The following is a 71,667-nucleotide window of genomic DNA, read 5'->3' as shown; positions in this document are numbered from 1 at the left end:
AAGTTCTGGGTAGCTCTGAGGTGAAGAAGTTGAGATTGGAAGTAGTTCACCCTGCAGTGGATTGTGGGTGGCATCCGCACTACAGCATAGGTTAGTATCTACGGTGGTCTATAACCAAGCAAAGGCTCTGCCCTGCCCTGTGCTACTGGGTGAAGTTTTCCTCAGGGCATAGAGGAAGGACTGGCTGCATGGTATCTCCCGGGCGTATCTGAGTTGTAACCCAGGATGAGGGAATCTCAGAGACGCAGGCTTTCTCTCATGTTTGTCTTCTCTCACACACCTGGCCTCACCATCCACATCCAGGCAGCAATGACAGTCACACAGTGTGTCTGCGCTTACCTGAGAGACGCTCAGTTCCCTAGACCCTGTGATCCCAGACAGGTCAGCCTGTGTGGAGAAGACTTCCCTGATGCCCAGCTGTGGAAGAATGTCCTGCAGGCCGTAGTCAGTGGAGATGGAGAACTTGGGCAGGGAGAGCTCCTCTAGCGTTCTGCAAAGCGAAGGAGAAATGCAAGAGTCACTGAAGTGTGTGTTCCGCTCAGACTACTTTGTACCTTGGACAGCTCTCCACACATGGCCCCCTTTCCGAAGAGAAGCCCTCTTTCCATCTGTGTGTTCATCACAGATGTTGTTTTCCTATTGCATTAATTCTCCATCCTGCTGGAGAGTCAACGAGGCTTTGTATCAACTTTTCTTTACCAGAAATGCTTCTCTCCCAGATCACAAAATGCAGTCCTTGCCCCGGCGTGTGGTCCTCAGACTTCATTTGATTACCCTCCAATTTAAGATTGCACACCTCATCTGACTCGAACTTTCCTTATCCTTGGATCCTCCGCTACTTAATCTCACTGCGTCTCACCTTTTAACAAGTCAAACAGTGATCAGTTCCTTTCCATCTCCCCACTCTCTCTTCTTCAATTACAAGATGAGTCCACAGGGTAAGAAATCTCATGTTTTAGTCTCTGACATACTCTCTGGACTTAAATCGGAACACAGCACATAGTAGGTCTACAAGTCATCCTTGCACACTGGTGAATGAATGAGTGATGAGGGGATATGATGGCTGCACAGGGCAGAGCTGATTCTCAGAGCTGATCTCCTCTCACCCTCACTCCCTCTGCCCTCCCATGCAGGATTCCGTGTAATTACAGCCTGGGAGACACAGGAATCCTCAGCTCCTGCTCTAGCTGATGTCATCTTATGAACAACAAAAATGACAAAAAACGCAGTCCCCACACTACAGAGCCAGGAGAGGAAAAATCACCTCAGCTCCACTCTCCCTGCTGACTCTGCACTCATTACACTGAGGGCTCACTAGACTCTGAGTTACATGGACACTGGGCATCAGGACAACAACAGAACGGGGAGCCAGACCAACTCTGGTTCCAGTGGACACACACCTGGGCCTCCAAGAGTCCTGCCACTTCCTCAGCGTCTCTGGCTGCAGGCTGGCTTCCACCTGCTGCATCTTGCCTTGGTCAGGGAGGATGAACAGGGCGCTGGCATGGCCTGTGTACTTCAGCTCCACCACAGTGCAGGACAGCTCCTTATCCCGGAAGTAGGGTGTGGTCAGAAACTTAAATTTCATCATGGGCACCTTCACAGTCTTCTCATTGCCCAAGTAGAAGTCAGACGCAAATGTTAAATTAGGGTCAAAGGGTGTCTCCCATTGGCCTAAATGTGGAGCAGGACATCAATTGTAACATCAGCAGAGAGATTCCCTCCTCCACCCCATTTCTGCCCAGTTCCCCGGTCTTGACAGTCTTCCTCAATCCATCTGTCACGACACTTAGTTCCCTTCTGTTTACATAATCTAGATTAGAAAAAACATTGGCAGATGCAGAACTGTGAGTGAGACGTGATCCGCAGGCTTAGAAAGAACTAAAACCAAAGCTTCCCTACTTGAGGGAGCTGAGAAACAGTCAGGCATCTGAGGCTGGGGTGTGTACCACAGACTTAGAGGAAGGTGCTGAGACTGGGGTCTGGAAGTGCTTGGAAACCCATCTTCCTCAGGGGGAACTTTGTCTAGAAGGAAGACCCTTGTAGACAGGTTTTAGGGGAAACAGGACAAGGGAGACTGTGTTCTCCTACACCATGGTCTCAGGGTGGTGCTCGTCAGTGTGAAACACCTTAGTGGGAGTCAATGTCCAGGTCCTTGGGTGGGTTTAGATGCAAGCCTGTGACATCTGCAATTTCCCACAGCTGGATTATCAGTTGCCCATGGTTAATTGATGACGACATGGCTAATGAGGCCTCTACTCTTCCATGATCTATGTTCTCCTCTAGGAATCAAAATTATCCTGCTCAGACTTGTCCCACCTCCCAAGTGCATGTGACCATCTGCAATACATCCTTGGGGACTTGGTACCTGGACAGTTTCTTTGGGTCAGGATCCAGCAGATAAACACACATCTCCAGTCACAGGCAAGCTGCCATTGTACTTGGGTCGTTGGCCAGCAGAGTGAGCCACACCCCACAGTATCACCCTTCAGACCATCCCTCTGCTTCCTCTCTGCAGAGCTCAACAGCTCTGTACATTCATTCCATCCGGTCCTCTGTCCTACCTTCCACTGTCCTCGGCCAACTGGTTTTCTGTCTATGGTCTCCGATCCCACCATGGTGATAATGGACTGAACCTCTGAACTGTAGTGAGTTTCCCCAGTGAAATGCTTTCATTTATAAGAGTTGCCATGGTCATGGGGTCTCCTTACAGCAGGACAACACTGACCAAGGCTCTGAACTACATTCGAACCATGACTTCGGCATACTCAGTTAGGACTGCACATGTGACCCGTGCATTCTGATAGTCAGTAAGTTTTGGTCACAGTCAAATTCAGCTCTCTTAGACTGGGAGCTCAGGGGTTCTGTGGAGTCCGAACAAGGAACCACATGTATATATAAAAAAAAGATCCCAAAGAAGAAGTAAGGCCTTTTAATAATAATAAGTTAGGCACCCCTGTCTCCAGGGCCATGAGTCCCTCCTTTCCAGGTGTCAGTGTATGGACACAAGGTGCCCAGGTAATACCCTTTCCAACAACCCATGAATCAGTGCCCATCCTACCTTTAAAGTAGATGTAATTCACCAGCACCATTACTGTATTCGCATTCAGGCCTGAGATCAGTTCCTCGATCTTCCCCTGGGTCTGATTCCTCACATAATCATTGATGAGCTTTTTGGCCTCATGAGGCTGCTGGAAGTCGACACTTGAGACCTCAGCCTGGTACAGCGCCCTTGCCTTCTCCTTGAACTCTGCCAGGATCTGCATTTGCTTTTCAACAAACATGGTGCTGCCTGTGCTGATCTGCAGCTCCTCATTTGGCTGACTGAGCATGAGTAGGAGCTGCCCAAATCCCCGGTGGATGTCTGCCTCAGGGGTCTCTGTGAGATTGAACTTGAGACCTTCTAGAATCTCTTGCAGAGTGTTGTTGTTTGCTCCCAGGGACAGGACGGCCAAGGCAGTTGAGATGCTGAGCGGGGAGAAGACAATATTTTTATCTGGATTCTTCAAAGTCAGCTCCTTGTAAAGGCTGAAGGCGAAGTCAGTGTTGGTGGAGGTCAGTGCTAGATAGTCCTCTTGTGTCCCAGTTCTTTGGTTTTTCTGGATTGCACTGCTCCTTCCCAAGGTGCCATCTGGCTGGCAGACAACAGCAGCGGAGTTTCCAGCCATCACTCTGGTCTCCTGGTTGAAAAAAAAAGATACTTTTATCTGGGATTTCCACGTGATCCCCTGACCACCTCCAAGTCTTCTCACCTGGCCTGCACTGTGTCCCTTTGCTGCGTTTGTGACTGTGCATGAGAGGTGCCCTGCCCCTCAGATGGCAGTGCCGCATTCTCTGCTCCTTTTCCCTACAGCAAGAGGTGCTGTTGCTGTTGCTGTAACCAGTTTTCCTAATGGAGAACCAAGGCCCAGAGAGTTTAAGGAATTGGCCAGGGTAACAGGGTAAGCAAGAGAAGAGCTGGGGATGGGCTCAAGGCTTGTGTAATGTGAATGTCACCTCTTCTCTTCTGGCTTGGCTTAAGGGCTCATTAGAAAGCAGGGGACCTCTTCCTCTTCACTTGTGCCCCCTACCTCATCACTAATTTCTAGTAAGGACTCAGGGAACAAAACTTAGTCTAGCTTAATAGCAGGAAACTGACTACAACCTCAAACAGACATGTCTTAGAAATCTCACAACCCTGGATTGAATTTTAGTGCAAGTATTTGGGAGTGTTTGGGGTTAATTTACCACAGCACTGGAGACATCTTGTGCAGCATCAGAGCCTGGTCCCCTGAGAACAAGTGTCAGAAAGATGGAGAGAGGGAGGGTCTTACAGTCCTGCCAGAATCCACAGTGTGCTTTGTATCTCAATAAAAAGGTCTCCTGATTGGAAGAAAAATGAATGATTCCCGAGTCTATGCTACCTGGACCAGATTTTATTTTGGCTATCAAGATGAATGTTTGGTGTCAAGAAATGGGTGAGGCTCCCTGGCAGGCTGGTCATTGACCCCTGTTCATTATTAGTAAAAAAGCAGCTTATTATGGGCATTGTGGGTATTTGTAGGGGATGTCCAGATGGCCATCTCCTACATATATCCCTTGACTGGGGACACTGGCATCATAAAGACTATATTTGAAGGTTTATGTTCGTGGTAAACATTCCACCCACCTTTAGCCTCTGTCTACTCTGTAGATAACTTCAGAGGAAACAGTAGATGCTAGAGGAATGGAAAGGTGAGAAAGAAGAACTGAGGAGAGAGGGCACAGGGGGGAAAGGATAAAGGAGTGGGAAAGCAGAAGGAAGAGGAGGCAGGAGGAGGGAGGAGATCAGATGAAGGAGCCAATGGGCAGATGTAGGGGAGAGAAAATTGTGACATTACAGGAGGAGAGTAATCAGGGGAAGCATGTGTTGAAGCAGGGCCACATGTCCCCAGGCATGTAACATGCTTGCAGAGGGACAAGGACTTCAGCTGTGCTTACCTTGTTTTTTCTGTCAGATTGATGCAATTATTTCTTTAGAAAACATTCAACAATATTTTATGTCAAAATTAATTCTACAGAAAACTGTCTAGTCTGTTTGTATGGCAGACTGGGCTCAGTGGCTGAGCTATATTAGGAGAGGGTGAGGTCCGTTTTCTTGGCCATGGGATCTTCTGGGGAAGTGAGGTTTCTGACCCCAAGATTTTCTAGTCTGCTGCAAGCACTGCAGTGATTCTACCTCCCCTATAGGGACTCTGTGAATTTCTTGTCTCCCTCTGCTTCTTACACAAGCACCCAGGCTAGTCAAGGTCTCAAAACTTCCTCCCTGTTGAGGGTGGAAAGGAGCAGGCCCCATTCCCTCTCCAGGAACAGAGCCCATGGTTCCTCCTCCATCTTCCATAGACAAGAAGACCCAGGCTGAAGAAAAGATTTTTGTGCACCCCAGAAATGTTCCCTGATCCTAGTCCAGTGCCACAGGATCAACTCCTCTCCCATCCAACCCAAGACTCCAGGGAATCACCAGTACCACACAGACCTGGCAAGTCTTCTATGTCCTCTGAGAGCAAGATTCTTGGAAATCACCTGCAGAGCTGATGTTCACTGCCAGTGTCTGTGATAGCTGAGTCCTGATGTTCCCCGTTGCTGCTGCCTGGTGTTTGTTCTGTCCACTGCACACGGATGTCTACTTATCCCCACCAGGAACTCCTCCTTCTCTTTAGGAAATGCTGACACAATCAAGCTGTGCTCTGTGCTCTGTCTGGTAATGGACTGATGGATGCTTTCTAGTAATGTGCATTTAGAAGCCCTCCCTAGAGAGAACCACTTCCTGATACAGAGCCTGGCAGGCTGATCTGAATTTCAGTACTGGCGAGAGATGGAAGCATTGCAGGACCCAAGGCTAATTACCTTCTCCTGGGCATAGTGCTGCGTCTCTATAACAGCCATGTTTGCATTCTTCCATGTAAGAACTCAACCTTGTGATTATAGAGTCTATTACCTTACAGACATCTAGCTTTAGTTCATAGCTAAGAATGCCATCAGACAGCATCTTGAGCCCATAAAGAAACTTCCCCATCTTGATGCACCTGCGACTCTGCATCTCAACCCCTGCATTAAATACATGCCTTTACTGTGACTTTCTTTGTTTTGTAGAGACTCAAAGTATTCATCAACTATTTTCTTGTGGAACATGGAATTTGGGGTAACGGAAATCTGTGTGTCAGATCACTGTCAGTCAAATGGCTCTATTAAAGTCTCTGTTATTCCCGTTAGGATGGGAGCAGTTGTGTCTGCTTCAATAGTGGGGTTAGAGTCTCATCAGACATGGGTTAGTTCAAAAGTTTCTGTGCCCAAAATGGAGGTGCTGGTCCTAACAACAACTTTTTCTGGCTAATCAAAGGCTTAAAGTCGCTGTGTCCCAGAGAAGCAGATTACCGATGGTGCACTTCTGCTTGCCAGAAGTCAACCTAACCTTCCCACAAATGTCAACTACCTCTTCAAGGGCAACCATCCCTCTGTCAGCCCAGACATTCTGAATCAGCTCAGAGATCACAACCCCGCTATCATATAAAAATCTGTTTTCTTTTCTGCCATTTTGCTTCTTTGCTCTGCCACCCCAGAGAGAGGTGACAGCCTTGACAGTTTAATCCCCAATAAATCTTTGTTCTTGCCACACTGTTTCTGTTGCCAGAAAGAGACTTCTGGGTGCCTTTGAAGGGGCCCTATCCTCCACAACTGATCTAAAGTGTTGATTTTTGACACTCTTGTGTGCCAATCATTTGCTTCTGCTGGCCCTGGCACTCTGTATTCCCCTGTTGTAATGATACTTCATTTGTATTTTAATAACTTAAGCTTGCCTGAAGGATAGAGAGTAAAGCAGCCACATTGGTCAGCTGTATAGACCAGGCAGTGTTGACACACACCTGTAATCCCAACAGCCACACTAGTTTGAAATAGAAGTCAGGCAGTTTTGGTGCATGCCTTCAATCCCAGTCCTAGGGAAGAATATAAGATGTGGGGAGACAGCTCTCACATACAGTCTCAGGCTGAGATTCCTGGATGCTGGATGGCCATTTCAGATTGGGGTAGAGGTAAGAGCCAATGTCTGACCCTTTTGCTTTCTGACCTTCAGCTTGAACCCCAATATTTGCCTCTGGATTTTGATTAATTGTACTATACCCACCGAGTAGTCAATTCTGAGTTTGGAGTCTGCCTCTCCAGCTTTTTCTCTCAGTCAGTGTGTTTGCTGGGTTTACAGCAACATTGCACAATCTATGGTCATCTGAGAGGAGGGCTCCTCAGTTGAGACAATGACTCCACAGTGGAGGCCGAGGACCAGTCTGCAATTTCTTAATTAGTTATGGAAGGGGAGGGCAATGCCCATGGTGGTTGTTGTGATCTTTTGGTTGGTGGTCCCGTGTTCTGTATGAAAGCAGGCTGAGCCAGCCCTGTTAGCCAATAGGAAGCGCCCTTCATGGCCTCAACATCAGCTCCTGACTTCAGAATGCTGCCCTGTTTGGGTTTCTGTCCTAATTTCTTGCAATGATAAAAACTGCTGTGCAAATGTAAGACAGAGAAATTCTCTCCTCCCCAACTTCCATTTCAGCCTTGGCGTTTCTTTCATCGCAGCAGTGGAAGACCGACCTAAGACATCCACTAACTGCCCACTCCTCTGTCCATCCCTACTTCCTGCAGAGACCTTTTAGAATTTCCTCTTTTGTGTGTCTCTCATTGCATGACTGCAGCCTGCTGTCTATCTGTATTTTTCCTGTCGTGGAGCCTGTTGAACAAAAGTCCTGCTGTTGTATCAGGTAGCTTCCCTATGTACTCCTGGGCATCCCATCCTCTGTAAAGGGATGCCTGTCCACTGGCATTCTGAGTATCATTCTAACAAGTCTCTTTCCCTTTGAAGACACCCTCAGATAGAGAATCTGTTGCTCCATCACTGACTGCATCCCTCCCTGTGCCTTTGTTCCTGTGCTATTGGAATCCTCCTGCTGGGATACTTCCAGGCTCTTCTCTAAGTATCTCCCACTCCCTGCTCACTATGAAGTTCACCACTGCTGCCTTTTCAAGGCTGCCTTTCTTACTTCTTTCTCTGTCTCTTTCACTTGATCAATCAAGGGCCTTTTCCATTCCAAACTTGACTCCTCAACTTGCTTCTATCCTTAAGTCTTTTTTTCCACCTACCACTTACAGATCTGATTAATCCCCATCACCTTACTTTTTATTGTAATATGTCCTGAATGTGATTTAAGTCAAACATTCTCAGTGACCAGTAGATGACATGTTTGATACCACATTCTCACTGATCTAGACAAATTTTGCGCATGATCAGGTCTGAGAACTGTGTTGGACTCAGTTCTTTCTTCTCCCTCTGTGCCTCTTGGCAAAGTCCAAACCTCCTCTAAAAATTCATTAGAGCCAGGAGCACTCAGTTTCTCTACTTTCAGCTTTGAAATATAGGTCATAGCATTTCTATGGGTACTCAGGGAGTCTTTACACTTACCTTAGAAACATCACATGCCAGTCCGCCATCCTCTACGTTGTTCTTAGCATTCTTTTCTACCTACTTCCCACAGCACATCCCACAGAACTCCCAACACTCTGTGCTTTTTTCAGATCAAATTCTGAGATCAAAGTCATGAAAGCTTCAAGGATCCAACCCAGACAAGATGATAAAGGAGTGAAGGCCTGTTTCACTTCCCCAGGGAAGAGCAAAGACCAGGGAGGTGCTTGCTGAGTGTGCAGGAAATACTGAATGTATAGTAGAAAAATACCTTTAATCTATATTATATTCATCCATATTTATGTAGACTGCTGACAGTCTATATAAAGGACATAGCAGAAGAATTCTTGCTTCCTTTCCCTTCTTCTCACACCCACTACTAAGTCCATCCCTTAAGTGGCATCAGAGTGTACTTCTTCAAGATTCCAGCACATACTGATGACCAGGTGAGACATCTAGGCCTGTAGACTGAAAAATTACTGGAGTTTTGGACCTTCTATTGGTAGACAAGCATAGTTTGACTAATTAATTGGACAACAGCATTTAAGATATTGCAAAACAAAACCCTTCTTTACATATATAACTTCTTCCTTATATAATTTTGGTTACTCTAGGAACCCTGACATATGAAACTTAATCACCCATTCACTGAATATGTTCAATGATAAATGGATATGTAATATTTCCATGTAATTTAGCTCTGGTAAGGAACATTTCAACTCTTGATAATCATGAGGTTGTCATCAATGAGACAAGTATACACTTCATGCTGCCCTCACTTTTCAGTGAGAACATCAGTTATCACTGTCATCTCTGGACAGAGTGTGTGCAGCACACAGGGAGGGTGACACAGAGGTGCGCTATGAAGAGAAAGGTGCACCTTTCCCTCCTCTCCACTCAAGAGGCTCAGGAGTTTGAATCCTTGTGTCCCAGTCATAAAAGGCTAACTGACACCCCACTCTATATACTGTCTGCTTAGTGGTCCTCAGTAACAACAGAAAACACATGGAGGCAACCAGCTGGATGGCAGCTCAGCATCCTCTCTGAAGGCTCTGGGGTTGGGCTGTGATCTGCAAATCAGGAAGTTCACAGTGGCTGCCCCTTGGAGACCTTCACATCAGGTGGGTCACCCTGAGACACTTTGCTCTGAGTGTAGTTTGGATCACAGGTGTCTGAGATCACTACTGTAAACATGCCCCTCCCCATTCTCGGTATCTGTGTCCTAGACTCAGACTCCCCCCAGTATTAGGTCCCAGCTAACAGGCAAAATTAGATGTACTCAGCACCAGGCTCCTTAGATACCTGGGCTGAAGCCAGAAGGGATGGAGGGATGCAGCTGACCTATGACAGTGCGCATAATGTACATGAGGAAGCCACCTCAGGGGCCAGAATGACTGTTGGACATATTGGAATTGTTGTGACATGACTGATTTCAATACCTGGGCCCCTTCTTATTACTCCATTATTCCAATGATTTGATACTTTTGTTCTCAAATGGGAATGCAAATCTGTGGTGACACCAGGCTGTAATTTTCTCTAACTACATGTCTACCTGCTCAATGTCTGTACTTAGGAGGTTGAGACTCATGTATGTTTCAAATTGAACATCCAACTTTCCCTCTCTGTTCAGGCCTCTAGCACTGTTTAAAGGATCACAGATTCTTCATGGACACCAAGCATCCCAACCCAATGAACCTTGGTCTTTTCTTGTCTTCTATCTAGGCACAAAACCAGCTCATCACTTCTGAATCACCCACTCTCCTCTCCAGATGTGGCATGGTGTTCCTTATAACTCTCCTTAGGGAAAATGGCTACATCTTCCCAGAGCAGTTTTCTGTCCTATAACCATGAACAGTTAAGATGCTCCCAAAACAGGAGCAGTGATTCACCCCTCCAGAGCTCCCTGTAGTTCTGAGCCCTTTCAGGATCCTCTCAGGGCAAGTCTCTTTGCCATCTGTTGGCTGTTTTTTCTTTTGCTAAAGACCCATGATTCTTAGAAATGTCACATTGCTCTATGCCTTGAAAAATCTTTTTTTTTTCCTGATCACCCAATCACCTGCTTATCCTCTTCTGACTTCCTGACAGATGTCACCTGATATATAGACTCATTTGGGTGCTCTCTGTGATGTATCCAGAGCCTTGTTTTATGATCCACCTGCCCAGTACCATGGTGAAGCCTTGGACACCATACCCCAGCTTTTGGGAAAACTTTTTCTATGGCATCAGGACTCTTGGAATAACATCCCCAAATGCACTATGTTTAGCTGTGATGTCATGGGAAGATGACTAAGCTTCTCTGTTTCTCAGTTTTCTCATCCATGAAAAGAAACCACAACAACTGATAATAACATGTAGGTTAGACTGTCATCACCAAAGTCAGAGACTGTAGTGACAATTTCTACTAATCTGTTGTCACTAGAGCCACACCTCTGCCAATTGAAGCTGAGTGAACACAGCCTGGTCACTTATGTGCAGTTATACATTTATTGCATTTTGTGAAAGTCCTGCATTTTGGGTAAGGAAGGGGTGGCATCCATTGTTTGTTGTTGGCCAGTGGGAAACCTAGGAAAAGGCTCCTCTGCCCCCAGTAGGTAGAGTAGATGAAAGGAGCTGAGCTGACCAATTGACTCCATGCAGAAGAAGGTTCTCCACAACAGTGCCAGATGTGGGCAGGCCCCGGAGGCCCTGAAGGGACACTGGGTGGCAGAGCTGGGTGAGGAAAAGTTTGAGGCAGGAACTGGGCACACACTGGCTTCAGATGCTGGAAACACACAGAGGACAGCAGGTTCCCTTCTCAGTTCTGAGCCTGAGGTCCACAGAATGAGTCTATAGCTTGAATCATCCCACGAAGCCCGTGGAAGCTTAAAGCAGATATAACCATAGCACAGGTAGGGGCTGAGCCTTCCTGCCAGGGCCCAGGCTTTGTGTAGAGGCTCATACAAGAGAGGCAGCAGGGAGGAGCCACAGAGTCAGAGTTCAGTCTAAGAAATATGATATTGTGTAGCCAAGATTATGGGGAGTCTGACACTGTCTGTCCACAGGCCCTGTGCATGGTGGAGTCATACAGTTAGTCTCTGCCACTGTCCACTCAGGCACGTACAACCAATCAGAGCATGGAGGCCAAAATGCACATAGAGACCCACATACAGGCTTAATCCCTGGCTCCCAGGAGGAAGCATCACCACTTAGGAAGCTCTAGTTTTCCTTGGGATTTGTGACTTTGGCCAAAAAAAAGTGAACTTTGGGTATTTCTATCAGAGATAATCATCAGGAATGGCCTGTTGAAATTCACTTTCAACATATTCATTATTGGAACCATTTTCATTTTAACCACCACTCCCGTGGCAGCCGCTGCTTCTGTGCCTGTCTCAACCATGTCCAGCACAGCCTTATGGACCACCTGTAGGAGAAAGACATCACTCACTAGAGACCAGGAAGTGCAGGAGAGGAGATTCCTGGAGCAAGCATTGACTGCTGGCCTCAGACACTGGTGAGCGTTTGTTCCTGCCATGAGCTCTACCCCTGTGTTTCCAAGTCTCTGCTCAGGGTGTGAGATGACACACGTCCTGGATCTCTGAGAATCTCTGCAGCCCTGAATCCCAGTAAGCACTGCAGGATGGGTATAGGCACTGCCTGTCCTTACTCCACAGACAGCTTCTCATGAGATTCACCGGGAATATCTAGTGTGCTGTTAGCCAGTGCAGGTTTCAGCATCCCTCCTGCTCCAGAGTCTTTGGGACACACAGCAGTAGTAATCATAGCCTGGCTTCTCTTTCCCAGACTGCCATACCCCAGATCAGAGCCCGGGAATCTGAGTGGGCACTGGAGAGAAAACTAGGCATTGCTAGGATGTGCATCTGGGAATGCAGTGTGAAGACCTAAGTCATCTTCTCACCTTTTCTTAAGGTTTTTTTTTTTTTTAAATACAACTGCCTTCCAGTCCTTGGTATTTCCTTTACTGATATGGTTCTGTGTGCTAATCAGGAAGTTCTGGGCCAGCTGTGCAGTGAAGAAGCTGAGACTGGAAGTGGTTTGTCCTGCAGTGGAATGTGGGTGGCATCTGCTCAACAGCACTGGTTGGTGCAAGTGATGGTCTAAGACCAAGCACAGGCTCCTTCCCAAAAATGATTCTCGGCGAGATTTGTTCAGGGGGCTGAGCAGGGATTGACTACTTGGCATCCAGCATAATATATGTATCTAGGCTGCAATCTGACCTCCCAGGATGAGGGAATCTCAGAAATGTAGACAGTCTCACACATTTGCCTTCTTCCATACACTTGGCATTCATCACTCGCATTCAGGCACCAATGGGAACCACCCAGTGTGTCTTGCCTTACCCGAGAGACTATCAGGTCCTTAGTCCCTGTGATCCCAGACAGGTCAGCCTGTGTAGAGAAGACTTCCCTTATGCCCAGCTGTGGAAGGATGCCCTCCAAGTTGTAGTCAGTAGAGATGGAGAATTTGGGCAGGGAGAGCTCGATCATCCTGAGAATGGAGAGAGAAATGTTCCCCCTCAAACCACACTCTAGCCAGGCCACATGTATGCACTGTCCTCTCAGCAGGAAAAGCTCTCTTTCCATTCGTGCCTACACGACATAATTTTGTTTTTCCTGTTGCATTAATTGTCCAACGATGCTGGAAAGGTAGTGAAGGATGCTTAAAAGAAATCCCACACTAGCTCAGAACTGAGAATAATAGATGGTTAAATATTTAGAGGAAGACTCACAAATCAATATCCTCTGCTGGAGCGGAGAACACCAGCTGAATCCAGCAGCCAAAAAAGAAGCCAAATGCACACTTTACATTGGCATTAATAGTATAAGAGGCCACACCCCAGTGGGCAGATAACTTAAGTGCTACTGGCTCTAGGATTTCCTAAAGCAAGACAGCAAGGCATGGTACCAGCTGTTTTCTTTCCAAAAGTGCTTTCAACCCAGAACCACAAAATGCAGTCCTTCCCTTGTCGTGTGGACCCACAGACCTCATCTAATGATTTACCTATTTCCATCTGCAAACCCCATCTGATCCTAGCTCTCCCCCTCTCTTCCTCAATTGTAAGATGAGCCCACATTGATAAGAAATTTTGTGCTTTAATCTCTGATATATTCTATGGATCTCAATCAGAACACGTCACACAGTAGGTCTTCAAGTCATCATTGCACTACAGGTGAATGAATTAGTAATGAGATGGGATGAGATGGCTGCACAGGGCAGAGCTGATTCTCAGAGCTGACGTCATCTCACCTTCACTCCCTCTGCCTTCTAAAACCCATTCGAATTTGTTTGTAACTACAGCCTGGTAGACACAGAAGAATCCTCAGCTCCTGCTCCTGGTGATGTCATCTTGTGAACAACAAAAACAACAGTAAAATTCCCTCAACTCCCTAGTCTGCAGAGGGAAACTCACCTGCACTCCTCCTGCCCCTGCCTACTCTCCAACCATTATACAGGTATTAGTGAGATTCTGAGGTACAGGGACAATGGGCAGAGACTAGGCTGGGGAGGCATACAAGATCTGGGTCCTGCAGACACACACCTGGAACTCAGAGAGTCCCTCCACTTCCTCAGGGTCTCTGGTTTCAGGTTGGCTTCCACCTGCTGCATCCTGCCTTCATCAGGGAGGATGAACAGGGCGCTGGCATTGCCTATGTACATCAGCTCCACCACGGTGCAGGACAGATCCTCATCTCGGAAGTAGGGTGTGATCAGCTCCTTAATATTCATCATGGGCACCTCCACAGACCTTGTGTTGTTCAAGTGGAACATGGACCCCAAAGTATCTCGAGGTTCAAAGGGCGTCTTCCATTTTCCTAAAGATGAAAGGGGTCATCAGTAACTGAGAGACTCCAACTCTATCCTATTTCTGCCCAGCTTCTAAGTTGTGACAGCCATCAATCCATTTTCAACAATTCAGGGCGGGGGATGCTGGATTGGAAAAAAAAAAAAAACAACACTTGTAGGTGGACAAGCTCCCAAAGGTGAGAAGAGTCTCCAAGCTTGGTTTGGAAAGAGGAAATTCAAAACCAAAACCTTCCTACTTGAGTTCCTGGGCAACTCTTAGGGTTCTGGGCATGGGTAGTGTAGGGGAGACATGAGATGAAAGTGATGCCATTGCTTTTTTGGGAGAGTTGGGGAGCCCCTCTTCCTCAGGAGAAACCATGTCTAAAGGCAATGGCTTTTGGAACAGGTTTTAGAAAAAACAAGACAAAACAGACTGAATTCTCCCACACCATGAACAATCCCTGAATTCACAGATTGTGGGCTAAATGTGAGTAATATGTCTACAGCTCACACAGGGGCTATGGCCACCTCCACAATATCCTGTCCTGACTTACCTTGAATTCTTAGTTTATGTTCCCATTACCAACTCACCCTGAAGGACTTGGTACTGAAACAACCTCTTGGGCTGGGATCTAGTAGCCTTAACAAGCATCCCCAACTCACAGACAAGCAGTCTTGGTTCTAGGGTCCTGGGCTTAGAAAGACAACCCAGCCATCCTTCAGCTCATCACTCTGCTTCCACCAATCCCAGCTCACAGCAGCTTGGCCGCCAACTTGTCCTCATGTCCTCTGTCCTCCTAGTCATTGATTCTGTCCATAGCCACCTTGATTTTCTGCCCATGGTCTCACAGCCAGCCCTGGACTATCTGTAATCTAACCCAGATCCACCCCTATCTGATTACATCAGGATTTCTGTCAGGCACCAGTTCTGTGCTGTCACCTTGGGCCCTGGTCTCTATCAGGCAAGGTGTTGTGGGTGTAGGCTCTGGAGGTCCCCTCACTATCCTTAGCCATTACAACTCCAGCTGTGTCTCCCAACTCCCTTGCACCCATTCTCTTCAGACTCGTTGGCCCCGACATGTGTCTTGGGGATTCTGACCTTCAGGCTGTTAGGCTAGTTAGTTTGCAGAAGCAGAATTCCCGAAGCACCCATGCACTAAACATGTCTTGGCTGACATTGCCCTCTTATTAGTCTCCTGCATCCCTGCTTTCCCAGCCCAGGTCCAGCTCATTCCACAAATGTCTCAAGGGAGAGGTCCTGTGTGGGAAAGGCCTGCAGGGCTCTTCAGGGCTTATGGGCCATGCTACTTTCCTCTCCTAGGTGTGGGCAGGCACACTCCTTAGGTCACGGAGTCCCCAGCACACTGGAACCCTCCCAGGAACAGACTCTCCAGCAGGGATGGACTCCTTCTACAGGAGCATATTAGAGATGCTGGAGTGGGAAGAATGAGGGACCCAGTCTCTTCAGAAGAAATCACAGCTTCTGCACACTCAGGAAGGACTGGACTCGGGATCTATTCATTCTGCTAGTGAGTAAGTTTAAGTCACAGTCAAATTCAACACTCTTAGACTGAAGACCTCAGGTCTTCTGAAGAGCATGTGCCAGGAACCACAACTATATCCAAAAATCCCTAGGGGAGAAGTAGGGGCTGTGGGTAGAGAGATATGAGTCACCCATGTCTCCAGGTTGTGAGTTTCTCCTTTTAAGGGGTCAGTGTATGGATACAAAGTTCCCAGTCAATATCTTTTCACTTCACAAGTCACCCAGTGCCCATCCTCACCTTTAAAGTAGAAGTAGTTCACCAGCACCATTACTGTGTCTTTATCCAGGTCTGAGATCAGTTCTTTAATCTTCTCCTGGGTCTGATTCCTCACATAGTCATTGATGAGCTTTTTGGCCTCATGAGCCTGCTGGAAGTCGACACTTGAGGCCTCAGCCTGCTACAACGCCCTTGCCTTCTCCTTGAACTCTGCCAGGATCTGCTGGTGCTTTTCAACAAACATGGCATTGCCTATGCTGATCTGCAGCTGGTCCCCTGGCTGGCTGAGCATGAGTAGGAGCTGCCCAAAGCCCCGGTGGATGTCTGCCTCAGGGGTCTCTGTGAGATTGAACTCGAGACCTTCTAGAATCTCTTGCAGAGTGTTGTTGCTTGCTCCCAGGGACAGGACGGCCAAGGCAGCTGAGATGCTCAGTGGGGAGAAGACGATGTTTTTACCTGGATCCTTCAAAGCCAGCTCCTTGTAGAGGCTGAAAGCGAAGTCAGTGTTGGTTGAGGCCAGTGCTAGACTCTCCACTTGTGTGCCATTTATTTGGCCTTCCTGCAGTTCAGCATCCTGTTGGCAGCTAAGATCAGGGCAGATCCCTGCCATCAGGAGCCCCAGAGCTACAAGTGGGACCATCATCTTCTCTGTTCTCCAGGCTGAAAAGAAAGAACTTTTGATTTTGTGAGGGTCAGATGCTGATGTGAGCATCTCTGTGTTCTCCCACAGGGCTGCAATTGGCCCTGCTCTGCAGCCCCTGCTGCCTCCTTGAAGGTGCAATGGAGGTGCTCTGGCCCTGCAGATGGCAGCGCCTTGTCATGTGCTCCCTGTTATCAGCACTGGAGGAAGTGCAGCTGCAGCAGGGAATCACCCTACAGAGAACCAAGATCCAGAGTGGGCCATGGACATCCCCAGTCACAGAGCAAGCCAGAAGTGCACCAGGGTGTAGGGTGGGCTGAGCCCTGTCTGATCAGAATGCCTTCTCTCATTCTCTCTCTGCAGAAAGATGCATTAGATGGGAACCCTCGTTTTTTTGCATCTTCCACACTACACTTAGGACCCTTTCAGCAGTAGTTGGCAGAGGACTTAACAGATCCTCTTGGTGAGTCTGGGAACACCTAAGGCCCTTTACTGAATCTGGTACATGAAGCTGAGCCTGCGGAAGAAAAATTGAGATGTAGTTCTGAATAAATCTGGTGTAGTGACACAGCCTTGGCACCCTTGGGAACAGGAGGGAAAAGGACAAATAGGGAAGGTTCTTTTAGTGCTGCCCGGGGAAACAGGGTGGTTTGCACCTCAGGCTTGAAAGGCCTGCTGGTGGGAAGAAAGATGACACCTAGGCCAGATTTGGTTTTTGCTCTTGGGATGGCTGTGTGGTAGCAAGGCACTGTGTGGACCTCTCTGGGCAGCATGGTGAGTGACACAGGTTCCATTATTCACAATTATCTGACTTATTATGGGTATAAAAGGGTTTGTTGTAGGGAATGTCTTGAGGACTATGCTTTCATATGACACTAGAGTGGGGGCAACAGGCATCCTAAAAAATTACAGTTGATGACCTCTGATCATGGTAAACTGGCGGACTTCTCGTCTGGCGAGGAAGAACGACCACCACATCAGGATTCCACTCAGATCACACTTTTACTTGAGTGCCCTTGATTGATGGGGAGCAAGAAACGAGAGGGCGGGAAAACGAGGAACAGGGAGCAGAGGGGCACGGAGGGAAGGGAGAGGCAGCAGGAAGCGAAGGGGGTGGAGGGCGCTTAGGCAGCTGCTTAAATAGGGAATTGGCACACGGGTCGCCCTGTGATTGGCTGCCACCAACAGCTGACACCAGACCGCATCGGGATAGGCTAAAGGATCCTCATCCACCCTGCATGCGGGAAGCAGGGACATGCAGCTCTCAAAGCCATAGCCAAATATGGAGTTGTTTATTTCCAACAAGACAGGATGTCGGCGCCATCTTGTAATGGCGATCCTGTCCGGCTCACTACAATAAACAAAGGCACCCACCTTAAGCCTCTGTCCCTTTGCTCAGGTGTCCAAAAAAAAGTGGACGGTAAATACATGGAAGGGAGAGGAAGAAGGGGAGGGAGGAAACAGAGGAGAAACGGACGAATCAAGGAGTGCGAAAGTGGAAGAAAGGTGGGCAGCAAGATAGTAGGAGGAAAAGCCAGGGAGGGAGGAGGAGCCAAATGGAAGGTGGAGGGGAGAGAAGACTAGACAAGCATAGAAGGAATTGGAGGGGGCAGAGGGAAGAAGGCTGGAGCTAAGCTGCTTGTCCCCAGGGCTGTTACTCTCCTGCAGAGGAGCCAGGGACCTCAGTTAGTTGGCTGCCTTAACTCCATGCTTACTTCCTACAGATGCAAGCATTTCTTTGGAGAAGCACTGAACACTATTTTGTGTCAGAATTGTTTCCAGAGGAAAGGGGCTGCTCCATGTGTGCAGCAGGAGGCCTGGCTCAGTGGCTGAGCCATTGCTTCCTCCCTTCCATAGATGAGGCTGAAGGCCATCTGCTTGGTCATGGGACCTACTAGGTAACTGGGTTCCTGACCTTAAGGCATCTCCTGTCAACTCTAAGCATGGTGGGGAAGTCAACTCCTCCAGGGGGACGTTCCTGTCTCTCCTTAGCTTCTTTAGCCCCAAGCAAGATAGACAAGGTCTCAGTACACCCTATGGAGTGCTGAAAGGAGCAGGCTCCATTCTGTCTACAGGAGCAATATTCATTGTGCCTGCATCTTCCATAAACATGAAGACCCAAACTGGAGAGATTTATGTACCTTCCAGAAACGTCCCCTGATTCCACTTCAGTGACCCAGGAACCACTCATCACCCCTCCTCCAAACCAAGACTCCAGGTCATCACCAGAACCACACAGTCCTAGGAAGGTCCTTCCTCTGTTCCCAAAGGCAAGGAATTCTTGACATTACCTGAGAGCTGATGCCTGTTGGCAGCTCCTGGGACAACTGAGTTCTGATGTTGGTCGTTGCTGCCTTCCTACTGCTTAGCCCTGTCCTCTGCACACTGATGCCTATTTATTCCCACCATGGACTCCTCCCTCTTCTTGGGAAATGCTGGCACATACAGGCTGTGCTGTATGCTCAGACTGGAAATGGGCCGATAGAAGGATTTCAGGTAATGTGCATTCCAGGTTTCTGCTAACAGAGCCACCTGATGGGACATTGCCCAAAGGTATTGTAAACAAGCTTACTGAATATTCAGGGCATTCAGGAGCAATGAGAGTGTGCAGATCCCCACCCCAATTCTTATCTGGGTGGGCTGCAGCTAACATTTGTTCTGTATTTCTAAGTCACTCTGAAAAGAAAAAAAACTCTGTGACTGTGTTCCCTGACTTCTTTAAGGAAACTCACACATTAATAAACACTGGCCTAAATACAGACAAACCTATACTGCATCCGTGTAACCGTCCTGTCTAGTAGCAATGAGCATAATCTAAATAGAAAGTCCCTGTGCCCTCTTTGGCATCAGACATCTGAGGGGAAGCTGCCTTGTCTGGCTTGAAGGGGAATCCCTGAGAGAATTCTGTGTCTGGAGATCCTGGATGACTGATCTGAATTTCAGTACTGGAGAGAGATGGGAACATTGCAGGAACAGAGGCTAATTCCCTTCTCATGGGCTAAGGGTGTTGGGTCCAGGGGGGTCGTGTAAAGATGGGACAGACAATAAAGTCTAAAAACCAGAAGCAAACTTTATTCTAGAAACCAAATTAAAGGAAAAGTTAAAATGAAAAAAAATCTCCATGGGACACAAAAAGCTTATCAGCTAGCAGAGACCACAGCCTGAGATGGAATTTGTAAGGCTGTTGCAAAGACTGCTTTCTGAACCCACCATTTTATAGTAGGGGCACTAAGCAAGAGGTCGAAACAAAGAAATTTTTACAATCTCATGGTAAAACTCAGATACAGATTGACTTATTTTACAATCTCCATTAACAAGGTTATTTAGGTAAACTAATTTGTACTTAATCTGTTGACTTTCTTGGTATTTCCAGGCAGTGTTTACTGAAGCCCTGTGCTCTCTGTTTGAGCTGCCAGTTTCAGATAATAGGGATAATGCATAACCCAGAGGTAATTTATCTATTTCCCGAAAGTTGACTCAGCTCATATTCGTAGGCTACCTCTCAGTTTGCAGAGAGATGCTTTGGACTTGTAAATAGAGCTATGGGTTGTAAATCAGAATAACCCATGTTAATAGTTAATATTTGGCCTACTGAGAAAGCTGCTGACAATCTGTTCTTACTCTCCTAGTAGAATAACTTTATATTTCTTTATTTCTACATTTTTATTTCTGGAATCTACATTCTTATATTCTTTTTCTCTGACTCCTCAAGTGCTGCCTCCCTGGAGAGCCATGTTTGCCTCCTTCTGTGTCAGAATTTAACCTTGTGACAATACAATCTATTAATTATAGACATCCTTCAAACCCTAAGAATGCCAGCACACAGCATCTTCAGCTTGCAGAGAGGCTTCCCCCATCTTGATACACCTGCCTCTCTGAGGTTCTCACTCCTGCATTTTGAACTTGCCTTGATTTGTGACTTGCTTCATTTGGTTAAGCTATAAAGTTCTCGCGAAACTGCTTCCATGTTGGCACAAGAAATTGGTTAACCTAAATCTGTGTTCTCAGAATGCTTTTCACACACAATGGCTCTAGAAGAAAGGACCTCTCATTCTCTTTAGTTTCAGAGCTGTGGTTTTTTGTGTCACAGTGGGGTTAGAAACTCTGCAGGTTGGGATTAGATCCAAAGCTGCTTTCCCAAATATGGAGGTGCTGCTCCTAACAAGATGGCTTTTGTTTGAGTAAAAAGAGGCCTAATGCAGGTGATCCATGTACGAGAAAGGTCACCTGTGGTGCATTTTTGCTTACCAGGAGCCATGCAAACCTTCCCAGAACTGTCAGCTACCTCAGTCAAGGGCACCCAGTTCCCTCAGTCTACACAGACTCAATCAGTTCAAAGTTCCCTCCCCTGCCGTCATATTAATTCTGTTTCCTTTTCTGCCATTTAGCTCCTCCAAGGGTGCCTGTTGAGTCTATAAACTTCTTTCTGAAACTTCCCAAGCCAGGCCACCATCAGCTGCACTGCTTTCAACATTGTTATCTGCCATGTGCCCACAGAACATTCCACCGAGTTCCCAGCACCCAGTGGCTTTTCTAGTCCAAGATCCAAAGTCCTATAATCCTTCCCAAAACATATCAGGCCTGTCACGACAATACCCTGCTACACTGGTTCCATCCTGTATTACTTACGGTTTTCTATGTTTGTGATGAAACAGTAAGTCAAAAAGCAAGTTGAGGACGAAAGGGTTTATTTGGCTTTTGACCTCCAGATGGCTGTTCATCACTTCAGAATGTTAGGAGAAGAGCTCAAAAGGGAAAGAACCTGAAGGCAGGAGCTGAATCAGAGGTCCTGGAGAGGTGCTGCTTATGGGCTTGCTTTCCCTGCCTTGCTCAGTTTGCTTTCTGACAGAACCACCAGCCCAGGGAAGAAACCACCAACAGTGGTGTGGGCCCTCCTTCGTCAAATCTAATTAAGTAATTTCTTAAATCCTGATCGTATGGAATCATATTTTAAATTAAAGTTTCCTTTTTTAATTTAGTTGTCTGTATGCCAAGTTCACATAAGACCAGGATGTAGAGGGTCCAAGAACAAAATAATCATGGTGATAGGGATGAGGGTTATGCTTAGGTTTGATATCATGAACCATCAGTCAGTAAGGCTTTCTTGGCTCCATCTGCCACTGAACGCCAGGTCTGCTAGCAACATAGACCAACACTGAGCCCCAGATAGCTCACTATTTTCTTAGGTAACTAGCCAGTGAGCTGTTGGCAAGTTAACCACATTTTACCACTTTTTTCTTGAATAGGAGAGTAGTTTGTCCTTACTGGATGTGGTGGTTGTCCCCAACAGAATCCTGTGTTTGAATGCTTGTCTCATAGTGGGTGGCACTATGAGGAGGTGTGATCTTATTACAGCTGGTGTGGCATTGTTGGGTGAAGAAGTCTCTGTTCACTTTCTGCTGTCTTCAGATCAAGATGTAGTACTCTCAGCTTCTTTCCAGTACAAAGTCTGCCTGAATGCTGCCCTACTTCCCTCACAAACTGAAAATAGACTCTGAACTGCAAGTCATGTCTAATTAAATGTTCTCCTTTATAAGAGTTGCTGTAGTCACTGTATATATTCACAGCAATAGAATCCCAATCTAAGACACTGGAGTAGGTACTTATTCTGGTTATGGATTTGCTTTTTCTGTGCAGACTGCTTTTGCCAAAAACAATCATTCGTAGACTTACAGAAGGTCTTGATAACTATGATGTTATTCCACTTAGTATTGATTCTGATCAAGGAACTCATTTCAGAGCCAGAGAAGTAAGAATCCACTGACCTGATCATATTCCCCACCGTTTTGAAGCAGCTGGCCTGGTAGAGAAACGTAATGGCCTTTAGAAGACACAGTTACAGAGCCAATTATATGGCAACAGTTCAGAGGACTTGGGCAACATTCCCTAGAAGGTGATAAGTGTTTTAAATCATTGTTCAATATATAGTATGGTGTCTGCCATAGCCAGGAACAACAGGTCCAGAAGCCAATAGTGAAAAGGCAGGGTTCCACTCACTATCACCCCTAGTGATCTATTCTACCCAAGGCAATTTATAGATTCCATGAAATCCCCATCAAGGTCCCATCAAAATTCTTCAGAAATCTTGAGAGGACAATAATCAACTTTATATGGAAAAACAAAAAACCCAGGATAGCCAAAACAATCTTATACAACAAATGAACTTCTGGAGGCATTACCATCCATGACTTCAAACTCTATTACAGAGCTACAGTAATGCAAACCGTGTGATACTGGCATAAAAACAGAGACGTCGACCAATGGAATCATATAGAAGACCCAGATTTTAACCCACAAACCTATGAACACCTCATTTTCGATAAAGGAGCTAAAAGTATACAATGGAAGAAAGAAAGCATCTTCAACAAATGGTGCTGGCACAACTGGATGTCAACCTGTAGAAGACTGAAAATAGACCCATATCTATCACCATGCACAAAACTCAAGTCCAAATGGATCAAAGACCTCAATATCAATTTGAACACACTGAACCTGATAGAAGAGAAAGTGGGAAGTACCCTACACCATATGGGCACAGGCGATTGCTTCCTAGGTATAACCCCAGCAGCACAGACATTAAGGGCAACATTGAATAAATGGGACCTACTGAAACTGAGAAGCTTCTATAAAGAATAGGACACTGTCACTAAGACCCCTAGTGATCTAAATGATGATTTTTGAATTCTATTCTCATGACTTAAATTCTGCTGATTTAGAAGTTATGCATGTTGGGGAAGAATTATTCCTGCCAGGAGGCACAACAAACATTCTACTGAATATTCTGACATATACCTGGCTCTTTGGGGTTCTAATGTCTTTTATCTAAAAGTCTAATAATGGAGGAACGGTGTTAGGTGGAGTGATTGGTCCAGATAACCAAGCAGAATTGGATTGCTTCTCTACAGTGGAGGGAAGGAAGACTGTGTCTTGAGTCATGTGATCCTTTAGGGAATCTCTTTGTGTTACCATGTGGTGAGATTAGAGTCATGGGAAACGACAGCCACCTAATCCAGGTAGGATCAGAAAGGGAATTTAGGCATGGTTCACTTCTCCAGTACAGAACAAAAGCCATGTGAGGTTCTTGCTGATTGTGCAAGAAATATAGAGTGGGCAACAGAGGAACATTTTGAAGGCTGTGTTACCAGTTTCAGAATGAGAATTATGATTGACATGAGTGTTTCTGTTATATTTTGGTTAAATATGTGTTTGTACAGATACTTGTGCTTGCTTTTACCGATTTTTTATCATGCAATGTAATATCAATTCAAAGAATACCAGTGGATATAAAATTCAAGTTAGACGTATTAAAAGAATGACACTCAATGGACATCACTATCTATTATAAAATTAAGAATGCATTTTTAGTCAGATGAACGATAGTTATACATGCTAAGTGTGATTATAACATGATAAAATATACTGTATTTTCAGTTGTACATGGGATGTTAAGCCACATAATATGATGTAGGTGGGTCTTCTGTCTATGTGTTACTTTCATTGGTCAAATAAAGAGACTGCCTTGGCCTTTGATAGGACAACAGCTTAGATAGGTGGAGTAGACAGAACAGAATGCTGGGAGAAAGAAGCAGAGTCAGGCAGATGCCATGATTCTCTGACCTAAGACGGATGCCCCCCTCCCCCAGCAATGCCCCCACCCCACCATGCAGCCACTCAGGATGGATAAATTCCTATAAACTGATTGCACAGCATGTACAAACCATGAGCCATGCATGGAGTTTCCCAGCATTCAACCTATTATACTGCAGTTTCTAGGCACCTCACTTTCCCCTCCACAGACTTTACCTCCATTGCACATTGGGACTTCCCTAATGGGGTACATCTCCAAGGTGACATTTGATCACCAAGATCCAGGGGAATCCTCAGCCCCAAAGGAACAAGAAAAAGTAACTCCTGGGAAATGTCCTAGAACCCCTTAAGAGATAGACTCAGATATTACCCACAAGTTCCAGATACAGGTCAGGTCATTTTGAGATGCATTCAGCACCAGGCTCCTTATATACCTGGCCTGGGTCCAGGAAAGATGGTGGGATGGAACTGGGGCATTCGAATGCACACGAATGTTGGGAGTGTCCCAGTCCAAGGACCTTCCCTGACACGTGCTGGAGAGATTGCTGGGACACTTGTTTGCTTTCCATAGATGGTTTCCTATGTCATCACCTCATGGCCTTCAAGGAATGGTATCTCAGTACTCACAGGGGTAGGAGATCCTTTGAGTGACGACAGGAGTGCAGTTCCTTGGTGATGTCATGTCCACTTGCTCAAGAGTGTCCTCAGGAGGCCTAAGACACAAGCAAGACTCTAAAAGAATGCTCACCTTTCCCTCTCTGTGCAGGCTTCCTCTATTTTCCTGGACTCAGAGGATTCTCTGTAAGTTCCAGGTTCCCCAACCTCCTCTCCTCCTCCATCTAAACAGCAAGCAAGCTCATCTCTTGCACTGAGTCATCAACTCTCTCTCCACTGTTCCCTGAAAATGCCCTCAATGATGATCCCCATCTGCACAATCCAGTCCTCTGCATTGTAACCACAGCGACTAACTCTCCTAAGGCAGGAAAGACTGATTAACCCCTCCAGTGCTCCCTGTGGCTCTGAGTAATTTCAGAATCCACCTAGAGGCAGGCTGTGTGATATCCAGTGGCTGTAATTGCTTCTTCCTCTACCACCCTTCTGCTCTGTTACCCCAAAGACCCTCGGGATTCTCTGAAATGCCTGCACTGCTGTGTGGTCTGCCAAAAGCATTCTTTCTGGTCATCTGACCACCTGCTCATCCCCCTCTGACCTCAGCACAGAGGTCACCTGATCCACAGACTCATTTGTGTTCAATCTGCAGTATCTAGAGCCTTGTTTACGATCCATCTGCCCACCTCCATGATAATGCCTTGGACACAAAACCTTGGCTTTGGGTAAGCGGTTCCACTGGCTTCAGGAAACTTGAAGAATATCCTGCAAGTCATAATGTCTAGGTGTGCTGTCATGGGGAAATGGCTAAGCTTCTCTGTGCCTCAATTTTTTATGCACGAAAGGAATGATAATAGGATGTAGACCAGGTGCTGTACATTTCAAAGAGTGTTTGTGACAATCTCTACTTCCTTTTGTTGTCACAGAGGCCATTCCCCTGCCAAGTGCCATAAGTGAAAGCTGAGTGAATATTCCCTGGCCACCTTCTGTGCAGTTATATGTTTGTTGATCCTTTGTTGCAAGCGCTGCATTTGGGAAAGGAATGTAAGGGTATCCATCTGGCATGTGAGGATGATAGTTGCAGATTTAGAAAATGAGTTCTCTGCCCTACGTAGGGGTGCTATCAGGAAAGGAGCCTGCTGACCAACAGCCTTTCAACAGGAGTGAAGCCTGCAATGATGGGTCAGATAAGGGCACGACCATCTGCTGCAAGGGATGGTGGATTGCAGAGCCTGGGAACTGGATGAGGGAAGCACAGAGCAGGAACTTGTCACCAGGGAATGAGATTCAGTGCAGCAGGTTCCCTCTCAGTCCTGGGCCTGATCCTCATTGACTGGCCTGTAAGCTTGCTTGATCCCAGCAAGACCATGGAAGTAGAAAGCAATGGGACTGAGCCTGCCTGCCAGTACCCACACTTGGGGTACAGGCACATACAGGGCAGTGAGCAGGGTCAGGGCATAAGACAGATTCTATGATTAGAACATGAGCAAGTGCTCCCAGGAGGCCTAAGAGATGGATACTGAAGTGCAGTCAGCACCATGGAGTTAGTCACAGTCACTGTCCAAGACAAGTGTACAAAGGCATTCAGAGAATGGCATTCAGGATGTACACACCCACGTGCCTACTCCCTCCTGGGCATCTGGACAGAAGGCTCTCACCTTGGAAATTTCTAGCATCAATTGTGGTTGGAGATCTTGGCCAGAAAGAGGGTCATCGGAATGTTTGCTTCAGAGACAAACATCAGGAATGGCCTGTCGAAATGCACTGACATGGATATAGATCTTGCACAGAATAGGATCACTTTGACTCCTGTGTGGTGTAGGAGGTCATTCTGTCTATGTGTTGCTTTCATTCGTTAATAAAAAAAACTGCTTTGGACCTGGTGATAGGGCAGAACTTAGGTAGGTGGGAAGAGAAAACTGAATTCTGGGAGGAACAAAGCAAAGACAGAGAGCCATCATAGAGCTGCCAGGTATACAATGGAAGAAAGAAAGCATCTTCAAAAATGGTGCTGGCATCACTGAATGTCACCCTGTGGAAGAATGAAAATTGATCCATATCTTTCATCATGCACAAAACTCAAGTCCAAATGGATTAAAGGCCTCCACATAAATCTGACCACACTGAACCTGATAGAAGAGAAAGTGGGAAGTAGACTGTAACACATGGGCACAGGAGACCACTTCCTACATACAACCCCAGTAGTACAGACAATAAGAGCAACATTGAATAAATGGGATCTCCTTAAACTGAGAAGCTTCTGTAAAGTAAAGGACACTGTCATTAAGACAAAAAGGTACCCTACTGAATGGGAGAAGATCTTCACCAACGCTACATCAAACAAAGGTCTGATCTCCAAAATATATAAAGAACTCAAGAAACTAGACATTAAAACTCTAATTAACCCAATTAAAAAACGGGGTACTGAACTGAATAGAGAATTCTCAACAGAAGAAGTTCAAATGGCCAAAAGACACTTAAGGTCATATTCAGCTTCCTTAACAATCAGGGAAATGCAAATCCAAACAACTTTGAGATACCATCTTATACCTGACAGAATGGCTAAAATCACAAACACGAATGATAGCCTATGCTGGAGAGGATGTGGAGCCAGGGGAACACTCATCCATTGTTGGTGAGAATGCAATCTTCTGCAACCACTTTGGAAATCAGTGTGGCATTTTCTCAGGAAACTGGGAGTCAACCTACCTCAGGACCCAGCAATTCAACTCTTGAGAATATACCCAAGAGATGCCCAATCATAATAAAAAGCATGTGTTCAACTATGTTCTTAATCAGCACTATTTGTAATAGCCAGAACCTGGAAACAGCCTAGGTGCCCCTCAATAGAAGAATGGATAAGAAGGTGTGGCACATATACAGTTTAGGGTTTTACTCATTGGTTTAAAAAAAAATAAAATACCATGACATCTTGAATTTTGCATGCAAATGGAAGGAAATAGAAAACACTTTACTGAGTGAGATAACCCAGACCCAAAATGATGACTATGGTATATACTCACTCATAAGTGGATTCTAGCCATAAATAAAGGACATTGAGCCTATAATTTGTGATCCTAGAGAGGCTATATAAGAAGGTGAACCCAAAGAAAAACATATAGTTATCTTCCTGGATACTGGAAATAGACAAAATTGCCAGGCAAAAGTTGGGATCATGGGGGTGGGGGTTAGGGGTGATGGGGAGAGAGAATGGAGAAGGGGAGGATTGGGGAGAGCTTTGGGGAATGGGATGGTTGAGATGGAAGAAGGGTGGATATGGGAGCAGGGAAGTAGATATCTTCATTAAAAGAGCCATATTAGGGAATAAAAATCACAGCACAGCACAGCACAGAGTAGGTCTTCAAGTGATCATTGTACACTGCTGAATGAATGAGTGATGAGGGATGGGATGGATGCACAGGGCAGAGCTGATTCTCAGAGCTGACCTCATGTAAATCTCACTCCCTCTGCCCTCCACCACCCATTCAAGATTCCATGTAATTACAGCCCGTTAGACACAGAAGAATCCTCAGCTCCTGCTCTAGCTGATCTCATCCTACGAACAAGAAAACTGACAGTAAAATTTGCCTCAACTGCCATGACTGCAGAGGGAAACTCACCTGCTCTCTCCCTGTCCCTGCTTCTATCACCACTTTCATTACACAATCACCACACTCCACCCGTCCCTGACTCTTCAACCGTTACACAGGTATTAGTGGGATTTTGAGGTATAGGGATACTGGGCCCCAGGCTGACAGAAGGATGCAGGCTCAGGACAGCTTTGGGTCATCACTGTTTCAGTGGATGTCCCCATCCTCGTCTTGACCTCTTTGTTCATAATGTCGCTCCTCCCACTCTTCATCTGGACTTTGAAGGCCCAGCTCAATGCTCCACTGTGGGTCTCTACTCCTTTTTCCAACAGTTGTTGCTGGATAAAGATTCTATGGTGACGCGGAAGATATTCATCACTCTGAATACAGGGCAAGGCCAGTTCAGGCACCCTCTCCTCTATTGCTTATGGTCTTAGCTGGAGTCATCCTTTGGATTCCTGGGAATTTCTCTAGTGTCAGATTTCTTGCTAGCCCCATAATGACTCCCTCATTAAAAATATCTCTTTCTTTTCTCTCATCTCTGTTGTTTTCGCCATCTTGACTACTCTGTTCCTTCAAACTCTCCTCCCTTCTCCTCTCTTCTTCCTTTTCTTCTCCCCCACCCCATACTTCTAAATTTGTCAGGTGATCGCACCTATTTTCCCTTTCCAAGGGTGTATGTGTATTTTGTGTGTGTGTGTATGTGTGTGTGTGTGTGTGTGTGTATGTTTTTCTTAGGGTTTATCTTGTTACTTAACTTCTCTGAGGTCATGTAATATAGGATTTTCAGCTGGTGTCTACTTGTGAGTGAGTACAAATCATCTTTCTATTCCTGGGTTTGGGTTACCTCATTCAGGATGTTTTTTCTAGTTTCATCGATTTGCATGCAAATTTCAAGATGTCAACTTTATTTTTACCAGTGAGTAATACTCCATTGTGCAAATGTACCATATTTTCTTTATCGATTTTTCAGTTGAGGAGTATATAGGTTGTGTCCGGGTTCTGGTTATTACAAATAATGCTGCTAGCGACATAGCTTAACCAATGTTCTTGTAGGATGATTGAACATCCTTTGGATATATTACTGTGTACTGAGCTAGGTTGATTCCCAATTTTCTGAGAAACCATTATACTGATTTCCAGAGTGGTTGCATTCCCACCAGCAATGGAGGAGTGTTCACCTTACTCCACATTTTCTTCAGCATAAGCCATCTTTGATGTTTTTGATCTTAGCCATTGTGGCTGAAGAAAGATGGTAATTCAGAGTCATCATTATTTGCATTTTCTTGATGACTAAGGATGCTGAACATTTCCTTAAGTGTCTTTTGACCATTTGTTATTCTTCTGCTGAAAATTTTCTGTTTAGTACTGTACCCCATTTTTAATTAGATTATTTGGAATTTTGATGTCTAATTTCTTGAGTACTTTATATATTTTAGAGATCAGTCCTTTGTTTGATGTAGGGTTTTTGCAGATCTTTTCCTATTCAGTAGGCTGCCTTTTTGTCTTGTTGACTCTGTCCTTTGCTTTACAGAAGCTTCTCAGTTTCGGGAGGTCCCAATTATTTATTTTTGTTCTCAGTTTCTGTGCTACTGGTATTGTATTAAGGAGGTGGTCTGCTATGTTCATGCCTTGAAGACTACTTCCCACTGTCTCTTCTATCAGGTTCAGTGTGGTCTGGTTTATAATGAGGTTTTTAATCCATTTGGACTTGACTTTGGTGCATGGGGATAGATATGTATCTATTTGCATTCATCTATATGTTGACATCCAGTTATGCCAGCACCATTTATTGAAGATGCTTCCTTTATTACAATGCATAATTTTGGCTTCTTTGTCAAAAATCAGGTTTTCATAGGTGTGCATGGATTAATATCTAGGTCTTAGATTCTATCCCATTAGCCAACCTTTCTGTTTTTATGCCAATATCAAGCTGTTTTCATTATTATAGCTCTATAATAGAGCTTGATATGAGGGATAGTGATGCCTCCGGAAGTTCCTTTATTGAACAGGATTGTATTGGCTCTACTCTTTATTTTCTATATGAAGATGAGCACTGTTCTTTCAAGATCTGTGAAAAATTGTGTTTGGATTTTGATGGGGATTGCATTGAATCTAGAGGTTGCTTTTGTTAGGATTGACATTTTTATTATGTCGATCCTACCTATCTAAGAGCATGGGAGATCTCCTCTCACCCTCACTTCCCTCTGCCATCCAACACCCATGCAAGATTCCGTGTAATTACAGCCTGGAGAACACACAGGAAAATCAGTGCTATTGTGACTTCGTATGAGGATGTTTGAGCTATGCTCGTAGAACTCAAAATATAGAGTATTTGGAGTTGGATTCTTACCCTGATCATAAAATGGAGTAAACTGATGGGGTTGATGTGGCTAAAATAAATAAAATTCCTAAGTTGAGGTTGACTGGGGTTGAGGTATTGGCAGTGGAATTTGTAGAATTGGGGCTAGCGAGAGGGATGAAGTGGATGCGATAAGGAATAAGGTTGTGGAGGTGGCTAGGGTTCCTAGAGGATTTTTAATGAATAATTATATTGCATCTGTGAATGGTTGGAAAATTCCTTAAGGGCCTACAATGATTAGTCCTTTCTGTAATTGTACATAGCCTAGGATGTCCTGCTCTACTAAAGTAAGGAACACCATGGCAATTAGTACTGGAATTAGAATGCTAATTAAAGACACTATTAGGTAGAGGATATGAATCTCTGGATCAAGGATTTAAGTCTTATGCAATTTCCTGACACTGCTGCCCTAATTACACCTTAGTCTAGGGTGATGGTTTTACAAACTTACTAAGTTGAGATAACTTCATATATTTGTTTGTGGGTGCTATTGTTCAGGAAGCCGATTTCTCTTGTCCTTTTGTTATGGGAGAAATAGTTAATAGAGAGAAACTGACCACGATTACTCCAGTCTGAACTGGAGTTATTTGAGTCTCCTAGAAGGAATCATCCTTCCCCTACATCCATAACTTCTAGTTCAGCAAATTTAAGTCATGAGAATATAATTCAAAAATCTTCATTTAGATCACTAGGGATGATAGTAAGTGGAACCCTGCCTTTCACCTATTAACTCCTGGATCTGTGGGTCCTGGCTATAGGAGAAACCATACTATATATTGAACAATGATTTAAAATCCTTACGATTCTCTAGAGAATGCTACTCCAGCCCTCTGAATTGTTGCAACATAATTGGCTCTGTAACTGCGTCTTCTAAAGGCCATTCTGTCTCTCTATCAGGCCAACAACATCAGGACAGTGGGGAACATGGCAAGATCAGTGGATTCGTACTTCTATGGTTCTTAAATGAGTTACATAAACAGAAGCAATACTGTGTGGAATAGCATCTTAGATGTTAAGACCTTCTGTAAGTCCCCAGGTGATGGTTTTGGCAGAAGCAGTCCACATAGGAAAGGCAAATCAATTACCAAAATAAGTTACTACTCCAGTGTCTTTGGTTGAGATTCTATTGCTGTGAAGAGACACCATGACCACAGCAACACTTATAAAGGAGAACATTTAATTGGACATGGCTTGCTGTTCAGATTCTATTATGAGGATGGCAGGGAAGAGGGCAGCATTCAGGCAGACTTTGTAGTGGAAAAAAGCTGAGAGTTCTACATCTTGATCTGAAGGCAGCAAGAAGTGAACTGAGATACAATTCCTCCAATAATGCCACAACAACTGTAATAAGGCCACACCTTCTAATAGTGCCACCCCTGTGAGCCAAGTATTCAAACACAGGAGTCTATTGGGGACAACCACCACATCCATTAAGGTCAAATTATTCTCTTATTCATGAAGGAATTGGTCAGATATGGTTAACTTGCCAACAGCTCATTGGCTAGTTACCTAAGAAAATAGTGAGCTATCTGGGCTCAGTGCTGGTCTATGTTGCCTGCACATCTGGCATTCAGTGGCAGATGTGGCTAAGTAAGCCTTGCTGACTGATGGTCCGTGATGTCAAACCTAATACAACCCTCATCCCATCACCATAACTACTTTGTTCTTGGGCCCTGTGCAGCTTGGTTGTATGCCAACTTGGCACACAGACAACTAAATTAAAGAAGAAAACCTTAATTTAAAATTTGATTCCATAAGATCTGGCTTTAAAAAATTGTTTATTAGTTTTTGACAAAGGAGGACCCACCCACTGTTGGTGGTTACTTTCCTCTGATGGTGATTCTATCAGAGAACAAACTGAGCAAGGCAGGGGAAGCAAGCTAGTAAGCAGGACCTCTGATTCTGGAGAACAGAGACGATGGCCATCCTTGTTGCTCTTGTACTTTTGGTTGCTGGGTTCTGCCTTGCTGTTCGCTGCCAACCAGATGGCACATTGGGAAGTAACACCGAACTTCAAGAAGACCAAAACAACAAGAATAAAGTGGACAGTCTAACATTGGCCTCCATCAACACTGACTTCGCCTTCAGCCTCTACAAGGAGCTGGCTTTGAAGGATCCAGATGAAAACATTGTCCTCTCCCCACTCAGCATCTCAGCTGCCTTGGCCGTCCTGTCCCTGGGAGCAAGCAACAACACTCTGCAAGAAATTCTAGAAGGTCTCAAGTTCAATCTCACAGAGATCCCTGAGGCAGACATCCACCAGGGATTTGGGAACCTTCTCCTCATGCTCAGCCAGTCAGGGGACCAGGTGCAGATCAGCAAAGGTAATGCCACGTTTGTTAAAAAGCACCAGCAGATCCTGGCAGAGTTCAAGGAGAAGGCAAGGGTGCTGTACCAGGCTGAGGTCTCAAGTGTCAACTTCTAGAAGCCTCATGAGGACAAAAAGCTCATCAATGACTATGTGAGGAATCAGACCCAGGGAAAGATTAAAGAACTGATCTCAGACCTGGATAAAGACACAGTAATGGTGTTGGTGTGATGGAGGAAGGTCATTGGCTAATAAAGGAACTGCCTTGGCCCATTTTATTGGTTAGAAGTTAGGTGGGAGGAGGAAAGAGAACAGAACACTGGGAGGAAGAAAAAGTGAGCTCATTCTCGACCACTCTGCTCTCGGGAGCAGACGCCTGAGAGAGATGCCATGCCCCGCTCCCGGGATGAAGCTCCGACCCAGTATGGAATAGGCTAGAATTTCCTGGTAAGCGCACCTTGGGGTGCCATACACAGATGATTAGAAATGGGCTAAATTAATATGTGAGAATTAGCCTAGAAGAGAATGGGCCAAGCAGTGTTTAAATGAATACAGTTTGTGTGTTGTTATTTCGGGCATCAGCTAGCCGTCCGGGCGGCTGGGGTGCTGGGAACGAGGCCCCGCCGCCCTTATTACTACACTGGTGAACTACTTCTACTTTAAAGGTGAGGATGGGAACTGTTTTAGGTGTGATTGGAGAAGGTGTTGGCTGTGTACCTTGTGTCCATACACTGAGCACTGGAAAGAAGGGGCTTATGGCCTTAAGAACACAGGTGCCTAACTTCTTATAACTAGTAGCCTTTACTTTCCTTTAGGAGTATTTCAATATAGGTGTGGTTCCCAGCACATACACACCATGATACCTTAGCTTTCAGTCTGAGAGAGCTGAATTTGGCTGTGGCAGAAACTTATTGACTAGCTGAATACATAGACCACATATCCAATCCTATCTGAGTGTGCAGAAGTCAGGGCTTCTCCCTGCAGAGACGGTGTCTTAGTCAGTGTTCTATTGCTATGATAAGACACCATGTCTACAGTAACTCCTATAAAGGAAAACATTTAATTGAGGTGGGTCACTTACAGCTCATGGGCTCACTCATTTATTATAATGGCAGAACACGGGAGTATGCAGACAGACATGGCACTGGAGCAGTGTCTGAGAGTCCTACATCTTGCAGGCAAAGGAAAGTGATCTGGGACACTGGGCAGAACCTTGAGCACTTATGAGACCTCAAAGCCTGCCTCACAGTTCCTCCACAAGCCTACACCTGCTCTAAAAGAGCTGCATGTCCAATAGTGTCACTCCCTATGAGCTTGTGGGGGCCTTTTACATTCAAACTACCACAGAAGGGGTCCCTCACTCAGCCCACTCCAGCATGTCTAATGTGCTCCAACAGAGTCCGTAGGCCAGAGAACCTCCTTTTCTAGAAGGATCCAAGTGCTCTTGGGACTTCCTGACCTAAGGAGCCTGGCCATCCCAGGCTTGAGGATAAAGCATCATGGTTGACATTTATCTAAGTGATCCGTGGGGACTTTCTCTGCTGGGCCTCTCCTCTGAGCCTTTTCTGTCATGCTGGGTATGGAAAAACAAGAATTGAGGAGAAGCCATTAGTGAGAGGGAAGTGTCAGCTAGCCAGTGGTCTGTGTTTAGTGTCTGACTAGTTCGTGCAATTTTAGTTTGTAAAATTAGGAGCCCAGGCATCCTGCGGGGTCACAGTGCTGAAGACACACTCTCACGAATTGAATCTGGGGTTGAGAGTTGGGACACTAGGCTGGAATTATTTTGGGTAAGGGTTTCTTGGGGAGACATCCAGATTCCACACCCACAAAACCCTGTGTGATAGACCAAGGAGTGGGGTAATGGCCCCACAAAATGAGGCCCAATGAAAATACTGATGAGACCTGCTGTGGATTTGGAACCCTGGACTCTGGATAGTCAGGGCAGAGGAGCTGAGGATCTGAGATCATAGACAGAAAACCAATAGGCTGCGGAGAGAGGAAGGTAGAGGATGGGAGTCCAGGCTGATCCCAGAGCTCCTGCAGTCTGAAGGGAGGGAATCAGAGGGATGGCTGTAGGATGAGGCTACAGGGCGTGGCTCTCTGCTGGCCACAGGACTCCTGTTCCAAGGCTGCTTGACTGTGATGTGGGAATGTGTACTTATGCTGCTGGATCCTGAGCCCAAGCAATTGTCACAGTATCAGATCTTCTAGGGTGTAATGCAGATAGCCATATGTACTTGGAATGTGGGCCAATCTGAGTAGGATATTTTTGATTCATGGATGTGCACATAGCCCACATGGGAGAAGAGGACTCCTTGCACATGTCATCACCTACTAAGAATGGAATCATGGTAATCCAACACCGAGAATTTGCAGATCTCACAATCTTCGCTCTAAACCCACTCATGACTCTGGGCACTGACTTCCATTAAGGGGGTTCATGCAGAAGGGCACCATCAACAGATCAGGATGTTGGAGAAGCTTTGATTATGAGACCCCTTTCCACACTAAGCCTGTGGATCACTTCTCATTCCTAGTTCTGCATCTACCAAGCTTTTTACTAATCTAGATTAAACAACCAGAAAGAGAACTCTGTGGCTGAATTTGGACTGATTACTGTCAAGACTTAGGAACAGGGCAAAAATAGGGTGGAGGTGGAGTCTCTCTGCTGATGTTACAATTGATCTGCTCCACATTTAGGGAAATGGAGGATGCCCTTTGACCTGAATATCACATTTGAGACTGACTTCTACTTGGACAACGAGACGACTGTGGAGGTGCCCATGATGAAACTAAGGTTTCTGACCACACCCTACTTCCGGGATGAGGAGCGTCCTGCACTGTGGTGGAGCTGAAGTACACAGGCAATGCCAGCGCCCTGTTCATCCTCCCTGACCAAGGCAGGATGCAGCAGGTGGAAGCCAGCCTGCAGCCAGAGACCCTGAGGAAGTGGAGGGACTCTCTTACGCCCAGGAGCGTTCCACTGGAACCAGAGCTGGCCTGGCTCTGCATCCCGCTATGGCCTGAGGCCCAGTGTCCCTGAACCTCAGAGTCTCACTAGCACCCAGTATGAGGATTAGAGAGTCAGCAGAGACAGGTGGAGAGGAGGCAAATTTTTCTCTGCTGACTTGATAGTTTGGGGCCTGATTTTAATGTCATTCTTTTGTTGCTCACAAGATGACATCAGCTAGAGCAGGCACTGATTATCCTATGTGTTTACCTGGCTGTAATTACACGGAATCCTGCACGGGTGTGGGAGGGCAGAGGGAGTGTGGGTGAGAGGAGATCAGCTCTGAGAATCAGCTCTGCCCTGTGCAGCCATCGCATCCCCTCATCACTCTTTCATTCACCATCACAGAATGATGGAATGATGATGGGAAGACCTCCTGTGTGCTCTGCTCTGATTTATACCCAGATTTATATCAGAGACTAAAGCACTAAGTTTCTTAGTCTTGTATACTCACCTTGTAATTGAGAATGAGAGAGTGGGGATGTGGAAATCATCCAGTCGAGATTCAATTTGTTAGAAGGTGACAAGTCGTGACATTAAGAAGGGGATGTTTAAGGGCAGGGAAATCTAGAGTCAGGTGGGTGTGATTTTTAAATAGGTGGATCATTAAATGCCGTCTGAGTCCACACGACAGGGGAAGGACCGCATTTTGTGGATCTGGGAGCAAAGCATATTCAGTGAGGGAACAGCTGGTACCAAGTCCCATTGCCTCTCCAGCACTCAAGGGTAATTAACACAATAGAAAAACAAAATCATGGGATGTAGACAAGGATGGGATGAGGGCTTCTCTCCAGTGAGAGGGCCGTCTGTGGTGAGCTGCCCCAGTTACAGTGTGGCTTGAGGGGAACACAGAGTTCAGTGACTCTTACATTTCTCTTTCCATTCTCAGGAGAATTCACCAGCTGACCCTTCCCAAGTTCTCCATCTCCACTGACTACAAACTTGAGGACATCCTTCCACAGCTGGGCATCAAGAAAGTCTTCTCTATGCGGGCTGACCTGTCTGAAATCACAGAAGACAAGAACCTGAAAATCTCTCAGGTAAGCCAAGAGACACTGGATTGTTCTCTTTGGTGCCTGAATGTGGATGGAGAGGGCCAGGTGTGTGGGAGATGGCAAATGTCTGAGAAAGCCTAAATTTAAGAGATTCCTTCATCCTCGGAGAGATGATTACAACTTAGATACTCCTGCTGGATACCATGCAGCCAGTCTTTCCTCTATTCCCCCCCCACACACACACAAAAAAAAAACATCACTCAGGAGCCTAGGGCAGGGAAGAACCTTTGCTTGGTCTTTGACCATCACTGGTCCCAGCGCATGCTGTAGTGCAGATGCCTCCGACGATCCACTGTAGTGCAGATCACTGCCAGCCTCAGCTTCTTTACTGCAGAGCTGGCCTGCTACTTCTTGACTAGCACAGAAAATAGCCGCAATGAAGGAAACAGCAAGTGTTGAGTGGCAGTTGTTACAGAAAACTTAAAAATAGGGGAGAAGACGCCTTAAGACCTCACACTACATTCCCAGATGCACAGCCTGGCAATGCCTAGTGTTCTGCCCATTGACTGCTCTTGAGTGCTGGGTGGAAATCTGTAGAGCAGGGCATGGCCATCTGGGAAAGAGAAGCCTCGCCAAATGCATTGCTATTGTATGTCCTAAGGAGACTGGAGCATGAGGGGGACTGAAGCCTGCACTGACTGCCAGTGTCTCGCTGTTCCCTGTGGGTCTCCTGAGAAGCTGCCTGTGGAATAAAAACTGACACTGCCTACTCCCATTCTCCACATAGTACTGGGTTTTGGACAACACAGCTTCTCAGAGACTGAGCATTCCCAGGGTGTGCCTCATCTCACACCTTGCGCAGAGACTTGGAAACCCCAGGGGTAGACCTCATGGCAGGAACAAACAAGCTCACCAGTGTCTGAGGCCAGCAGTCAATGCTTGCTCCAGGAATCTCCTTTCCTGCCCTCCAGGGTCTCCAGTGAGTGATGTCTTTCTCCTACAGGTGGTCCACAAGGCTGTGCTGGACGTGACTGAGACAGGCACAGAAGCAGCGGCTGCCACGGGAATCGGGATTGTGGGAGTGTCTCAAATTATGAATCATTTGAATGTGAATTTCAACAGGCCATTCCTGATGATTATTTCAGACACAAACACCCAGACTTCACTCTTTATGGCCTAAGTCACAAATCCCAAGGAAAACTAGAACTTCCCAAGTGGTGAGGCTTCATTCTGGAAGCGAGGGATTGAGCCTGTATGTGGGTCTCTATGTGCATTTTGTCCTCCATGGTCTGATTGGCTGTGGTGTGCCTGGATTGGACAGTGTCAGTGACTAACTGTATGACTCACACATGCACAGGGTCCTGTGGACAGACAGTGTCAGGTTCCCGTCCTCTCAGCAGCACTAGCTTATGTTCCTGAGACTGAAATCTGTCTTTGTGGCCCTCCCTGCTGCCTCTCCTCTGTGTGCCTCTGCCCAAAGCTTGGGCCCTGGCAGGTAGACTCAGTTCCTATCTAGGCTCTGGTTATGTCTGCCTTCATGTTCGTCAGCCTTCATGGGACTACGCACACTTAGAGGTCAACCATGTTGACCTCAGGCCCTGGACTGAGAACAGAACCTGCTGCCCTGAGTCTATTTCCAGTATCTGGGAACACTTGGTACCAAGTCCAACTTCACATTTATCTTCTTCCAGGCTCTGCCACCCACTGTCCCGTCAGGGGCTCCTGGCCCTGCCCACATCTGTCACTATGTTACAGCACCTAATCCCACAGCTGCATGGAGTCAGTTTGGCAGCTCAGCTCCTTTCCCCCTAGTGTACCTACTTAGGGCAGAGGAGCCGTTTCTAGGTTCCCCACTGACCAACCTCACACTGCAGATGGACACCACCTCCTTCTTTATCCAAAATGCAGCCGTTGGAGCAAATGATCAATAAACATCTATCTGCATGGAAAGTGATCAGGCAGTGTTCACTCAGCTCCTATTGGCAGGGGTGTGGCCTCCGATGACAAGAGGGTGGGAGAGATTGTCACTCACATTGTGTGACTTGTGTGATGAACCTCTGACCTACATAGTAATATCTGTCCCTTTTATGGATGAGGAAACTGAGGCACCAAGAAGTTTAGTCATTTTCCCATAACATCACAGCTCAGCATTATGACAGGTGGGATGTTCTTCCAAGAGCACTGATGCCAGAGGAACAGTCTGCTCCAAGCTGATATACATAGGCCAAGACATCAACGTGGTGGTGGGCAGGTGGAACATTTAACAAGGCAATGGATGCTTCTCAGAGAACACCCAAATGAGTCTAAGGATCATGTGACCTCAGTGTTGAGGTCAGAGAAGGATGAGAAGGTGGTCAGATGACCAGAAAAATGCTTTTGGCAGGAAACACTGCATGGGAGGTATTTCTAAGAATAATTGGGTGTTTAGGAAAGAAAACAAAAATCACCAGATGACCAAGAGCTTGTCCCTCGGAGAATCCTCAAATGATTCAGAATGACAGGGAGCTCTGGAGGGGTGAATCACTGTTCCTGTCCTGGGATCCTCAAACCATTATGGACAAATGTGGGGACCGACACTGAGGGCAGCTGCAGGGATCAGGAGCTCACATCAGGAGAGGAAATTGGGTGATTTCAGCTCAAGGATGAGATGGTTTCGTGCCTAGATAGAGTATAAGAAGAGGCCAAGATTCATTTGAGTTATGGTGCTGAGTGTCCGCTGAGCTTCCATCAGCCCTGAAAGACAGCTGGAGGCCTGTACAGAGAGGGAAATTTGTATGTTCAATTTGAGACATGCCTGAGTCTCGAGGCCCAGGAGACAAACACTGAACAGGAGGACATGTGATTGCAGACAATTACAGCCTGGGTTTCTCACACAAGACTCCCTTCCCCATTGAGCACTGAGACACCACCCATGGGGGCCATCGAGCGAGAAAGTGAAGACCCATGTATTGGAAGCAGCTGTGTCCCAACAATTTCACTATGTCCAATCAAGTCCCTGAGGTCACCACCTCATGTGTTCCATGAGCACTGGCATGCCGCAGCTGCGTCCCTCCATCTGTCATAGTTCAGACCCAGAATCTAAGGCACCTGGTGCTAAAGACATCTCATGCAGCTATGAGCTGGGTCTGAACACTACGTATCATTATTAGGATTCACTATAAAAACGAATGTTACAGGACAAATCTCTACTAAAGGGAATTTATTGGAAAGATTTAAAAGCCCAGGTCCAATTAGTCCAAATAGCTGTCTCCCAATGGAAGAGTCAGGAATCAAGTAGTTGTTTATTCTCAAGCCTAGAAGTCTCACCTGGCCTTCATTGTGTGCTGGAATCTTGAAGAAGTAGCTCAGATGCCAATGAAGGAGTAGACTTGCCAGTGAGAGCGAGAGGAAGCAGGCAAAAAAGCAGGCATGAGATTCAGCAGGGAGGGGCCACAGAGTCAGAGTTCAGTCTCAGAAACATAAGCTAGTGCACCCAAGATTATGGGGAGTCTGACACTGTCTGTCCACAGGCCCTGTGCATGGTGGAGTCATACAGTTAGTCACTGTCACTCTCCACTCAGGCACACACAGCCAATCAGAGAATGGAGGCCAAAATGCATATAGAGACCCATGTTCAGACTCAGTCCCTGGCTCCCAGGAGGAAGCCTCATCACTTGGGAAGTTCTAGTTTTCCTTGGGATTTGTGACTTTGGCCATAAAGAGTGAAATCTGGGTATTTGTTTCAGAGATAATAATCAGGAATGGCCTGTTGAAATTCACTTTCAAAGGATTCATAATTAGAGACTCTGGCCCAATCTGGATTCTGGGGCCTGCAGCTGCTTCTGTGCCTCTCTCTCAACCACGACCAGCACAGCCTTGCGGACCTCCTGTAGGAGAAAGGCATCACTCACTGGACCCCAGGAAGGGCAGCAGAGGAGATTCCTGGAGCAAGAATCAACTGCTGGCCTCAGACACTGGTGAACTATTTGTTCATCCCATGAGCACTACCTCTGTGCTTTCCAAGTCTCTGCCCAGTTTTGAGATGATGCATGTCCCTGAAACCTAGTAATCACTGCAGGATGGGTATAGGCACTGCCAGTTCTTGCTCCACACGCAACTTCTCAGGTGACACACCGGGCAGCTAGTGCAGGTTTCAGCATCCCTCCTGCTCCTGCCTCCTTGGGACACACAGATATAATGCATTGGCAGTCAGTGCAGACTTCAGCCCCCCTCTGCTCCAGTCTCCTTAGGACATACAATAGCAATACACATGGCATGACTTCTCTTTCTCATACTGCCCTGTCCTGCTGGTACAGATCAGAGTAGGCACTGGACAGAAAACTAGACATTGCCAGGCTGTGTATCTGGGAATGTAGTGTGAAGACCTAAGTCATCTTCTCACCTTTTCTTAAGTTTTTTTTTTCATCACAACTGCCAGTATAGGGGTTTTGATGCCACAATAGCCACTCAGCATGGATAAATTCCTATAAACTGAACGCACAGCATGTACAAATCATGAGCCATGCATGGAGTTTCCAGGAGTTTAACCTCAGTAAACTGCAGTTTCCAGGCACCTCACTTTCCCCTCCACAGTCTTTACCTCCATTGTACATTGGGCCTGCCCTGTAGGGGTTCATCTCCAAGGTGACATTTGATCACCAAGAGGCAGGGGAATCCTCAGCCCCAAGGAATAAGGAAAAGTGAACCTTGGGAAATCTAGAACTTTGTAAGAGGTAAACTCAGACATTTTGCACAAGTTCCAGACACAGGTCAGGTCATCTTGAGATGCATTCAGCACCAGGTTCCTTATATACCTGGCCTGAGTCCAGGAAAGATGGTGGGATGGAACTGGGGCATGACAGTGCACACAAGTGTTGGAGGTGTCCCGGGCTAAGGACCTTTCCTGACACATGCTGGAGAGATTGCTGGGACACTTGTTTGCTTTCAATAGACGCGTCCCCTGTACCCTCACCTCATGGCCTCCAGGGAATCTCAGTACTGAAGGGATTAGGGAATCCTTTAGGTGACCACCAGACTGCAGTTCCCTGCTGATGTCATGTCCACCTGCTCAAGAGAATCCTCAGGAGCCTCAAGACACAAACAAGTCTCTAAATGAATGCTCATCTTTCCCTCTCCATGCAGGCTGCAGCTATTTTCCTGGACTCAGAGGATTCTCTGTAAGTTCCAGGTGCCCCAACCTCCTCTCCACCTCCATCTACACAGCAAGCAAGCTCATCTCTTGAACTGAGTCATCAACTCTCTCTCCACTGTTCCCTGAAAATGCCCTCAATGATGATCCCCAGTCTGCACAACTCAGTCCTCTGCATTGTAACCACAGCGACTAACTCTCCTAAGACAGGAAAGACTGATTAACCCCTCCAGTGCTCTCTGTGGTTCTGAGTAATCTCAGAATCCTCCTAGAGGCAGACTCTCCAATATCCTGTTGCTGGAATTGCTTCTTCCTCTCCACCGCCCTTCAGCTCTGTTATCCCAAATACCCTCCTCCTCCTCCTCAGATTCTCAGAAATGCCTGCACTGCTGTGTGCTCTGCCCAAGCATTATTTCTGGTCATCTGATCACCTGCTCATCCTCCTCCAGACCTCAGCACAGAGGTCACCTGAATCACAGGTTCTTTTGGATTCTCTCTGTGAAGTATCCAGAGCCTTGTTTTATGATCCAACTCCCACCACCATGATGAAGCCTCGGGCACAGAACCCCGGCTTGGGGAAGGCTGTTCCTCTGGCTTCAGGAAACTTGCAGAACATCCTGCCAGTCATATTGTCTAACTGTGCGGTCACTGAAAATGAATCAACTTCTCTGGGCCTGAATTTTGTCATCTGTGGGAGTCTGCTGTTTTGTGTTGATTTCATTGGTTAAATAAAGAGACTGCCTTGGCCCTTTAATAGGACATAAAATTAGGTAGGCAGAGTAAACAGAACAGAATGCTCGGAGAAAGAAGCTGAGTCAAGGAGTCGCCATGATTCTCCCACTCCAGGCAGACGCAGGTTAAGATCATTCCTGGTAAGCCAGCTCATGGGCTACACAGATTATTAGAAATGGGTTAGGTCAATATGTAAGAGCTAGCCAATAAGAGGCTGGAACTAATGGGCCAGGCAGTGTTTAAAAGAATACAGTTTCCATGTAATTATTTCGGGGCATAAGCTAGCCATGCGGGCGGCCAGGTGCCAGGGACGCAGCCCGCCGCGCCCATTACAACATAGTGGTGCCCAGACGTGATGGACTAAATCCACTTAAAAACCTAAGAAGGCTTAAAAATAAGGGAGAGAGAGTGTAACACAGATTTTTGCTGTTTGTTGGTGGCGTGCTGTAGAGAGATTTCCTGATTCGGCAACAGCAGCAAAAAAAAAAAAAAACCGCTGTGTCATTTTAAAGCGTGGCTTCTTGGGGCTGTGCTTCAGTGTGAACTCTGGCTTTAAAGCATTTCAGTGGCTTTTATGGGACTGGATGTTTCTGTTCCCGCTTGGGATTGAAAGGAGAGTGCTCTGAGCTCTGAGATGGTGCTGATGGCTCAGCAATCCCCGCCTGCACCTGGGCAGATGGCAGAATCAGGCTTAGGCAGGCAGAAGAGCATGGCGGATTCCTGCCACCATACAGAGACGTGTTTTCAGACTGCGCAGTGCTCTGCGTGTCAGATTTGGCTGTAACTTGGATGAAAAGATTTTCTGTGCTGCACGCTCAGTCTCAGAATTAAAGTGCTGAGTGCCGCTCCTACCTGGCAGCCCCAGAGCTAGCACAAAATGGTAGTTCTCCATTTTGATATTGGAGAGAGGTGGAGCCACCATTCAGAGCAGCCCTCCGCTCTGCAGCTCAGAGACACAACTGATTCAGTCACAAGCAGCTCCACCATGTTGGACTGGGCAGGGCAAGCAGGCAGTACCTGTTTTTGACCTAGGAATTGTCACAGCTTAGATTCTTAAGCGCTTAGTGATTTAAAGGCTCAAAACAAAGTGCTGCTGGATAGTAAAAAAAAAAAAAAAATTACAGATTCACGATAAAACAGATTCAGACACTGTTGGATAAATGTATGTAGGCTTGGGAGAGAGAAGAAAAAGAATATAAAGAATAAAATTAATGTCTTAAAAAAGGGTAAAGTCTTTAAAGAGACAGAGTACAGATAGTTAAGAGATTAAAAGAAATAAAGAAAAATAAGCCACGTAAAAATGGAAAATTCACAGAGAGTCTGGATTATATACAGCGTTTTCTTTAAAATTTTTGACTGTGAAGGAGCTAAGTACAGAGAGACATTTCATTACATGGGTTGCCAAGCTAAACCAGAATGGATATAAGGGTATTACGATTTCAAAATTTGGGTCTAAGGATATGATGCTTTGGAGAGGGTCTTCTTTTGTTTTCACAGAGGACCAGACCCTGTGGATTGATTCTATCCCGATATGGTATGATAGACTACAACCTCCCGAAAAATTGCTGTGAATACCCTCAAAAAATTACTTCACTCAACTGCCAACTGAGATAAGTCTGGCACACAGGTTACACCCTAAATGATCTGATTAACAGCGCCCCCTTTCAGCAGGAAGCAGTTTGGAGAGAAAAAACTGCGCCCATGTTCCCAAAATATTGTTTATAAATGTTCTTTTACATTTAAAGGGGGAAATGATATAGGTATGAATAATTGGCATTGGTATGGATTTTAAGGTCAATTTTGTTATATGTATATGTATTTCTGATCTTGATTAAGGTATTGTGATTGTGTAGTTCACTTTTAAAATGTAATGTATAATTAGGAAATATAGGTTGTTGATGGATAATCATAAATAATAGTCAAGTTTGTAGTCATGTTACTTAGATTTTCTAGATATATAGAGATATATTTCAGATAGGCATTCTTCATATCTCTCAAAGGCTGCAGAATATGGCATTTAAAATATTTTAATAATTTAGGACTTTTCATGAAATGAGATATATCTGCTCCTGGCGGCACCAATCTACTTCGAGAGGAAGATGGGAATCGAAGAGGATCCTTATGGAGTTTGATAGCCATTTGGGCAAGGAACTGTTCTTGCCTGGACTGTTGCATAAAATGGACACAGAGAACCCACAGAGAGAGGACTGCTGAACTTGCCTAAAGGTGAGACGGTCTTTTGGGGTTCATGACTCATGCAAGAGTCTGTGAGACATTCTGCAGGACACAGCAGATAGTGACTGAACTGCCTTTGAAATTTCCTGCTTCATGGAAAAGTCTGCTGGATACTATGGGCCTGAAGTCTGAAGATGGTTGCCCCAACGGTACAGAGGAACTTTGGGTGACTGTCCAGGCAGCGAGATGTCTCTGTCGTTTATTTCTTATTTGCTTATGTAATATTATATCCTTCTGGAGTCTTTGATGAGTTGAAAATGGATAGTTATAGTTTTCCTTAGTTATGATAAAAGATATAAATATTGTAACTTTTTTGTTTAAACAGAAAAAGGGGAAATGATGTGGGAGTCTGCTGTTTTGTGTTGATTTCATTGGTTAAATAAAGAGACTGCCTTGGCCCTTTAATAGGACATAAAATTAGGTAGGCAGAGTAAACAAAACAGAATGCTGGAAGAAAGAAGCTGAGTCAAGGAGTCGCCATGATTCTCCCACTCCAGCCAGACACAGATTAAGATCATTCCTGGTAAGCCAGCTCATGGGCTACACAGATTATTAGAAATGGGTTAGGTCAATATATAAGAGCTAGCTAATAAGAGGCTGGAACTAATGGGCCAGACAGTGTTTAAAAGAATACAGTTTCCATGTAATTATTTCGGGGCATAAGCTAGCCATGTGGGCGGCCAGGTGCCAGGGATGCAGCCCGCAGCTCCCTATCTCAACAGTCATCCATAAAAGGTAATAATAATAGCATTTGTTTCAGGTGTCCTACATGTCAGAGAGTGTGAGTGAAAACCTCTACTTCCTTGTGTTGTCAGTAGAGGCCACACCCTGCCAACAGGAGCTGAGTGAATACTGACCAGCCACCTTCTGTGCAGTTCTACGTTTATTGATCCTTTGTTGCAAGGCCTGCATTTAGGGTAAGGAATGCGGGGGTATCACTCTGGCATGTGAGGATGATAGCTGCAGACTAAGAAAATGGGTATTCTACTGTAAGTAGGGGTTCTACCAGGAAAGGAGGCTTTCTGACCAACAGCCTTTCAACAGGAGTGAAGCCTGCAACGTTGGTCGGATTAGGGCACGGCCAGCATCTGCTGCAGGGGTGCTGGGGTGGAAAGCCTGGGGACTGGAGGAAAGATGCACAAGGCAGGAACTTGTCACCAGGTGGTACCCGATGCTGGATGAGATTCAGTACAGCAGGTTCCCTCTCACTCCTGGACCTGATCCTCATGGATTGGCCTGTGAGCTTGCATGATCCCAACAAGGCCTTGGAAGTTGAAAGCAGATGTGCCTAGAGATTGCACTGGGACCGAGCCTGCCTGCCAGTGCCCATACTTGGGTACAGGCACATACAGGGCAGTGAGCAGGGGGAGGGCATAAGACAGATACCAGGTTCAGAATATGAACAGCTGCTCCCAGGAGGCCTGAGGCAGACACTGAAGTCTAAGACTCCTGTGCATGTCAGAGCCAAGGAGTTAGTCACAGTAACTGTCGAAGCCAGGTGTACAAAGCCAATCAGAGAATGGCATCCAGGATGTACATCCCCACATGCCTTCTCCCTCCTGGACACCTGGCCAGAAGGCTCTCACCTTGGAAACTTCTAACCACACTTGGGGTTGGAGATTTTGGCCAGAAAAAGGATCATCTGAGTATTTGCTTCAGAGACAAACATCAGGAATGGCCTGTTGAAATTCACTTTCAACATATTCATTATTGGAACCATTTTCCTTTTAATCACCACTCCCGTGGCAGCCGATGCTTCTGTTCCTGTCTCAGCCACATCCAGCACAGCCTTGTGGACCACCTGTAGGAGAAAGACATCACTCACTAGAGACCAGGAAGGGCAGCAGAGGAGATTCCTGGAGCAAGAATCGACTGCTGGCCTCAGACACTGGTGAGTTTGTTTGTTCCTGCCATGAGCTCTACTCCTAAGGTTTCTAAGTCTCTGCTCTGGGTGTGAGATGAGGCCTCCCAGGGTCTTCTCAGTCTCTGAGAATCTGTACTGACCTCAAACCCACCACAAACTGGAGGATGGGTATAGGTAACTCCCACCTTACTCCACAGTCACCATCTCAGGAGACCCACAAGGAACAGCCAGGATGTTGGCAGCCCATCCTGGTTTCAGCATCCCTCCTGCTCCAGCCTCCTTGGGGCAAACTGCTGCAATGCACATGGCATGGCTTCTCTTTCCCAGAATGCCATGCCCTGCTGGTACAGATCAGAGCCTGGGGCTCTACAGGGAACAATGGATAGAACACTAAGCATTGCCAGGCTGTGCATCTGGGGAGGTAGTGTGAGGTCCTAAGGCACCTTCTCTCCTATTCTTAAGCTTTTCATCTTAACTGCTACTCATCCTTTCTACTTCCTGCACTGCTATTGTTCTGTGTGCTATTCAGGAAGTTCTGAGCCAGCTCTGAATGAAGAAGTTAAGACTGGAAGTGCTTTGTGGATTGTTGGTGGAACCTGCAGTGGATTGTGGTGTCACCTGCAGTGGATTGTGGTGTCACCTGCAGTGGATTGTGGGTGACACCTGCAGTGGATTATGGGTGGCACCTGCAGAGGATTGTGGGTGGCACCCGCAGTGCAGCACCAGGTGGTTACTATGGTGGTCTTACCTAAACCACAGGCTCTTTTCCATCCCGGGACTCTGAATCAGATTATGTTCATGGGGTAGAGGAGGGACGGGCTGCATGGTATCCAGGGGGAGTCTATAGGTTTTAATCTGCCTCTCCAAGGCATAAGGGAATCTCAGGTTTTTTTATACACACATCATTCCTTCCCCCTACACCTCATCTTCACCATATATATTCTCAATCCCAAGGAGAGCCACCTAGTATTTATTGGTATACCTGAGAGACCCTCAGGTTCTTGGCCCCTGTGATCCCAGACAGGTCAGCCTGTGTGGAGAAGACTTCCCTGATGCCCAACTGTGGAAGGATTTTCTCCAGGCTGTAGTCAGTGGAGATGGAGAACTTGGGCATATAGAGCTCGTCGATCTTCCTAAGAATGACACAGAGAAACATAAGAGTCAGTGATCCCTGGTGCCACCAACCTACCTTGTTGTAAAGGCATCTCTCCATGGACAGTCCTTTACCAGAAGGAAGCCCTCTTTCCATCCATGCAGAGAGTCTTTATTTTGTTTTTCCTGAAGCATTAATTAACAGTTAATGCCTGAGAGTGTTTACAGTGGGCAGTCAGTGTGGCTAGGTACCAGCTGTTCCATTCCCAAGAATGCTTTTCTCCCAGATCCACCAATGCAGCCCTTCCCCTGTCATGTGGACTCAGACTTCGTCTAATGATCTTCTAGTTAAAGCTGCACCCTCCGCCCGAATCCAGCTGTGCTTATCTTTGGAAACTCCCCTTTTGGTCTCACTGCCTCTCACTTTTTAAGTGGTCAAGTCATTTTCAATCACCTACTCTCTGCTCTTCAATTCCAAGATAAACTTGAGAGGATAAGAAATTTTCTTCTTGAGTCTCTGATATCCTCTCAGGGTCTAAAAATCACAGCACAGCACATAGTAGGTCTTCAAGTCATCATTGCATGCTGGTGAATGAATGAGTGATGAGGGGATGCGATGGCTGCACAGGGCAGAGCTAATTCTCTGAGCTGACCTCATGTCACCCTCACTCCCTCTGCCTTCCAACACCCATGCAGGATTCTGTGTAATTAGAGTCCGTTAGACACAGAAGAATCTTTAGGTCCTACTATAGCTGATTCTCTCTTAAAAACAACTAAAATGACAGTAAAATTTGTCTCAACTATCCAGTTTGCAGAAAAAACTCACCTGCTCTCCACCTGCCCCTGCTATTCCATCACAACAGCCCTTACATCTTTCGGCACTCCACCCATCCCTGCAGACCATTCAACCATTACACAGGTATTAGAGAGGTTTTGAGGTATAGGGACACTGGGCACCAGGCCAATTGTAGATTGCAGCCTCAGGCCAGCTGTGGGTCCTGCGGGCACTCACCTGGGCCTCAGAGAGTTCCTCCACTTCCTTAGGGTCTCTGGTTGCAGGCTGGCTTCCACCTGCTGCATCCTGCCCTGGTCAGGGAGGATGAACAGGGCGCTGGCATTGCCTGTGTACTTCAGTTCAACCACAGTGCAGGAGAGCTTCTCATCCCGGAAGTAGGGTGTGATCAGGGCCTTAATATTCATCATGGGCACCTTCACAGATCTGTCCTTATCCAAGTGAAACTCAGATTCGAATGTGTCACGAGGATCAAAGGGAAACTTCCATTTTCCTAAATGTGGAACAGGCCATTAGAATGTAACAGCAGGGGAGACCCCACCTACACCCCATTTCTGCCTAGCTTCTGAGTCATGAGAACAATCATTCCATCTCAACACACAGCGTGTACTGTCCCATGGTGGTTTCGTTATCTATGTTGAAAAACAAGACCTTGGTAGTTGCAGATCTGTGAATGAAAAAGATCCACAGACTTGGTTTGGAAAGGGGAACTCAAAACCAAAGCCTGGCTCCTAGATGTACCTGAGAAACAATCTGGGATCTGAGGCTGTGTGTGTAAGAGAGAAATGAGAGTAAAAGTGGGGAGACCAGAGCCTGGGGAGAGTTGAGGACCCCTCTACCTTAGGAGGACCCTCTCTAGAAGGCAGTGGCTTGTGGGACATGTTTTCAGAGAAGCCGAAAGAGACCGAATCCTCCCACACTGTGATCTGTCCATGGCACCCTTTGGCGTGAACCACCAAGGGAACGGAGAGTCCAGAGCCAAGTGTGGGCTTAGACTGAAGCTCTAGAGACCTGCAGTTTCTCAGGTCCAATTCCCAGGACCCCACAGTCCGTGGCTAAGACACGGATATTGAGTCTTCATCTCATGCGTGGCCATGTTTCCCTCCATGAAATCAGATATCTTGCCCAGACTTGCCCCACATCTCAAACACCTGTGATCATCTGCAACACACCCTAGGGGTCTGGCGCATGGACAGTTTCTTAGGCTCAGAATCCAGCAGTATAAACATACAGCACAACCACCTCATAGCCAAGCAGCCTTGGAGTTTGGGTTCTGGGCCAGCAGAGGGAGCCACACCCATCTTTCAGGCCATTCCTCTGCTTCCCTCTCCTCAGAGCACAGCAGCATTGGGGCCATCCTGTCCTCCTGTCCTCCTTCCTCTTCCATCACGGCCAATGGTTTCTCTGTCTGTAGTCTCAGAACCTGTCCTCCTCTGCCCTGGACTAGTAAATTTACAGGTCCAGCCTCAAATCCACCCCAGATGTAGTCATGCCACGATTTTCATCATCATTGTTCTCTGGGCTGTCACCTCAGTCTCCGCTCTGTACCAGGCAGGATCTGTGGATGTGGACTCTGGATGTCCATCCTAAACCCTTACCCAAGGCAGTCCCAGCTCAGTGTCCCAAAACACTAGCTCCCTAACTGCTGATTCCATGGCTGAGGAGTGAGTTTTGGGCACTGTGACCTCCCAGGCTGCCAGGCTAGTTGTCTTACAAAATCAAACTCCACGAAGCAGCCATACACCACACATAGAACACTGCGTAGCTGAGTTTTCTTTTCACTAATGTCTTTGCCCAGTTCCTGGCTTCCTATGATGAGGTCAAGCTTAAAGCAGAGAGGATCAGGGGAGAGGTCCTGCATGAAGGGCTACTCACCACCTGTGGCAATGCTAATTTCCCTTTAAGATTGTGATAGCCAGCCTCTTTAGGACAAGAACTCTTCAACACATCCGTACCCACATAGAGACAGTGGCTCTCCAGCAGGAAAGGCCACCTTCTAAGAAGTATATTAGAAATGTTGGAGCAGACACATTGAGGGATCTTGTCTTTGCAGGGAGATGATGTGGCTTCTCCCCACTTAGGTAGAACTGGATATCCCAGTTATGCAATCTCCTAGTCAATCAGTTTAAGTCAGAGCCAAAATGAGTCACTGAGAGCTCAGGGCTTCTGTGGAGTAAGTACAAGGAACTGCAACCATTTTCCAGAATACCTCAGAAGGGAAGTAAGGCCAGTTAGTAAAAAAGTTAGGCACCCATGTCTTCTAGGCCATGAGCCCCTCCTTTCCGGTGCTCAGTGTATGGACACAGGGTGCCCAACCAACACCTTCTCCAACCACCCATGAAACAGTGCCCATCCTCACCTTTAAAGTAGATGTAGTTCACCAGCACCATTACTGTGTCTTTATCCAGGTCTGAGATCAGTTCTTTAATCTTCTCCTGGGTCTGATTCCTCACATAGTCATTGATGAGCTTTTTGGCCTCATGAGGCTGCTGGAAGTCAGCACTTGAGGCCTCAGCCTGGTACAGCGCCCTGGCCTTCTCCTTGAACTCTGCCAGGATCTTCAGGCGCTTTTCAACAAACATGGCATTGCCTGTACTGATCTGCACCTGGTCCCCTGGCTGACTGAGCATGAGGAGAAGGTTCCCAAATCCCTGGTGGATGTCTGCCTCAGGGGTCTCTGTGAGATTGAACTTGAGACCTTCTAGAATTTCTTGCAGAGTGTTGTTGCTTGCTCCCAGGGACAGGACTGCCAAGGCAGCTGAGATGCTGAGTGGGGAGAAGACGATGTTTTCATCTGGATCCTTCAAAGCCAGCTCCTTGTAGAGGCTGAAGGCAAAGTCACTGTTGCTGGATGTCATTGATAGATTGACTACTGGTGTTCTGTTGTTTTGGATTTCCTGGCCTGCAGCATCTCTTCTCAAAATGCCATCTGGTCTGGAGAGGACATCAGTTGAGATCCCTGCCATTACTCTAGTATCCTGGTTGAAAAGAGAAGATCCTTTTATTTGGGATTGCCACGTGATTCCCTGACCAACTCCTAGTCCTCCCACCTGGCCTGCACTGTGTCCTTTTGTTGCCTTTATGACTGATCATGGGAGGTGCCCTGACCCCTCAGATGGCAGGGCCACACGCTCTGTTCCTTTTCACTACAGGAAGAAGTGCTGTTGCTGTAACCAGTTTAACTAATGGAGAACCAAGATGCAGAGAGATGAAGGGATTGATCAGGGTCACAGTGTAAGCAAGAGAAGACTTAGGGCTGGGCTCAAGGCTTTTGTAATTTGAATGTCTTCTCTTCTGGCTTGGCTTAAGGGCTCATTAGAAAGCAGGGGACCTCTTCCTCTTCACTTGTGCCCCCTACCTCATCACCACCTCTACTTAGGACTCAAAAAGAAATCTTAGACAGAGTGTACCCCAAACTCTAATGGATATGTATAAGAAATCTCACAGCCCTGGGTTTCACTTAGTGCAAGCATCTGGGAGTGTGGGGGTTAATGGAGGGCAGCACTGGAGTTGTCTGGTGCAGCACCAGAGCATTGGCCCCCTGAGAACTGGCATCAGAAGGATGAGAATGAGGAAGATCTTCAGCTCTGCCAGTATTCCACATGGTGGTTTCTATCTCACCTTGGAAGGCCTCCTGATGGGACGAAACTTGGATGATGTTTGAATGAGTCTCTGCTACCTGGACCAGATTTCATTTTGAATCTCAGGGTGGGGTCTGGTGGCAAGAAATGGGTGGATCTTTCTGGGTAACTTATTGAGTGACCCAGGTTAGAATATTAGTAAAAGTTTATGGCTTTTTATGGTCATTGTGGGTATTTCTAGGGAATGTCCAGAGGACCATCGCCTCCATACATCACTGTAGTGGGGTCACAAACATCATAAAATCTATAGTTGAAGCCAGGCAATGGTGGCACATACCCTTAATCCAAGAACTAGGCTTGCCGAGGCAAGCAGATCTCTGTGAGTTCAAGGCCAGCCTGGGCTATAAGAGCTAGTTCTGGGACAGGATCTAAAACCACAGAGAAACCCTGTCCTGGAAAACAAAAACAAAAAACTGCAGTTGAAGGTTTATGATAATGGTAATCACAGTCACACACCTTTAGCCCCTGTCTAGGTTGCTGAGGACATCAGAGGAGACAGTAGCTGGTAGAGGGTGAGAAGGGAAGGAGAAGAATAGAGGAGAGAGGACACAGGGGGAAAAGAGGAAGGAGTGAGACAGTGGAAAGGAGAGGATGCAGGAGGATAGGAGGGGTAGGAATGGGGTTCATATGAGGGGACAAAGGAAGATGGGGGAAGAGAAGAGTAGAAATATATAGGAAGAGAACGGAGTGATCAGGAGAGGAAGGTGTTGGAGCTGAGGCACTTGTCCCCAGGCCTGTCACTTGACTACGGAGGGGCCAGGGACTTTAACTCCCTTTACCCTGTGTTTACTGTCAGATGAATGCGTCCATATCTCAGGAAAAGCATTCAGTAATGTTTTTATCAAAATTATTTCCACAGCAAAGAGGTTAGTCTGTTTGTAATAGACTTGGCTCAGTGGATGAGCTGTAGTCTTTTCCTTATTAGGAGACGGTGGGGCCCTTTTTCTTGGCCATGGGATCTGCTCAGAAAGTGATATTTCTGATCCCAAGACTTTTACTGTCTGGTACAAGCATGTCAGTGATTCCACCTCTGTTGCAGGAGGTCCTTCTGCTCCTCCAGCCAATAGTCGCTGAGATACCAGCCCATTGGGGCGTGGTCTCTCTCTTTAAAAAAAAAATGGCCACTTCCCTCCTTGTTCTCTTTTGCTTATGGCTCCCTTTCCAGCGACTAGACTTCTTCCTGATTGCACAGAGGGCTGTTGTCTGGTACGGTCATCTGTAAGTTTTTTCCCCTTTAAATAAATACCATCTTATTAATCAAAATTCCAAACTGGTGTGGGATTGTTTGTGATTTACGCCTTCATCACACCTCCCTCATGGGGACTATGTGAATTTTCTGTCTGCCTCTGCTTCCCACAGCAGCACCTAGGGTAGTCAAGGTCTCAAAACTTCCTTCCTGTGGAGGGTGGGAAGGAGCAGACTCTATTCACTCTCCAGAAGCAGAATGGTTCCTCTTCCATCTTCCATAGAGAGGGAGACCCAGACTGAAGAAAAGATTTTTACGCACCCCAGAAATGTTCCCTGATTCTAGTCCAGTGACAAAGGATCAACTCCTTACTCCACCAACCCAAGATCCAGGACATCCCCAGTACCACACAGTCCTGCAAAGGCTCCTCCTCTGTTCTCAGAGAGAAAGAATTATGTATGGGAATTACCTGCAGAGCTGAAGGCAGCTACCCAAGTTTGTGACAGCTTGGTCCTGATGATCTGGTTGCTGTCTGCCTGCTGTGTTGTTCTTCCCACTGCAGAGTGATGTCTATTTATGCCCACCAGAGTCTCCTCCCTCTTCTTAGGAAGTGCTGACCCAGACAAGTTCTGCTCTGTGCTCAGTCTGGAATGGACTGATGGGATGATTTCTGGTATTGCGCATTGAGAACCTCTCCCTAGCAGAAACAATTCCTGACCACAAGTCAAGTGTGTTGCTTTGAATTTTCTATTTCTCTAATTGTTTCATAATCTGTGTGGAACTGGGGAAAAGTCATAGTTAACAAGGCAGGGCGCAAACCCTACTTATCACCAGATAGGGCTGCAGCTAACTTTTATTGCAGACTTCTTAAGTAACTTCAAAAAGAACAGAAATCTATTTCCATGCTCTGTGATTTCTTAATAAAAACTCGTACATCAATAAACAGAGGTCTCAATGCTAACAGGACTCCACCTTCATCTGTGTAACTGTCCTGTCTGGCAGCAATGGGCATAATCTAAATAGAGGCTCACTCTACCCTCTTTGGCATTAGACTTCTGAAGGGAAGCTGCCTTGTCTGGCACTGAAGAGAAACCCCTGAAAGGATTCTGTGTCTGCAGAGCCTGGATGACTGATCTGAATTCCAGTACTGGAGAGAGATGGGAACACTGTAGGACCAGAGACTAATCACCTTCTCAAGGTTAAGTGCTACCTCTCTGCAACAGACAAGTTTGCCTCCCTATGTGTCAGAAGTCAACCCCATGACAATAGACTTCTATTACTAACAGACAAAGAGCTTCAATCCAAAAGCTAAGATGCCAGCAGATAGCAACTTCACTCCATAGAGAAGCTGCCCTGCCTTGATGTACCTGCCTCTCTGAGGTTCCCACCTCTGCATCTCAAAGTTGTCTTTGTGTGGTTAAGCTATAAAGTGTTTGTAAAATTACTTCAATACTGAAGAATGGAATTTGGTAACCAAAATCAGTGTTCTCAGATCATTTTTCACTCTAAATGGCTCCAATAGAAAGTTTCTTTTAGTCCCTTTAGGATGAGAGCTGTGTTTTTTGTAGCAACAGTGGGGTGAAGGACTCAGCAGACAGGGCTTAGGTCCAAAGCTGCTGTCCAAAGAATGAAGGTGCTAGTCCTAACAGGAAGAATTTTGGTTGAGTCAACAGAAACCTCAAGGCAGGGCTTTGTTTATCAGAGAACCTGATCAGCCATGATGCATTTCTGTTTACCAGCAGCCACCCTAACCTTCCCACAAATGTCAGCCACCTCAGCAAAAGCATCCAACCCACCTGCAATCCAATCAGGCTGAATCAACTCAAACTTCTCTAACCGCTGACACATAAAATCTCTTTCCTTTTCTACTCTTCTGCTTCTCTCTGCCCCTGATCCCCAGAGAAACATAGCTTTGGCAGGTTCATTTTCACTAAATTTTTCTTTTTCTCATGGAGTTGTCTGCTTTGATGAATTTATCCTTTCCTCTCTTACGTTTGATGCAGAAGCCAAGGAGAATAAACTGGACCTCATCCAAGGGGACCTATCCACTTCAACTGAACTCAAGTGTTGATTTGAACACCCCCTCAGTGCAGATCACTTCCTTCTGCTGGCTCTTCCCCCAAAATATTCAACACGAAATTTTAGAGTAGGCCTTTCCAGCTGTTTCTCTCCTCCACTGTGCTGGCTGCCTTCATACCAACTTGACACAAACTATAGTCATATTTCTTCCATCCTTAAACCTCTTTCCCTACTCACACTTACAGATCTGGTTAAGTCCCACCACCTTATTTTTATTGCAATATGGCTTGGCAGCACTATAAGATTGACAGATGCTCTCAATGGCCATTAGATGACAAATTTATAATTGACCTTTGAAAATTCTGCCATTTCACAGGCAAGCCCTTTGAGATACCTTATGCTCATGCCTTTGTTCCCCTCCATTCTTGTCCTTCTCTGTGTGCCTGATGCCATACTCAACGTATTATAAAAGTCATGGCTTCTCCCAAGACTAATCAAAGCCTAGACTAGTCCCTGTGTGGATCCAGATAGGATCTTTAAACTTCCCTCTGAAGCATCACAAGCCAGGCCTACATGCTCAGAACTGCTTTCAAGATTCCTGTCTTCTAAGCTCCCACAGAACATCCCACTGAACTCCCAACACTCAGTTGATTTTCTAGCACAAAGTTCCAAAATCATTCCACAATCCTTCCTAAAACATAGTAGGTCTGTCACAGCAATACCCACTACACTGGTGCCATCTTGTCTTACTTCAGTTTTCTGTTGCTAGCATGACACACAATGATCAAATCGCAATTTCGGCAGAAAATAGTTTATTTGTCTTTATTTTCACATTGCTGTCCATCATGGAAGGAAGTTAAGACAGGAACTGAAATAGAAAAAGATCCTGAATCCAGGAGCTAATGCAGAGGCCTGTTAGTGTTGCTGCTTTCTGGCTTACTTCTACCTTCCTCGGTTTGCTTTGTTATAGAAACTCCATCTCAAAGATGGAATCATCCACAATGGTCTGAGCCCTCTCCATCAATAGCTAATTAAAAAAAAGCCTTCCAGCCAGATCTTATGAAAGCATGTTCTCTGTAAAGGGTTCCTTCTTGCAGATAACACTAATTGTTTGTCCAGGTAACATGCCACCTCAGGGGCCATGAACAAAGTGATCACAGTGTCAGAGATGTAGTTACACATGGGTTTGACAACATGGACTGCCAGTCGGCAAGAATAACCTGTAATGTCTGCTACTGAGTGCCAGATCTGCCAGCAGCAGAGACCAACACTGAGCTCCAGGTAGGGTGTTATTCTCTTGGAATCTAGACAACAATCTGGAGACAGATTGGATATATTGTGTCTCTTTCTCTGTGAAAAGGACAAGCCTTTTTCTTATTGGAGTAGATAATTATTCTGGTTATGGATTTGCTTTTCCTGATGCATTGCTTCTGTGAAAACCATCATCCATAGACTCACTTAAGGTATCATCCATGGTTATGTTAATTCACACAGTATTGTGTCTAGCCTAAGAACTCACATTACACACAGAAAATTGCAACAGGGTGCCCCACATCAAGAATTCACTGGCTTCAACATGCTCCCTACCATTCTGAAGCACCTGTCCTGATAGAAAGATGGAATGGCTTTCTGAAAACACAGTTACTTTGCCAATTATTAGGTTGGTCAGTGGGGAACCTAGAAACGGCTCCTCTGCCCTAAGTAGGTACACTAGGGGGAAAGGAGCTGAGCTGCCAAACTGACTCCATGCAGCTGTGGGATTAGGTGCTGTAACATAGTGACAGACGTGGGCAGGGCCAGGAGCCCCTGACGGGACAGTGGGTGGCAGAGCCTGGAAGAAGATAAATGTGAGGTTAGACTTGGTACCAAGTGGTCCCAGATTTTGGAAATAGACTCAGGGCAGCAGGTTCTGTTCTCAGTCCAGGGCCTGAGGTCAACATGGCCCTGGACTGTGCATAGTCCTATCAAGGCTGGGGAACATAAAGACAGACATAACCAGAGCCTAGATAGGAACTGAGTCTACCCGCCAGGGCCCAGGCTTTGAGTGGAAGCACATACAGGAGAGGCAGCAGGGAGGGGCCAGGAAGTCAGATTTCAGGCTCAGAAACATTAGCTAGTGCTGCCAAGAGGACGGGAACCTGACACTGACTGTCCACAGGACCCTGTGCACGGTCAGGTCATACAGTTAGTCACTGACACTGTCCAGTCCAGGCACGCCTCAGCCAATCAGAGCATGGAGGCCAAAATGCACATAGAGACCAACATACAGGCTCAATCCCTCGCTTCCAGGAAGAAGCCTCACCACTTGGGAAGTTCTAGTTTTCCTTGGAATTTGTGACTTTGGCCATAAAGAGTGAAGTCTGGGTGTTTGTGTCTGAAATAATCATCAGGAATGGCCTGTTGAAATTCACATTCAAAGGATTCATAATTTGAGACACTCCCACATTCCCGATTCCCGTGGCAGCCGCTGCTTCTGTGCCTGTCTCAGCCACATCCAGCACAGCCTTGTGGACCTCCTGTAGGAGAAAGACATCACTCACTGGAGACCCTGGAGGGCAGCAGAGGAGATTCCTGGAGCAAGCATTGACTACTGGCCTCAGACACTTTTGAGCTTGTTTGTTCCTGACATGAGGTCTACCCCTGGGGTTTCCAAGTCTCTGCTCAAAGTGTGAGATGAGGCACACCCTGGGAATGCTCAGTCTCTGAGAAGCTGTGTTGTCCTAAACCCAGTACTATGTGGAGAATGGGAGTAGGCAGTGTCAGTCCTTATTCCACAGGCAGCTTCTCAGGAGACCCACAGGGAACAGCTAGACACAGGCAGTCAGTGCAAGCGTCAGTCCCCCTCATGCTCCAGTCTCCTTAGGACATACAATAGCAATGCATTTGGCGAGGCTTCTCTTTCCCAGATGGCCATGCCCTGCTCTACAGATTTCCACCCAGCACTCAAGAGCAGTCAATGGGCAGAACACTAGGCATTGCCAGGCTGTGCATCTGGGAATGTAGTGTGAGGTCTTAAGGCATCTTCTCCCCTATTTTTAAGTTTTCTATAACAACTGCCACTCAACACTTGCTGTTTCCTTCATTGCGGCTATTTTCTGTGCTAGTCAAGAAGTAGCAGGCCAGCTCTGCAGTAAAGAAGCTGAGGTTGGCAGTGATCTGCACTACAGTGGATTGTCAGAGGCATCTGCACTACAGCATGCACTGGGACCAGTGATGGTCAAAGACCAAGCACAGGTTCTTCCCTGCCCTAGGCTCCTGAGTGATGGGTTTTTTTTGGGGGGGGGGGAATAGAGGAAAGACTGGCTGCATGGTATCCAGCAGGAGTATCTAAGTTGTAATCATCTCTCCGAGGATGAAGGAATCTCTTAAATTTAGGCTTTCTCAGACATTTGCCATCTCCCACACACCTGGCCCTCTCCATCCACATTCAGGCACCAAAGAGAACCACCCGGTGTCTCTTGGCTTACCTGAGAGACTTTCAGGTTCTTGTCTTCTGTGATTTCAAACAGGTCAGCCCGCATAGAGAAGACTTTCTTGATGCCCAGCTGTGGAAGGATGTCCTCAAGTTTGTAGTCAGTGGAGATGGAGAACTTGGGAAGGGTCAGCTGGTGAATTCTCCTGAGAATGGAAAGAGAAATGTAAGAGTCACTGAACTGTGTGTTCCCCTCAAGCCACACTGTAACTGGGGCAGCTCACCACAGACGGCCCTCTCACTGGAGAGAAGCCCTCTTACCATCCCTGTCTCCATCCCATGATTTTGTTTTTCTATTGTGTTAATTACCCTTGAGTGCTGGAGAGGCAATGGGACTTGGTACCAGCTGTTCCCTCACTGAATATGCTTTGCTCCCAGATCCACAAAATGCGGTCCTTCCCCGGTCGTGTGGACTCAGACAGCATTTAATGATCCACCTATTTAAAAATCACACCCACCTGACTCTAGATTTCCCTGCCCTTAAACATCCCCTTCTTAATGTCACGACTTGTCACCTTCTAACAAATTGAATCTCGACTGGGTGATTTCCACATCCCCACTCTCTCATTCTCAATTACAAGGTGAGCATACAAGGCTAAGAAACTTAGTGCTTTAGTCTCTGATATAAATCTGGGTATAAATCAGAGCAGAGCACACAGGAGGTCTTCGCATCATCATTCCATCATTCTGTGATGGTGAATGAAAGAGTGATGAGGGGATGCGATGGCTGCACAGGGCAGAGCTGATTCTCAGAGCTGATCTCCTCTCACCCTCACTCCCTCTGCCTTCCCACACCCATGCAATATTCCGTGTAATTACAGCCTAGGAGACACATAGGAAAATCGGGGTCTGCTCTAGCTGATGTCATCTTGTGAGCAACAAAAGAATGACATTAAAATCAGGCCCCAAACTATCAAGTCAGCAGAGAAAAATTTGCCTCCTCTCCACCTGTCTCTGCTGACTCTCTAATCCTCATACTGGGTGCTAGTGAGACTCTGAGGTTCAGGGACACTGGGCCTCAGGCCATAGCGGGATGCAGAGCCAGGCCAGCTCTGGTTCCAGTGGAACGCTCCTGGGCGTAAGAGAGTCCCTCCACTTCCTCAGGGTCTCTGGCTGCAGGCTGGCTTCCACCTGCTGCATCCTGCCTTGGTCAGGGAGGATGAACAGGGTGCTGGCATTGCCTGTGGACTTCAGCTCCACCACAGTGCAGGACGCTCCTCATCCCGGAAGTAGGGTGTGGTCAGAAACCTTAGTTTCATCATGGGCACCTCCACAGTCGTCTCGTTGTCCAAGTAGAAGTCAGACTCAAATGTGATATTCGGGTCAAAGGGCATCCTCCATTTCCCTAAATGTGGAGCAGATCAATTGTAACATCAGCAGAGAGACTCCACCTCCACCCTATTTTTGCCCTGTTCCTAAGTCTTGACAGTAATCAGTCCAAATTCAGCCACAGAGTTCTCTTTCTGGTTGTTTAATCTAGATTAGTAAAAAGCTTGGTAGATGCAGAACTAGGAATGAGAAGTAATCCACAGGCTTAGTGTGGAAAGGGGTCTCATAATCAAAGCTTCTCCAACATCCTGATCTGTTGATGGTGCCCTTCTGCATGAACCCCCTTAATGGAAGTCAGTGCCCAGAGTCATGAGTGGGTTTAGAGTGAAGATTGTGAGATCTGCAAATTCTCGGTGTTGGATTACCATGATTCCATTCTTAGTAGGCGATGACATGTGCAAGGAGTCCTCTTCTCCCATGTGGGCTATGTGCACATCCATGAATCAAAAATATCCTACTCAGATTGGCCCACATTCCAAGTACATATGGCTATCTGCATTACACCCTAGAAGACCTGATACTGTGGCAATTGCTTGGGCTCAGGATCCAGCAGCATAAGTACACATTCCCACATCACAGTCAAGCAGCCTTGGAACAGGAGTCCTGTGGCCAGCAGAGAGCCACGCCCTGTAGCCTCATCCTACAGCCATCCCTCTGATTCCCTCCCTTCAGACTGAAGGAGCTCTGGGATCAGCCTGGACTCCCATCCTCTACCTTCCTCTCTCCGCAGCCTATTGGTTTTCTGTCTATGATCTCAGATCCTCAGCTCCTCTGCCCTGACTATCCAGAGTCCAGGGTTCCAAATCCACAGCAGGTCTCATCAGTATTTTCATTGGGCCTCATTTTGTGGGGCCATTACCCCACTCCTTGGTCTATCACACAGGGTTTTGTGGGTGTGGAATCTGGATGTCTCCCCAAGAAACCCTTACCCAAAATAATTCCAGCCTAGTGTCCCAACTCTCAACCCCAGATTCAATTCGTGAGAGTGTGTCTTCAGCACTGTGACCCCGCAGGATGCCTGGGCTCCTAATTTTACAAACTAAAATTGCACGAACTAGTCAGACACTAAACACAGACCACTGGCTAGCTGACACTTCCCTCTCACTAATGGCTTCTCCTCAATTCTTGTTTTTCCATACCCAGCATGACAGAAAAGGCTCAGAGGAGAGGCCCAGCAGAGAAAGTCCCCACGGATCACTTAGATAAATGTCAACCATGATGCTTTATCCTCAAGCCTGGGATGGCCAGGCTCCTTAGGTCAGGAAGTCCCCAGAGCACTAGAAAAGGATCCCACTAGAAAAGGAGGTTCTCTGGCCTACGGACTCTGTTGGAGCACATTAGACATGCTGGAGTGGGCTGAGTGAGGGACCCCTTCTGTGGTAGTTTGAATGTAAAAGGCCCCCACAAGCTCATAGGGAGTGACACTATTGGACATGCAGCTCTTTTAGAGCAGGTGTAGGCTTGTGGAGGAACTGTGAGGCAGGCTTTGAGGTCTCATAAGTGCTCAAGGTTCTGCCCAGTGTCCCAGATCACTTTCCTTTGCCTGCAAGATGTAGGACTCTCAGACACTGCTCCAGTGCCATGTCTGTCTGCATACTCCCGTGTTCTGCCATTATAATAAATGAGTGAGCCCATGAGCTGTAAGTGACCCACCTCAATTAAATGTTTTCCTTTATAGGAGTTACTGTAGACATGGTGTCTTATCACAGCAATAGAACACTGACTAAGACACCGTCTCTGCAGGGAGAAGCCCTGACTTCTGCACACTCAGATAGGATTGGATATGTGGTCTATGTATTCAGCTAGTCAATAAGTTTCTGCCACAGCCAAATTCAGCTCTCTCAGACTGAAAGCTAAGGTATCATGGTGTGTATGTACTGGGAACCACACCTATATTGAAATACTCCTAAAGGAAAGTAAAGGCTACTAGTTATAAGAAGTTAGGCACCTGTGTTCTTAAGGCCATAAGCCCCTTCTTTCCAGTGCTCAGTGTATGGACACAGGGTACACAGCCAACACCTTCTCCAACCACACCTAAAACAGTTCCCATCCTCACCTTTAAAGTAGAAGTAGTTCACCAGTGTAGTAATAAGGGCAGCGGGGCCTAGTTCCCAGCACCCCAGCCGCCCGGACGGCTAGCTGATGCCCGAAATAACAACACACAAACTGTATTCATTTAAACACTGCTTGGCCCATTCTCTTCTAGGCTAATTCTCACATATTAATTTAGCCCATTTCTAATCATCTGTGTATGGCACCCCAAGGTGCGCTTACCAGGAAGATTCTAGCCTATTCCATCCTGGGTCGGAGCTTCATCCCGGGAGCGGGGCATGGCGTCTCTCTCAGGCGTCTGCTCCCGAGAGCAGAGTGGTCGAGAATGAGCTCACTTTTTCTTCCTCCCAGTGTTCTGTTCTCTTTACTCCTCCCACCTAACTTCTAACCAATAAAATGGGCCAAGGCAGTTCCTTTATTAGCCAATGACCTTCCTCCATCACACCAACACCATTACTGTGTCTTTATCCAGGTCTGAGATCAGTTCTTTAATTTTTCCCTGGGTCTGATTCCTCACATAGTCATTGATGAGCTTTTTGGCCTCATGAGGCTTCTAGAAGTTGACACTTGAGACCTCAGCCTGGTACAGCACCCTTGCCTTCTCCTTGAACTCTGCCAGGATCTGCTGGTGCTTTTTAACAAACGTGGCATTACCTTTGCTGATCTGCACCTGGTCCCCTGACTGGCTGAGCATGAGTAGGAGCTGCCTAAAGCCCCGGTGGATGTCTGCCTCAGGGGTCTCGGTGAGATCGAACCTGAGACCTTCTAGAATCTCTTGTAGGGTGTTGTTGCTTGCTCCCAGGGACAGGACGGCCAAGGCAGCTGAGATGCTGAGTGGGGAGAGGACAATGTTTTCATCTGGATCCTTCAAAGCCAGCTCTTTGTAGAGGCTGAAGGCGAAGTCAGTGTTGATGGAGGCCAATGTTAGACTGTCCACTTTATTCTTGTTGTTTTGGTCTTCTTGAAGTTCGGTGTTACTTCCCAATGTGCCATCTGGTTGGCAGAGAACAGCAAGGCAGAACCCAGCAACCAAAAGTACAAGAGCAACAAGGATGGCCATCGTCTCTGTTCTCCAGAATCAGAGGTCCTGCTTACTAGCTTGCTTCCCCTGCCTTGCTCAGTTTGTTCTCTGATAGAATCACCATCAGAGGAAAGTAACCACCAACAGTGGGTGGGTCCTCCTTTGTCAAAAACTAATAAACAATTTTTTAAAGCCAGATCTTATGGAATCAAATTTTAAATTAAGGTTTTCTTCTTTAATTTAGTTGTCTGTGTGCCAAGTTGGCATACAACCAAGCTGCACAGGGCCCAAGAACAAAGTAGTTATGGTGATGGGATGAGGGTTGTATTAGGTTTGACATCACGGACCATCAGTCAGCAAGGCTTACTTAGCCACATCTGCCACTGAATGCCAGATGTGCAGGCAACATAGACCAGCACTGAGCCCAGATAGCTCACTATTTTCTTAGGTAACTAGCCAATGAGCTGTTGGCAAGTTAACCATATCTGACCAATTCCTTCATGAATAAGAGAATAATTTGACCTTAATGGATGTGGTGGTTGTCCCCAATAGACACCTGTGTTTGAATACTTGGCTCACAGGGGTGGCACTATTAGGAGGTGTGGCCTTATTACAGTTGTTGTGGCATTATTGGAGGAATTGTATCTCAGTTCACTTCTTGCTGCCTTCAGATCAAGATGTAGAACTCTCAGCTTTTTTCCACTACAAAGTCTGCCTGAATGCTGCCCTCTTCCCTGCCATCCTCATAATAGAATCTGAACAGCAAGCCATGTCCAATTAAATGTTCTCCTTTATAAGTGTTGCTGTGGTCATGGCGTCTCTTCACAGCAATAGAATCTCAACCAAAGACACTGGAGTAGTAACTTATTTTGGTAATTGATTTGCCTTTCCTATGTGGACTGCTTCTGCCAAAACCATCACCTGGGGACTTACAGAAGGTCTTAACATCTAAGATGCTATTCCACACAGTATTGCTTCTGTTTATGTAACTCATTTAAGAACCATAGAAGTACGAATCCACTGATCTTGCCATGTTCCCCACTGTCCTGATGTTGTTGGCCTGATAGAGAGACAGAATGGCCTTTAGAAGACGCAGTTACAGAGCCAATTATGTTGCAACAATTCAGAGGGCTGGAGTAGCATTCTCTAGAGAATCGTAAGGATTTTAAATCATTGTTCAATATATAGTATGGTTTCTCCTATAGCCAGGACCCACAGATCCAGGAGTTAATAGGTGAAAGGCAGGGTTCCACTTACTATCATCCCTAGTGATCTAAATGAAGATTTTTGAATTATATTCTCATGACTTAAATTTGCTGAACTAGAAGTTACGGATGTAGGGGAAGGATGATTCCTTCTAGGAGACTCAAAGAACTCCAGTTCAGACTGGAGTAATCGTGGTCGGTTTCTCTCTATTAACTATTTCTCCCATAACAAAAGGACAAGAGAAATCGGCTTCCTGAACAATAGCACCCACAAACAAATATATGAAGTTATCTCAACTTAGTAAGTTTGTAAAACCATCACCCTAGACTAAGGTGTAATTAGGGCAGCAGTGTCAGGAAATTGCATAAGACTTAAATCCTTGATCCAGAGATTCATATCCTCTACCTAATAGTGTCTTTAATTAGCATTCTAATTCCAGTACTAATTGCCATGGTGTTCCTTACTTTAGTAGAGCAGGACATCCTAGGCTATGTACAATTACAGAAAGGACTAATCATTGTAGGCCCTTAAGGAATTTTCCAACCATTCACAGATGCAATATAATTATTCATTAAAAATCCTCTAGGAACCCTAGCCACCTCCACAACCTTATTCCTTATCGCATCCACTTCATCCCTCTCGCTAGCCCCAAGTCTACAAATTCCACTGCCAATACCTCAACCCCAGTCAACCTCAACTTAGGAATTTTATTTATTTTAGCCACATCAACCCCATCAGTTTACTCCATTTTATGATCAGGGTAAGAATCCAACTCCAAATACTCTATATTTTGAGTTCTACGAGCATAGCTCAAACATCCTCATACGAAGTCACAATAGCACTGATTTTCCTGTGTGTTCTCCAGGCTGTAATTACACGGAATCTTGCATGGGTGTTGGATGGCAGAGGGAAGTGAGGGTGAGAGGAGATCTCCCATGCTCTTAGATAGGTAGGATCGACATAATAAAAATGTCAATCCTAACAAAAGCAACCTCTAGATTCAATGCAATCCCCATCAAAATCCAAACACAATTTTTCACAGATCTTGAAAGAACAGTGCTCATCTTCATATAGAAAATAAACAGTAGAGCCAATACAATCCTGTTCAATAAAGGAACTTCCGGAGGCATCACTATCCCTCATATCAAGCTCTATTATAGAGCTATAATAATGAAAACAGCTTGATATTGGCATAAAAACAGAAAGGTTGGCTAATGGGATAGAATCTAAGACCTAGATATTAATCCATGCACACCTATGAAAACCTGATTTTTGACAAAGAAGCCAAAATTATGCATTGTAATAAAGGAAGCATCTTCAATAAATGGTGCTGGCATAACTGGATGTCAACATATAGATGAATGCAAATAGATACATATCTATCCCCATGCACCAAAGTCAAGTCCAAATGGATTAAAAACCTCATTATAAACCAGACCACACTGAACCTGATAGAAGAGACAGTGGGAAGTAGTCTTCAAGGCATGAACATAGCAGACCACCTCCTTAATACAATACCAGTAGCACAGAAACTGAGAACAAAAATAAATAATTGGGACCTCCCGAAACTGAGAAGCTTCTGTAAAGCAAAGGACAGAGTCAACAAGACAAAAAGGCAGCCTACTGAATAGGAAAAGATCTTCAAAAACCCTACATCAAACAAAGGACTGATCTCTAAAATATATAAAGTACTCAAGAAATTAGACATCAAAATTCCAAATAATCTAATTAAAAATGGGGTACAGTACTAAACAGAAAATTTTCAGCAGAAGAATAACAAATGGTCAAAAGACACTTAAGGAAATGTTCAGCATCCTTAGTCATCAAGAAAATGCAAATAATGATGACTCTGAATTACCATCTTTCTTCAGCCACAATGGCTAAGATCAAAAACATCAAAGATGGCTTATGCTGAAGAAAATGTGGAGTAAGGTGAACACTCCTCCATTGCTGGTGGGAATGCAACCACTCTGGAAATCAGTATAATGGTTTCTCAGAAAATTGGGAATCAACCTAGCTCAGTACACAGTAATATATCCAAAGGATGTTCAATCATCCTACAAGAACATTGGTTAAGCTATGTCGCTAGCAGCATTATTTGTAATAACCAGAACCCGGACACAACCTATATACTCCTCAACTGAAAAATCGATAAAGAAAATATGGTACATTTGCACAATGGAGTATTACTCACTGGTAAAAATAAAGTTGACATCTTGAAATTTGCATGCAAATCGATGAAACTAGAAAAAACATCCTGAATGAGGTAACCCAAACCCAGGAATAGAAAGATGATTTGTACTCACTCACAAGTAGACACCAGCTGAAAATCCTATATTACATGACCTCAGAGAAGTTAAGTAACAAGATAAACCCTAAGAAAAACATACACACACACACACACACACACATACACACACACACACACATACACACACACAAAATACACATACACCCTTGGAAAGGGAAAATAGGCGCGATCACCTGACAAATTTAGAAGTATGGGGTGGGGGAGAAGAAAAGGAAGAAGAGAGGAGAAGGGAGGAGAGTTTGAAGGAACAGAGTAGTCAAGATGGCGAAAACAACAGAGATGAGAGAAAAGAAAGAGATATTTTTAATGAGGGAGTCATTATGGGGCTAGCAAGAAATCTGACACTAGAGAAATTCCCAGGAATCCAAAGGATGACTCCAGCTAAGACCATAAGCAATAGAGGAGAGGGTGCCTGAACTGGCCTTGCCCTGTATTCAGAGTGATGAATATCTTCCGCGTCACCATAGAATCTTTATCCAGCAACAACTGTTGGAAAAAGGAGTAGAGACCCACAGTGGAGCATTGAGCTGGGCCTTCAAAGTCCAGATGAAGAGTGGGAGGAGCGACATTATGAACAAAGAGGTCAAGACGAGGATGGGGACATCCACTGAAACAGTGATGACCCAAAGCTGTCCTGAGCCTGCATCCTTCTGTCAGCCTGGGGCCCAGTATCCCTATACCTCAAAATCCCACTAATACCTGTGTAACGGTTGAAGAGTCAGGGACGGGTGGAGTGTGGTGATTGTGTAATGAAAGTGGTGATAGAAGCAGGGACAGGGAGAGAGCAGGTGAGTTTCCCTCTGCAGTCATGGCAGTTGAGGCAAATTTTACTGTCAGTTTTCTTGTTCGTAGGATGAGATCAGCTAGAGCAGGAGCTGAGGATTCTTCTGTGTCTAACGGGCTGTAATTACATGGAATCTTGAATGGGTGGTGGAGGGCAGAGGGAGTGAGATTTACATGAGGTCAGCTCTGAGAATCAGCTCTGCCCTGTGCATCCATCCCATCCCTCATCACTCATTCATTCAGCAGTGTACAATGATCACTTGAAGACCTACTCTGTGCTGTGCTGTGCTGTGATTTTTATTCCCTAATATGGCTCTTTTAATGAAGATATCTACTTCCCTGCTCCCATATCCACCCTTCTTCCATCTCAACCATCCCATTCCCCAAAGCTCTCCCCAATCCTCCCCTTCTCCATTCTCTCTCCCCATCACCCCTAACCCCCACCCCCATGATCCCAACTTTTGCCTGGCAATTTTGTCTATTTCCAGTATCCAGGAAGATAACTATATGTTTTTCTTTGGGTTCACCTTCTTATATAGCCTCTCTAGGATCACAAATTATAGGCTCAATGTCCTTTATTTATGGCTAGAATCCACTTATGAGTGAGTATATACCATAGTCATCATTTTGGGTCTGGGTTATCTCACTCAGTAAAGTGTTTTCTATTTCCTTCCATTTGCATGCAAAATTCAAGATGTCATGGTATTTTATTTTTTTTTAAACCAATGAGTAAAACCCTAAACTGTATATGTGCCACACCTTCTTATCCATTCTTCTATTGAGGGGCACCTAGGCTGTTTCCAGGTTCTGGCTATTACAAATAGTGCTGATTAAGAACATAGTTGAACACATGCTTTTTATTATGATTGGGCATCTCTTGGGTATATTCTCAAGAGTTGAATTGCTGGGTCCTGAGGTAGGTTGACTCCCAGTTTCCTGAGAAAATGCCACACTGATTTCCAAAGTGGTTGCAGAAGATTGCATTCTCACCAACAATGGATGAGTGTTCCCCTGGCTCCACATCCTCTCCAGCATAGGCTATCATTCGTGTTTGTGATTTTAGCCATTCTGTCAGGTATAAGATGGTATCTCAAAGTTGTTTGGATTTGCATTTCCCTGATTGTTAAGGAAGCTGAATATGACCTTAAGTGTCTTTTGGCCATTTGAACTTCTTCTGTTGAGAATTCTCTATTCAGTTCAGTACCCCGTTTTTTAATTGGGTTAATTAGAGTTTTAATGTCTAGTTTCTTGAGTTCTTTATATATTTTGGAGATCAGACCTTTGTTTGATGTAGCGTTGGTGAAGATCTTCTCCCATTCAGTAGGGTACCTTTTTGTCTTAATGACAGTGTCCTTTACTTTACAGAAGCTTCTCAGTTTAAGGAGATCCCATTTATTCAATGTTGCTCTTATTGTCTGTACTACTGGGGTTGTATGTAGGAAGTGGTCTCCTGTGCCCATGTGTTACAGTCTACTTCCCACTTTCTCTTCTATCAGGTTCAGTGTGGTCAGATTTATGTGGAGGCCTTTAATCCATTTGGACTTGAGTTTTGTGCATGATGAAAGATATGGATCAATTTTCATTCTTCCACAGGGTGACATTCAGTGATGCCAGCACCATTTTTGAAGATGCTTTCTTTCTTCCATTGTATACCTGGCAGCTCTATGATGGCTCTCTGTCTTTGCTTTGTTCCTCCCAGAATTCAGTTTTCTCTTCCCGCCTACCTAAGTTCTGCCCTATCACCAGGTCCAAAGCAGTTTTTTTTATTAACGAATGAAAGCAACACATAGACAGAATGACCTCCTACACCACACAGGAGTCAAAGTGATCCTATTCTGTGCAAGATCTATATCCATGTCAGTGCATTTCGACAGGCCATTCCTGATGTTTGTCTCTGAAGCAAACATTCCGATGACCCTCTTTCTGGCCAAGATCTCCAACCACAATTGATGCTAGAAATTTCCAAGGTGAGAGCCTTCTGTCCAGATGCCCAGGAGGGAGTAGGCACGTGGGTGTGTACATCCTGAATGCCATTCTCTGAATGCCTTTGTACACTTGTCTTGGACAGTGACTGTGACTAACTCCATGGTGCTGACTGCACTTCAGTGTCCATCTCTTAGGCCTCCTGGGAGCACTTGCTCATGTTCTAATCATAGAATCTGTCTTATGCCCTGACCCTGCTCACTGCCCTGTATGTGCCTGTACCCCAAGTGTGGGTACTGGCAGGCAGGCTCAGTCCCATTGCTTTCTACTTCCATGGTCTTGCTGGGATCAAGCAAGCTTACAGGCCAATCAATGAGGATCAGGCCCAGGACTGAGAGGGAACCTGCTGCACTGAATCTCATTCCCTGGTGACAAGTTCCTGCTCTGTGCTTCCCTCATCCAGTTCCCAGGCTCTGCAATCCACCATCCCTTGCAGCAGATGGTCGTGCCCTTATCTGACCCATCATTGCAGGCTTCACTCCTGTTGAAAGGCTGTTGGTCAGCAGGCTCCTTTCCTGATAGCACCCCTACATAGGGCAGAGAACTCATTTTCTAAATCGGCAACTATCATCCTCACATGCCAGATGGATACCCTCACATTCCTTTCCCAAATGCAGGGCTTGCAACAAAGGATCAACAAACATATACCTGCACAGAAGGTGGCCACGGAATATTCACTCAGCTTTCACTTATGGCACTTGGCAGGGGAATGGCCTCTATGTCAACAAAAGGAAGTAGAGATTGTCACAAACACTCTTTGAAATGTACAGCACCTGGTCTACATACTATTATCATTCCTTTTGTGCATAAAAAATTGAGGCACAGAGAAGGTTAGCCATTTCCCCATGACAGCACAGCTAGACATTATGACTTGCAGGATATTCTTCAAGTTTCCTGAAGCCAGTGGAACCGCTTACCCAAAGCCAAGGTTTTGTGTCCAAGGCATTATCATGGAGGTGGGCAGATGGATCGTAAACAAGGCTCTAGATACTGCAGATTGAACACAAATGAGTCTGTGGATCAGGTGACCTCTGTGCTGAGGTCAGAGGGGGATGAGCAGGTGGTCAGATGACCAGAAAGAATGCTTTTGGCAGACCACACAGCAGTGCAGGCATTTCAGAGAATCCCGAGGGTCTTTGGGGTAACAGAGCAGAAGGGTGGTAGAGGAAGAAGCAATTACAGCCACTGGATATCACACAGCCTGCCTCTAGGTGGATTCTGAAATTACTCAGAGCCACAGGGAGCACTGGAGGGGTTAATCAGTCTTTCCTGCCTTAGGAGAGTTAGTCGCTGTGGTTACAATGCAGAGGACTGGATTGTGCAGATGGGGATCATCATTGAGGGCATTTTCAGGGAACAGTGGAGAGAGAGTTGATGACTCAGTGCAAGAGATGAGCTTGCTTGCTGTGTAGATGGAGGAGGAGAGGAGGTTGGGGAACCTGGAACTTACAGAGAATCCTCTGAGTCCAGGAAAATAGAGGAAGCCTGCACAGAGAGGGAAAGGTGAGCATTCTTTTAGAGTCTTGCTTGTGTCTTAGGCCTCCTGAGGACACTCTTGAGCAAGTGGACATGACATCACCAAGGAACTGCACTCCTGTCGTCACTCAAAGGATCTCCTACCCCTGTGAGTACTGAGATACCATTCCTTGAAGGCCATGAGGTGATGACATAGGAAACCATCTATGGAAAGCAAACAAGTGTCCCAGCAATC

The 71,667-nt window shown here is 46.1% G+C and overlaps 2 protein-coding genes and 3 pseudogenes across 2 annotated transcripts in view; 1 reads left to right on the top strand and 4 right to left on the bottom strand.

Moving 5' to 3' along the window:
* The window catches only part of LOC121434388 (serine protease inhibitor A3N-like), a 4,463-nt gene extending 795 nt beyond the window's left edge, over positions 1-3,668 (bottom strand). The window contains exons 1-3 of the mRNA XM_041633293.1: positions 3,062-3,668; positions 1,401-1,674; positions 340-490 (exon numbers count right to left, since the gene is read on the bottom strand). Coding sequence (XP_041489227.1) covers positions 340-490; positions 1,401-1,674; positions 3,062-3,668 — 1,032 coding nt within the window. The remainder of the gene's footprint in view (positions 1-339; positions 491-1,400; positions 1,675-3,061) is intronic.
* Positions 3,669-11,662: 7,994 nt separating this feature from the next.
* LOC121434398 lies at positions 11,663-16,648 on the bottom strand (annotated as a pseudogene).
* Positions 16,649-32,714: 16,066 nt separating this feature from the next.
* LOC121434379 lies at positions 32,715-38,313 on the top strand (annotated as a pseudogene).
* A 2,459-nt stretch (positions 38,314-40,772) lies between these two features.
* LOC121434337 (serine protease inhibitor A3N-like) lies at positions 40,773-51,919 on the bottom strand. The gene is made up of 7 exons (XM_041633193.1): positions 51,313-51,919; positions 49,173-49,446; positions 48,051-48,201; positions 46,940-47,005; positions 46,236-46,238; positions 44,593-44,604; positions 40,773-40,892 (listed from the first exon to the last, which is right to left on the bottom strand). The coding sequence occupies exons 1-7, from the start codon at positions 51,917-51,919 to the stop codon at positions 40,773-40,775; spliced, it is 1,233 nt and encodes a 410-aa protein (XP_041489127.1).
* Positions 51,920-57,981: 6,062 nt separating this feature from the next.
* LOC121434336 lies at positions 57,982-63,712 on the bottom strand (annotated as a pseudogene).
* Positions 63,713-71,667: the final 7,955 nt, after the last annotated feature.

The sequence above is a fragment of the Microtus oregoni genome, unplaced genomic scaffold, assembly GCF_018167655.1.
Source record: "Microtus oregoni isolate MIOR12 unplaced genomic scaffold, Mior012 000043F_ref0000047, whole genome shotgun sequence".
NCBI lineage: Eukaryota > Metazoa > Chordata > Mammalia > Rodentia > Cricetidae > Microtus > Microtus oregoni.
Note: the sequence above shows the minus strand (reverse complement) of the source record. Positions and strands in the feature narration are given on the sequence as shown.

Bases quoted from the DNA above. Each gene is read 5' to 3' on its own strand.
- LOC121434337 (XM_041633193.1), bottom strand. From the start codon at position 51,919: ATGGCAGGGATCTCAACTGATGTCCTCTCCAGACCAGATGGCATTTTG. The intron at 49,447-51,312 runs GTGAGGATGGGC...TTCCACATTTAG, and splicing joins GAACTACATCTACTTTAAAG to GAAAATGGAAGTTTCCCTTT. The intron at 48,202-49,172 runs GTGAGTGCCCGC...TGTCATTCTTAG, and splicing joins AGGAACTCTCTGAGGCCCAG to GAAGATCGACGAGCTCTATA.